The 72,089-nt window shown below is 50.6% G+C and overlaps 1 protein-coding gene across 1 annotated transcript; it reads left to right on the top strand.

Annotated features, from left to right (window-relative positions):
• Positions 1–46,197: 46,197 nt before the first annotated feature.
• LOC133354695 (LIM/homeobox protein Lhx6-like) lies at positions 46,198–71,688 on the top strand. The gene is made up of 8 exons (XM_061571747.1): positions 46,198–46,389; positions 63,695–63,856; positions 65,362–65,483; positions 67,321–67,544; positions 69,471–69,571; positions 69,879–69,974; positions 70,622–70,775; positions 71,675–71,688. The coding sequence occupies exons 1-8, from the start codon at positions 46,198–46,200 to the stop codon at positions 71,686–71,688; spliced, it is 1,065 nt and encodes a 354-aa protein (XP_061427731.1).
• Positions 71,689–72,089: the final 401 nt, after the last annotated feature.

The raw sequence follows: 72,089 nt of genomic DNA, 5'->3' as shown, positions 1-72,089 counted from the left end.
GCAGGTCCCCGTTCCCACACTCACGCGTGCTCATGATGTTGATGGCGGTGGTGGACCATTCCACGTTTCTATGGCGGGGCGTGCAGTCTCTCGCACGGGACAGAGCGACCGTTGTCACGCCGCAACGTGTGACTGAGCGTGATCTAACCGCAGAAGACGATTGTCTTGAGTCATCCACCTGAGCTTGCAATCCTTCTGAAAGACAAAGATCCAGTTCCCCCCCCGACCCGCCCTAAGGAACCACACGGGCTATTTGTGAAAGTGATGTTAGCGAGCGCCCAAGAAGGGCGGCACAGCACACAAGTGTTCGATGTGGCCAACACCCAGCCTGGCCGCATTTGTCCGCAGCCGTCTGGAAGGAGAACAAACGAACACACGCAAAGCAGTCCTGTAGGAATGAGTTTTTCAATCTAGATGCGAAAGTGCATAGTTCCGCAGCGGCTTCCTAATACCGGAGGGGAAGAGCGTTCCAGGGTGTTCGTGAGTAGAGGACTTCCTGTACTCAGCGTCGCCGATTGCACTAAAATTGTATCTCACAATCGCCGAGGCACAACGGGCAAGCGATAAGATAGTAGTCTCCGGCGACGAGCAATTGCCCAAGCTCTGTAGTAGAGATGTGTGAAGATGTTTTTCAGCCAATTAATTCAATATGATGGGAGGAAACCTATTGCGTTAAGGTTGTGCTAAACGTACGCTACGGACCTGCGAGTGGCTCGGTCTAAGTGCCGACAGTCGGTACGCTGCGTACACTCCAAGAAAAAACATCCAACGCGTTCATCAACACTCCCCCCCCAAACCCTCCCCGCGGCGTCAAAATAACAAATAGATGACAGGCGACGTTTCGGACAATGGTTCTTCTCCATGGCACATCTCCCCGTGCTTGCGGACCGCTGCACAACGCAGCGTCGCCAAAATAATTTGCGTCATTTAAAGATTCCATCATCATCAGCATCATCGTCGTCATCAGCGAACTCGGAATGGGGTGTCACTTTGTCGAAGCAAGTGACAATTGACGCGCTACTTAAACAACAACAACAAAACCGATTAATTCTTGTTGGAGGACGTCTCGAAGATTTGTGGGGTGTCCAGACCCCCGGGCCAGGCTGCCCGCGGCGACGAAACCCCCAAACGCGGCCGTGAGAATTGACCCACAGCCGCATTTCCCGTGCGGGGCCTCTCAAGCCGACAGGGCGAATTCACGAGCGTGTGTCGGGGCGTGCGGGTGGCGTGAGTAGGGCGGAGTGGCAAGGGGGATGGGGGGGGCGGCTGGTGGTGGGAAGCAGCGAGTTAGGTGACAGGGCTGAGCAAGAGGGGCGGCAGGGGACGTCTTGCAAGTGCCGGAGAGTTTTACAGCGAGTTTAATTGCCTCGACGAATCATTCGCGCCATGGCGAGCGAGGGGCCGGAGAGGATGGGCAGGCGCGTACAGCCGCCGGGGGTTTCGTTTGGCCGTGACGAATGGATGCGCCGGCGTTGATCGCAAGAAGTCCCCGCCAGGCTGGGCAGAGACGCCTACTGGGTTGGCCATGTGGCAAAACTACCGTGGAGTGTGCTCCTCCTGAGGAGGGTGAAGGAGGGAGGGAGGAGGAGGAGAGAGGGAGGGAGAAGGGTTGCGTGCAGAACGAGAGAGAGCGAGAGAGAGAGAGTGAGCGAGAGAGTGAGCGAGAGGTGGGGGTTTACATAAAACAAAGTAAAAAAAATACGAAATGATAAACTAAACAAAGTGCCGATAACACCGAGCATCTTCTTGTTTCTCTGATCGTAAAAATAGGAGGGCGGGAGGGGATTTACATAAAGGGCTGGAGGGGATTTACATGAAGCAAAGCATAAAAAAAACATAAGAGCGAAATGATGAACGAAGCAAAGTGCCGACTACACCGAGCAACGTCTTGTTTCCTCTAATCGTAAAAAAGGAGGAGAGAGGAGGAGGAGGGAGGGAGGAAGGAGGAGGACTGAGGAGGGAGGGAGGAGGGAGGGAGGAGGAGGACACAAAACAAACTCTATACCACCATTACAATTCTTTTTTATTTTACCAGGTAAGGCCCACTGAGCTGTTGATCTATTTTTTACAAGCGATCTGGACACATCTGATAGGTCAACAAAAGTGGCGTATAATCACGCGGAAATTGATAGCAGCCGAATACTCTAAACAGATTTTTATAAGTGTGAAAGGAAACACAGAAGGACCCAGAGAAAAATCCACGCGACCACGGCGAGAACACGCAAACTCCAAACATACAGTCCTCGGGGTCGACCCACGACCTCCTTTACACCAGGCGAGGTAGTTAACATTTCCCCGCCGTGGCAGAACTTTACAATTTTGCTATTTATTTCCTGAACGTATTGCCATATGCACGAGTAAGAACCCACTGAAGTAACCGAACAAAATGGACGCGGGCACGTGGGGCTCACAACGCGCACGCCGAAGCAATCAGAGGCAGCATCGCAAGGCGCCGCGAGTCGAGAGAACACGCGGTCGGGGCCCACCGGCGTTTGAACGTTGACGTCGGAATGCGATTGACTTGGAACGGCCTCGGTAAGGATAGAGGGGCTGCCCTCAAAAGAGTGAAGTCCAGCAGGACCCCCCCCACCACCCCTCGGAGCTCCTGTCTCGCTGCATCACAGCTCACGGTGGAACTCTGCTCCTCCTCCTCCTGCTACTCCTCCTCCTGCTGCTCCACAGTAGCAGTAGTAGCTGTGTGACTGACAGCCTCCTCCTCCTCCTGAAGCGTTCAAACTACAGCCACGTGCTTCATTGCAAGGCCCGCAGTGGTGGCCTTTAGTGCGGCCCCTGACAATACACAACAATTGAGAACACCACCACCCACCATCACCACCATCACCATCGCGCTGCTGTCAAACCCAACAATCGTTCCAAATGACGGCCCTCACACACACTGTTGACGTCTCACCGGCGAACGCGGCCACCCCTCTGGACATGTGCGAAGAGCACCGATCTACGCCGACTTGTACAGACGCTCAAAGAACCCACGACTCTTGCTCGTGAAAGGCCCGACTCTCACGCCTGGCCTTCGTGACGGGCAGAACTCAACATTGTGGGCATTTCCCACCTGAACATATCCGACCGCTGCACGATCACAGCAGCAGAGAGTAAGCGTCGAATTCACACCGACTGCTAAAGACATCGAATTAAAAGGGCCCACCCCGCTTTGTTATTAAAGACCCCAGCCAACTCTCTCGCTCTCTCTCGCGAACCTGCACTTCAAGCAGCGACACTGAGCTCAGCTCCGAGCCTTGGAGTCACGGCTACACTCCGCGTCCGTGAACTACGTCGCATGAACTTCGCCGCGTGAACTATGCGCCGCGTGAACTCTGCGGCAGCGTGCGCGTTATCAACGGCACCACCGCTGATGGAGCTGGCGCAGTTCGGCGTTGACGGAAGCTCCTCCCGCTGCCTCTCTGCGTCGAGATCTTTGGTGCCGATCGATGGGTCGGGCCTCGTGTCACGGACATTGGGGTTACACTCCAGTTAAACGAAACTTTGTTTTTCCTACCAGGTAAGAAGGCCCCGCTGAGCTATATAGCTGTTTTTTTCAGAAGCGACCTGGCTATCAGAAATGATAGCCTCAATGAAGTGGCTTATCACGTGGATATTTAAATCAGTTTAATGACCCCCGGAGGTTTCGATTTAAAGCTTCCGTGACTGCAGAGATTCATCTTCTTGGTTCTTTCGGTAAAGTCACGTAGAAGGGAAATTAAATAATAATAAATAAATAATAATGAAACGTAATAAAATAATTCTCACGACGTTTCGGCCACAACGCAAGCAGCCTGGTCTTCACCTGAGGACAGCTGCTTGCATTGTGGCCGAAACGTCGTGAGAATTATTTTATTATGTTTTATAAAAATTATTTTATTATTTTATTATTTCCCTTCTACGTGACTTTACCGAAAGAACCAAGAAGATGACCCCCGGAGGAATGATGGGCTGAGTAAAATCTCTCCAACCAGGATTTGAGCTGGGAACCTTTTGATTGCCAGTCGCTGGCGCTACAGCTGGGTAGCCACCTGGCCGGATAAACAAAACACATTGGCAGCCAAAACGTGAAACTGTTTTTGTTTTTAGAAACTATTCCTGTGGAGGCGTTGACGCAGCCAAAACAAAATGTGGCATCAGCTTTTCCCTAAATAAATACCATAGGGTTCTGCATGAGTAGAAAGCAGGCACCGGTTCCTAGTTCACATGCACTATACTATGTGAACACATCTGCTATGGGAACATATACTATACTATGTAAACACGTGTACTATGGGAATATGTGCTGTACAATGTGAACACGTGTAGTGTGCGAACGTGTGGTGCTGTGAGTGTATTACAGTGAAATGTGAAATAAGAGATCACGCAGCGCAGTTAATGCCCCACAAGCCGCCGTGCATGGCACCACAGCCATTATAGCAAAGTGCGTGCACGCGTGCACGTGTGTGACACGTGCTGAGTGACAACCTCTGTGCGTTGTCCTCCCTTTGCACGTGCGGAGCGCCGATGCGCTACGAACTTGGCGACACGGGTTCGATTCCCGCTCACGGCCAATTGCAGTGACGATTATTTAATCTGCTCCTGGGCCTCGCCTAGGTCAATTCGGTCTCAAATGAGTACCTGGTGCGGTGTGTAAACATCACCACTGGGGAGACAAAGGCGACCGGGCGGCAGTGCTGGCTATCCAACCCCTCGTGTGACATCCCGGCCTTCGTAGATGCTCACGAACAGCACTTGTCCCGACAGTATGTTAAGGCTATACGGGGGTTCTTAGTCTTGTGAAACTTGGGCCCTGCCTATAATGCGGCCCAATGTAAACTCTTCCTCCAGGGTTTTTCATTTCTTTAATTTGAGGGCCCCTTTATAACATATGCTACAGGCCCCGCACTAGCTTCATCCGGCGTTGGGGCCACACAGCGGCATGGGGTAATTGTAAACCGCGCGTATTGCGGCTTGAGACCCGGCAGAGTCAAGCCCCAGGTTCCGTGTTGCAGCGTTTGAGTGAGATGAGAATCAGAATCTGAATCTTTCATTTTATCCTGGAGAAGTCCGATGAGCTACATAGATCTCTTTTTTTTTTCAACAGATGTTCAGTCAAGGGGCGGCGTAGATAGTTAGAACAACAACTACGAAAAGTATAGGAAGGGTTTCGCACGTCCATAAAAAAAAACTAAACTTTTTTTTATTTTACCATGTGAGGCCCACTGAGCTATACAGTTCCTTTTGAGAAGCGCCATGGCCACAATTGATAGCTCAAGGAAGTGACCTATCGTGTGGGGGACACTGACCGAAGCAGGGCAAGGAACAATATATTAAACATTTCCCTTTCAAATGTTTAACAAAACCGTTGTTTACATTGCGGTGGGGAGGGGGTGGGTGACAGGCATAGCTGCTGTCACTCTAAATGCGAAAGCAACATTTTTACACGCGTTCTAGACGAGTCAAATATTTCAAGCGCTTTGTATCGGTGTGGCCCGAACACTGTCCAAACGCACGCTCGTGTCTTCATTGCGAAACTTCCCTGCTACGGTGACCTTCCATTGGACACTTTACAGGCTCGACAGATCCCCTTTTGAAGATCAATACATTTGATAGCAATTTTTTTAAAATTAATTTGGAGGCGTCCATAAATGACGTCACGCACCTAGGCGGGGGGGGGGGGGCAGACATTTGTGACGATGTGTGACGAGGGGGGGGGGGGGTTGAGAAATGTGACGTCACGTAAAAATGCGCAACTTTAAATAAATATAGACAACACGTTCTACTTAATTAAATAGACGTTTTAATACATGTTTTCTCCTACAACATCAGAGTGCAGCGGCACATTAAATACGCACTACAATGACAATAGTTTAAAGCGATTTGAAGCGTGTTTTATATTTTTTGAGAGGAGGGGGGTCTGACTTTTTGTGACGCCGTGTAACGAAGGGGGAGGGGTGGTCAAAAATCGTCCAAAATCGCGTGATGTCATTTATGGACGGCCCCTTTGAAGATGTCTGGTGTCGTACAACAACAACAAAACACTGCGATGTTTTTCTATTTAAAGCTTTCGTGACTGCAGGGATTCATCTTCTTGGTTATTTCGGTACAGTCACGTAGAAGGGAAATAATAAAATAATACAAATAAAACATAATAAAATATTTTAATCATGTTTTATTTTTATTATTTTATTATTTCCCTTCTACGTGACTTTACTGCGATATTTATTTTATTTGTAAGAGTACTATCGAATGGCTGGGCAATATGTATTTATTTATTTTGCACGAGGGTGGCACAAAGATCGAACTTCAAACGCCGCGCACGCCACTGAACGAACCCGCGACGTTGTCGCCCCAACCAGCAAACACCGCCGACGGCTTCGCGGTTCGCACGTTCTGTGCACTTTTTTTACAAGGCCAGCACTATCGATTATTAACGTATATTTTTAAAAGTAGGTCACAATTTATCGTCGATTCATCCGACTTCATGGACTAATCATCCCACCTCTATATTATTTTTACCCTAATATATACTTGTAGGTGATACGTGGTGTGCATTTGGATTTAAGAATCACATCTCCGTGGCTGGCTCAAGCTGCGTGGCCGTTCGAAAATCAATGCAAGCAGGGGCTGACCATAAAATATCTCCACCACCACCACCATCACCACCACTGTCTCCACACACGGCAGAAGGGGCACACTAGGGGAGCAGAATATCGCAGCACTGAACAGTCCCTCTGCCAAGGTGGCCATTGGGCAGCAGGTTCTTCTCTCCATTGGTGGAAATTCGACATTCCCACGGCACAGTGAAATCCGCTTAACTTTCCGCAGAGTTGGACACAAAATTGTAAATGTTGTGGTTTCACTCTTCAACACACCGGTGGGCTAAAGTAGTGAACTCTTTGTCTTTTGTCAACGTGACACTTGTCTTTTGTCAACGTGACACTGCTGATTGGCCGTGTCGGGTGGTGGAGGGCTACGACACATTTATAAATAACGCGATCTCACACAAAAACGTTTATTATGAATAATATTGGTCGCGAAAGCCCTACGTGTGAAACTGTTGTGCGCTCCGGTGAGACGTTTTGGATGATCAGCACGACAATGGCCCAAAGTGTCTGCGAAATCGTTGTGGTTGTTGTTGTGAGCCTGTAACTTCCCAACAGCTGGGCACATTTTTCTCCCCTTCAATTTCCCAGAGTCGCTCCTTCCTGTCCTGTAGCTCCCACCGAATCGTCTCGGCATCTGTCCTGCTCTGCCACCCTTGGCTTCGCTCAGTGTCTGCTCCATCGTTGACTGTGTCCAGGGTTGGCACGACAGTCAATGTTAAACAAATGCCAAACACAAACTGCATGGGTAATGACACAATGTGTTTGTTTGTCGGGAAATTCCGGCCTGAGGAAAATCTGCGACAATCACCGCTTGTGTGTGTGTGCTGCGTTGAACTTCTAACTCGCACCGTACGTAGTCAACCGTGCCAATCAGAGGTGCAGGGGAAGGACAACAAACTAAAGCACAAAAAGTAGTCATTAAGAAATTATCTTCTTGGTTCTTTTTCGGTAAAGTCACGTAGAAGGGAAATAATAAAATAATAAAACCAAGAAGATGAATCCCTGCAGTCACGAAAGCTTTAAATCGAAAATTAAGAAATTAGTTTTTCAATCTAGATTTCGAAGCGCATAGCTCCAGTGGCTTCCTAATATCCAAAGGAAGAGCGTTCCAGACGGCCACGGAAGTGCATCTGAACCCGCGCAATGCGGTAATCGTTTGTGTTCGATGGTGAGCCAATAGCCGCTGCTGCTGCTGCTGCGAGGATGATCACTGCAATTCGCGTGATGATGGTTTGTGCTCCTTGACGAGATCAACGAGATATCGTGGTTCATTTGTGGCAATCATTTTGTGCGCAATGAGTGCTTTGTCACAGTCAAAATATTTTCTTGGTTCTTTCGGTAAAGTCACGTAGAAGGGCAACAATAAAATAAAAAACATATTAAACAATATATATTTGTATTTTATTGTTTTCCTTCTACGTGACTTTAATAAATAAAAATATAAAGCAATATTTTGTATTTTATTGTTTACCTTTTACTTGACTTTACTGAAAGAACCAATAATATGAATCCCTGCAGTCACGAAAGCTTTAAATCAAAAGTCAAAACGATGTTCTGCTTCAGTGAGAAATGGGGCATCTTTGCCCATCTGTTTACATCCCTGGGCCAGTGGTTGGAATTCCACATTCCTATGGTGGGGACGAGGTCTATCCGCGGTGGCGAGATGTTAACTCCCTCGCCTGCTGTATAGTTGGAGTTTTCGATGTGTGTCTCTCTCTCTCTCTCCGTGTGGTCGAGTGGATTTTTTTCCGGGTCCTCCAACAGCGATGTGAACAACAACAGCCTTCAGATTTGCGAGGCGCTCTCGCTCTCTACCTCTGGGCTAACCTGGTGCTCAAGTTCAAGTTCTTTTATTAGGTATAGCCCTGTGAGCCATTCGGCTCTTGAATCGGGTGCAACCGCAACAAACAAAAAACAAAAACATGAACAAAACACATCTTAAAGTGAATATGTGACTTAGTGCAAACAGAAAATCCATGAAAACACAGCAAATATTGCAGGAAAAAACACCGTACACCAACGCTGTGTGCAAAAATCCCAGTGGGATGCAAGTCAAACAACAACAACCACGAGACAACTTAGAATAAGGCCATCAGTCTAACTCTGTACTACAACAAACAAACATGGCTAAACCAATACACTTTTCGAAATCACCAAAATAAAACCATGAAAGCAACGAAAAAGCAATCATAGGAACTATGACGGAATTTTCACAATAAATGGCATAAACAACATGTACTACCAAAACCCTGCAGCCATAGCTGGCTGCCTGAGTCACTCCACGGAACCAATTGTACAAATCTTGACTCGGACTCTGAGAATGTGCAAGGGGCTTACTGAGCGCCTTCATCAAGAGTGGGAGCATCGGGGGCTTGGGCTTCTCCAGTGGCCTCACGACGCGAGAGGGTCGACAGGCAGAAGACAGACAGATTTTCACGAACGCGTGTCTTTTTTAAAATCCTTTATATTAAGTTCACTTGCTTGCTTGCTTACGACCATGCAAATATTTCGGTAGTTTTTTAACCCACTACCCGTGATCCAATCGAGCTGACATTTTCCACACATACTCGTTGTGCGTGACAATTAATGTTCGTGAATTTTTTTTCTCCAAAATTTTACACTTTTAGGACAAAAATATTATATTTATTTACCAATTGCTTAATGGTGCAATGCAATAATCTGACCCATAGGCGGCAGCCATCTCAAGCCAGAGGACGAGAGGACTCTAGCCGCCACGCATATAAAGGATTTATAGTGTAAAACTTTGTTTTTACGGGTTAATTTTTTTTATGTTGGCTCGTTCGCTCAGCGCTCTGCTGCCACCTGCCGAAGTAACGGCGGCTCATAGAGAGAGAGGTCGTGCCCCAAGCCCAATCTTCCATTGAACCTCACTGGTAGAGGATCGTGCGTTCAGAGGGCCCTTGTTTTGGGTGCTCTACATTTCCACGTGGTGATGAGCCAATTCGGTCAGGGCTACCATTGGTGGGCCAGGTCGCTTCTGAAAATAGCTACATAGCTCAGTGGGCCTTCTTACCTAAATTGTCTTATGGTTGTTGTTGGCTTGCACCACATTGTGATTTTTGCACACAACGTTTTAATACCTTTTTTTTGTTGTTCAAATATTTGCTGGTTTATTCCAGGATGTTTCTGTTGCGCGTCGTCGCTTTGGGATGTTCTGTGTTCATATTTTGTTTGTTGCGGTTGCACCCGACTTAAGAGCCGCATGGCTTACAGGGCTAGACCTAATAAATGAAACTTGAAACTTAATAGAAATACAAATTGATATAAACCACCGATTACACTATGGAGGTCCCTCCCTGCACCTTCCCCCACACCCCGCTCCACACCTGAAATGTCTCCACATTGTAGCGACAAAACGCACTGATACACTGATTTTAAAAACAATCTTTATAGAGGCATTACTAAAACTATGACCTTTTCTAAACAGCAGCTGTCCATTCACGTCTACGCGACCAAACGAAGTTGACCAACTTTAACCCATCTTACAGCCTGTGACCACATTATCATTCCACTTGTTTACCCAGGAAATTCCGAAGACTCTTTACCAAGAGGGTCCTGCCAAGTTTTTGCACCATTGAGTGATGTTTGCTGTGTGTGTAATCCCAATAAAAAAACTATAATGTTATACAAAAACAGTTTTAATATATTTTGCCAAGTAAGGCACATTGAGCTATACCGCTATTTTTTCAGAAGCAACCAGGCCACAAATAATAGCCCCAACGAAGTGGCTTATCGCGTGGAAATGTATCGCAGCCAAATACTAAATGTGAAGGGGAAATCTGGTGGGCCCGGAGAAAAACTCACGCGACCATGGGAAGAGATACATGAACAATCTAAATATACAGGCGTTAGGGTCGGTATCAAACAAACCACCTCTTGTATACCAGGCGAGGTAGTTAACAACTCGCCATCGGGATGTTTTGAGCCTCTACCAGTTACAGTGCATAGGAGTGTTTATTTTTATCTATTGGAATTAACAAGACAACTTAGTGGAACTCCCTACACAAAAGGAGGAGGACGCATACATTCCACAAAGAGACACCCGAGTCTGGAATTGAACCCAAGTCCGGCGCGATCCTTAGCACTGCACCGTCACCATGCCCCCACTCCCTTAAGACTCTTACAAGGGAGGCTATTGCAGACTCCGCGACCTTATTTCTCTCTCTCTCGAGCACTGGCTGAATCTAATGAACGACACGTCGGCATTCCGTCGCGTGACAACGCCGGCGACTTGCCAGAAGAGCAGGCCGCTTGTTATATCGACGCATCCATACAGGAACAGCGAGGTGGCTGAGCAGCGTTGGGTCTGGACGCACGCGGACATACACCAAAGGCGTCATCGTCAGCCGCGGGAATAGGCTGACAACAGGGGGCAGTCGTCTGCCGCAATGTGATCCAACGTCTCGGCTACCTGCATTCAGCACTACCGGCACTGATCAGATTGGTGAAGTATGGTCAAATAACAACCTCTCCCCTCCAGTAACCACTTGGGGGTTATTGTTTCCTCGATCATGACGAGGTGACCCTGTACAATGCTGTTGTTGTTGTTGTTCTAAATAGGAAACGAATAACATGAAAAGTTCATGTTATTAAACTTCATTCTAGATTTGACGTTTTCGTGACTGCAAGGATCCATACTCTTTGGTTCTTTCGGTAAAGCCACATTGTCACGCCTGATGATGGCTACTTGTGTCGCAATCGAAACGTCGTGATTTTTTTTATTTTTTATTTTTTATTTCTCACCTACGTGACTTTACCGAAAGAACCAAAGAGTATGTTAGTAAACTTGTTTTGTTTACAATTCCCTGGGCCAAGTTGGCAGCTCCTCTCGCCTTGGCGATTTGTGCCCCCACGTGAGAGATGTGCGCATGAGCTTGGGACCACTCACAGCCGTGGCTCGGAGGCCAGGGATGAGAGATCATCGCCGGGGTCACTGGGTTCGAATCCAGGCAGTGATGAAGCCTGGGTCCTCGCGTGCAGCGAGTTGTTGGTCTCAGCCCGTTCACCAACGTCTGCGCACACAAACACACAATGCACCAACAAACCCAATCACGTTTAAATTTGGTTCTGTGCTTGATATTTGCTAAATCCCAGCTGTGAGGAGCCATAATATCGGCTTTGTTGTCAGTCGAGAAACTTCACTCGGAGCGAGTGAGAAGTGCTGCCCGCTCCATCGCGCGTGGACCAGAGGTCTCAGATGTACTTCTGTGATATCCGCTTCCGTGCGCCATCCTTTAACACCTGCACCGCTGTGAGACATCCGGAGGGATTCGTTGTCTTCCGACGTGATGGGGATTGCACAATTGGGGGCACGATTGGAAGGAAAATTACAACAAATTTAAAATAAACATTCGCTAATTCATATACTGGCAGTCCTCGACGAGCAAACGGAATTCGTTGCTGAGACCCGTTCGTAAGTGAAACGGTTTGTACGTCGGAACACAATGAAGTACTCTACTTAAATGCCCATACGATTAGTGTTGTTAAATGTGTTACGGTTCAACAAAAAAGGAGGAAGCATTGTTATACTCATAAATAAGAAATATCGTACATTTGCATGTAATACTGCACACAAAGACAAAGAAAAAATATCCCCCTATAGCCTTAACAGACTGTTGGGCAAGTGCGATTAGAGAGCACCTATAAAGGCCGGCACGGCACACAAGACGGTGGGTGGCCAACACCACGCCCGGCCGTCTTTGTCTCCCTAGTGGCGATGTTTACACACCGTGCCAGGTACTGATTTGAGGTTGAGTCGACCTAGGGGAGGCCCAGGAACGGTTAAGATAATCGTCGCTGATGTTGGCCGTGAGCGTGAATCGAAATCGGGTCGCCATGTTCATAGCGCAGCGTGCTTGCCGCTACACATTCACTTTCACACACACACGTGTACATGCGGGCGCACACACACACACACGCACACACACGCACGCACACACACGCACACACACACGCGCACACACGCACACGCGCACAAACACGAATTCCCAGCGCGAGGCACTGCACCTTGTGAAGGATCGCTCCGCTGAACAAAATAATTCCGCAGTTCAGTTTAGAATATTTGATGGAAGCTGATTCGTAAGTGCGGTTGTTTGTAAGTCGAGAGTTCGTTAGTCGAGGACTACATGTGCACATCCATTACCAATAACATCACTACCGCCACCATTAGTACTGCTACCACTACCAATAGTACCGCTACTATTTCCAATAGTACTAATACCACCACCAATAATTTCAATGCTACCACCGCCGCCACTGCCACCACCAGCAGTAGCACCACCGCTCCCACAATCACCAAGGGTACCGCCGCAGCCACCACCACCGCCGTGTAGCCTTCAACATAATGTTAGGGCAACATTATTTGCCACCGATATTGGCCAGGATCGCGCTAACTACTGTGCCACCACTCCCACCAGCAGCACCACCAGCACCACCAGCAGCACCACCACCACCAGCAGCACCAGCAGCACCACCACCAGCAGCACCACCACCAGCACCACCAGCAGCACCACCAGCAGCACCACCAGCACCACCACCACCACCAGCAGCACCACCAGCAGCACCACCGCCACCACCACCAGCACTGCCACCAGCAGCAGCAACCCGCCGTGCTTCACAACAATGATGAGGCAGGAGGTCAAATCATTCTCCATTAGCGATGCCGGCCTTGAAAAGGAGCCCTCTAAATTGCTGGGTGTGCGAGGGAGAGGGGGGAGATCGACTCTCTGTGCCGGTGGGGAGTGTGGGGAGGGATTGGGAGGGGATGGGGGCTCCTATTCAGCGGGAGGCGTTGTTTGCCAGCCCTCGTTAAAAAATCAGGGTCACGGCAGGGTTACAATTTTGAAATTTCGGCGTTAACTCCCCCGGCTCCGAGCCGAATTTTAACCTCTTCCTTGGCGGCCTCGTCCGACGGCAGCGGTGGGGGGGGGGGCACAGACGGGGGGGGGGGGCACAGACGGGGGGGGGGGTGGTACGGGGTGGTAAGGTGGCATCTTTCATCTTGGTGTCACAGACGGGGGGGGGGGGTAGTGGTACGGGGTGGTAAGGTGGCATCTTTCATCTTGATGCCACGCTGCCAGCCCGGTGACCCAGAGGCCCGCGTTAGCCAGACGCTGACAACACAGCCACCACCACCACCACCCACCCAACCCACCCCACTCACCCGCGGACAATGTGGTGTACACGTCGCAACATTCGTCCAGCGTTTGTGGGAATCGTCACGTTATCGTCGTTTAATAAGGGGGTTAAAAGAAGGCATTTCCTTCTTGGGCAAATTGTCAACGGTTCGAGCAAACGAAGCGATTTTCACGCCGTGAAACGGTTAAAAGCGGCCCGTCGGTGATTACACACAACAGGAGCCAATCAGTTTCACAGGACTCTCACTGCGCTTCTGTGCTATGCGAGTGAAGGGTGGAGGGGGAGGGGGGCCGGTGGAGGTTTTGGTCCCCGCAATTGAAAAATTTGGAGGCATTCAAGAAATCAGAGGAAGGTTCACCAAAGCCCCCGCGCGCTTGCGCCTCGCTCCATCCACGATCGATGGCTCGCGAGAGGTTTCCACCGGTGAATGCGACGGCTCCCGCCGCCCCGTAGTTAAAGTGCCGGTCCAAGCTGCTGCCACCGCCGACGCCGCGGTCGCAGCAAAAGTCCCGAAACTTGACCGAGTGATACTCTTAGTTTTTTCGGTAAAGTCACGTAGGTAAAAAATTAAATTAAAATTAATAAAAATAAAATAATAAAAAATAACGACGTTTCGAAGGCAACACAAGTCTCCGTCATCAGGTGGGACAGTCACAGCTAAATTTGCTGTATCAAGTGAGGCAGTGATTCCAAGATGCAAGTTCTTAAATACTTATTAATTTTAATTTCATTTTTTACCTACGTGACTTTACCGAAAAAACTAAGAGTATGAATCCTTGCAGTCACGAAAGCTTCAAATCTAGAATTGACTGAGTGGTGTTTAAGCGGTGCGTTTTTTTTTCTTCTCGTTTCCGCGTTCAATTTTTTCGTCGAAGTGATTGCCCAAAATTCCGTGGCCTTTTGGCTGCAGCCGTCGAACAAAGGCGCCGCTTTCAGATGCTTCTACTGTGGCCGTCTGGAACGCTCCTCCTTACGATTTTAGGAAGCCACTCCAGTGGCGATGCACTTATAAATCATCATCTAGATGGACAAACTCATTGCTTTGAAACTGCTTTTTGTGTGTGTCTAGTTTGTTGTCCTTCCCCCGCACCTCCGATTAGCGCAGTTGGCTACGTACGGTGCGTAAGAAGTTCAACGTACGTGCGTGCTCACAGTTTGCTCGGTTGAACAAGTCATCTTCGACATCTATAGGATTTCATCGCGGCCGCATCCGTAGATGCCACCACCACCAAGACCGCCACGGCACCTCGCCAACGCTCTCTACCCTGGCAGTATCATCCCACCATCCAACATGCGTGTCTATTGTTGAACAAAGCACCGTACAATGACATATGTGGGTGTTGTTGTTGTTTTGGTTTCTTATCCAGAAAAGCCCCAAGTGAGGTTTTAGGAATGTTTGGCAACGCAGTGTTGATTGACGGGTGACTGAGTTGGGTCAAGTATAGGAAGCTGCAAATGACACGTGTCGGATACGTGACCAGGGCGAATGGTAACCGACTGCGAGGTTTGGCGATGGAGGGGGCAATGGAAGGCGCTGGGGGGGGGGGGCAAGAGGAAGTCCACGAAGACTAAAACTCTACTTTTATTTCACGAGGTGAAGTCAACTGAGCTATTAGCTCATGGAAGTGGCTTACGCGATCGCACGTGGGGATTTATGGTGGCAGCCAAATAATAAAAACGCGCGCTTCTAAAAGTGAAGGGGAAAAAAAAAACCTGAGGATGCGGGGAGAGAACTTGCGAATTCCAAATGTACAGGAGTAGGGGCGAGATTTCACTCAGACTGTCAAACTATTTTTTACCAGCTCGTTTTCACGTTTTCAGAAGCGACCTGGCCACAAATGATAACTAAAACAAAGTGGCTTATCACGTGAAAATGTATTGCAGCCAAATACTCGAAACGCGTGACGTCGATTCTAAATGTGGAGGGAAAACCCGGAGAAAAATTTCCACGCGACCACAGAGAGAGAGATAGAGACACGCAAACTCCACATATACAGCAGGCGTCAGGGTCGGGATCGTATCCACGACCTCCTGCATGCCATGACCAAGGAGATACCATCTCGCTCCTGCGGCGAGATGCCATCCACCCTTGTTATAAAACAGTGGTTTTCATCGTCATCACACTGGACTAGCAATGTAACCGCTGAACTCAGCGGTTTCATTCGATTCCCCGGTGCAGTAGCACAGCGGCTGGCATGTGGCGCTACGACCCCGGTAACCCGGGTTCGAGTCCTGTCCACGGCTCGCGTGAGCCGTGTTACTTGCGATCCTGATTTGAGAACGTGCTTTAATAACGGGTAGCCAGATCAGCAGAACTGACCACGTGGCTCAGTGGCAGGGCGAGAGGCTCTTAATTGGAAGGTTGCGAAATTCAAATCCTGGTTTGGGGGGGGGGGTTGACTCAGCCTCATAATTCCATCAACCCCTTCAGGATCACGGAAAAGAGCACCACTTCGTGGGTGGTTGCCCTATGGGGCAGATTCGCCCCCGCCATAGAATTGTGGAATTTCCACCGCTGTTTCAGGACGGTGCCAAGGCAATGCGAACCGGCTCGACGTGAATTCGAGCAGGAGCTCACTTTGACTGTTGCGTGCCTGGCTCTGAGCCGCACGGCTCTGCTCTGTTGACGGCGTCTCTCCGCCAGCACAATTTGGGGGAAGGTTCCTGTAAATGTCCTCCACGTGGAGCGAGATTTGACAAAAGCCGCTCGACGTTCAGGCGGGTCTCCCACGTCTCCGCGCCGCGCTCGGAGAACGGAGAATTTAAATTCCATTCTTCGCCTCGGGCGGAAACTGAACGTAAACTCCTTACAATCAAATCATTTCATTTTGGACAAAAGGCGCGGAAATCAGCGCCGCTTTTAAGCGGCATTGTTCTTTGCCGAATTAATTACGCGGCTGGCCTTTCCCCCCCCCCCCTTGCCGCCGACACTCAAAGGCGTCCTCGTAACTCGCGGTGATTATCGCCGGCGTCTGATTGCCTCCGCGGCTGCCTTTTAAAGTGCGATCCTCCTACGCCTTGATTACGACCGGACGCGAATGTGATGAGAGAGAGCGCAAAAATGGGGGGGGGGGGGGGTGGTGGTGTTGAGCGGCTTCAACTCGCGCCGTGCGCTCGTCCCTCTCGCTCCGTGAGCCCCTCGGAAGGAGCTCAGTGTCGACGCGAGGTGACCTCTCACGCCGGAGACGGCGATCGATCCGTCACGAGCATCGCCCTGAGATACACCGGGGAGCGGGGCGGGGGGGGGGGGGGGCAATGCACCTCCCCCCCGTATTTGTCTAAAGACAAACACGATCACGCTGGCGACAAATGAACGAATGCCGTCGTCGGTGTTGTTGTTGTTGTTTACATTCTCCGCAGTGACACACGCGGTGCTGTTGCGAGCGCGTGTTACGGAGTCTCGCGTCGAACTGCGATGGTGCTTGCCTATGAACGTCCGGGCAGTCAAACAGCGGTGGTTCGAGCGAGCCTCACTCTTCTGATGGGACACTGAATGGCAGAACCGGTCCCGAGTATTGCTTGTGTGTTGCACGCTCCAGAATGTCCACCAGGAGGTGTACACCTCGTCGCTCTGTTCTGGGATTGTACTAATACAACACGCAGACTCTCCACTCAGCTACCCCAGCACAACACGCGTACTCTGGTGGAACACGCAGACTCTCCACTCAGCTACCCCAGCACAACACGCGTACTCTGGTGGAACACGCAGACTCTCCACTCAGCTACCCCAGCACAACACGTGTACTCTGGTGGAACACACAGACTCCACTCAGCTACCCCAGCACAACACGCGTACTCTGGTGGAACACGCAGACTCCACTCAGCTACCGCAGCACAACACGCGTACTCTGGTGGAACACGCAGTCTCTCCACTCAGCTACCCCAGCACAACACGTGTACTCTGGTGGAACACGCAGTCTCTCCACTCAGCTACCGCAGTACAACACGTGTACTCTGGTGGAACACGCAGACTCTCCACTCAGCTACCCCAGCACAACACGTGTACTCTGGTGGAACACGCAGACTCCACTCAGCTACCCCAGCACAACACGCGTACTCTGGTGGAACACGCAGACTCTCCACTCAGCTACCCCAGCACAACACGCGTACTCTGGTGGAACACGCAGACTCCACTCAGCAACCGCAGCACAACACGCGTACTCTGGTGGAACACGCAGTCTCTCCACTCAGCTACCCCAGCACAACACGTGTACTCTGGTGGAACACGCAGTCTCTCCACTCAGCTACCGCAGTACAACACGTGTACTCTGGTGGAACACGCAGTCTCTCCACTCAGCTACCCCAGCACAACACGTGTACTCTGGTGGAACACGCAGTCTCTCCACTCAGCTACCCCAGCACAACACGTGTACTCTGACGGAACACGCAGACTCCACTCAGCTACCGCAGCACAACACGCGTACTCTGGTGGAACACGCAGACTCTCCACTCAGCTACCGCAGTACAACACATGTACTCTGATGGAACACGCAGACTCCGCTCAGCTACCCCAGCACAACACGTGTACTCCGTTGGAACACCCAGATTTCACTCAGCTGTCACTGTGGATGCCATGCGACGGCTCACGGCATAATGCGTCTAAATTTGTATCGCCGTACGAGGCCAGAAGTCCTCGTGAGAAAACGAGCACGTGATGAATATCCTTGATTACGTCATTTGTGTATTTGTATACAGCAGCATAATCCATGCAAATTGCATGTAAATTGGATGTAAATCGCATGTAAATTGCATGCAATGCGTGCACCGCTTTGTAGGAATTTCCTATCGAGCCGATTTTGGCACGGAGGCTCGCGCCGTCCCTGGGAGGCGCGGAACGGCGGCCGGAGCCGATGCCGACAATTGAGAATCAAAATCAGAATACGTATGTATCGTTCGAGGAGGAATCCGATGATCTATGAAGCTCTTTAGTCGCAGGTGTCCGGGTCGGGGGCCGGTAAGAACGTTACAACAACAAACAGTACAGCAACTCCATTGATAATGAGCTGTTTATCAAGTAGGGGGTGGAGGCGAGGGGGTAATGCTCAATCCCCGTACGAATGTGAATGTGGCCCACTTGCTGTACCGCAATTACCATCTCGCTGGCGGCGTCAGGACGATGGCAACATTTGAGGGGAGGGAGAGGAGGGAGGGGAGGTAGGGGAGGGAGGGAGGGGAGGGAGGGGAGGGAGGGGAGGGAGGGGAGGTAGGGAGGGGAGGGAGGGGAGGGAGGGGAGGGAGGGAGGGAGGGGAGGTAGGGGAGGGAGGGAGGGGAGGTAGGGGAGGGAGGGAGGGGAGGGAGGGGAGGGAGGGGAGGTAGGGGAGGGAGGGGAGGGAGAAAGGGGAGGGAGGGGAGGTAGGGGAGGGAGGGGAGGTAGGGAGGGGAGGGAGGGGAGGGAGGGTGGGAGGGGAGGGGAAGGGGGGGGGGAGTGGAGGGAGGGGAGGGAGGGGAGGGAGGGTGGGAGGAAAGGGAGGGGATGGAGTGGAGGGAGGGGAGGTAGGGGAAGGAGGGAGAGGAGGGAGGGGAGGGAGGGACGGGAGGGAGGGAGAAAGGGGAGGGAGGGGAGGTAGGGGAGGGAGGGGAGGTAGGGAGGGGAGGGAGGGGAGGGAGGGTGGGAGGGGAGGGGAAGGGGGGGGAGTGGAGGGAGGGGAGGGAGGGGAGGGAGGGTGGGAGGAAAGGGAGGGGATGGAGTGGAGGGAGGGGAGGGAGGGGAAGGAGGGAGAGGAGGGAGGGGAGGGAGGGAGGGGAGGGAGGGAGAAAGGGGAGGGAGGGGAGGTAGGGGAGGGAGGGGAGGTAGGGAGGGGAGGGAGGGGAGGGAGGGTGGGAGGGGAGGGGAAGGGGGGGGAGTGGAGGGAGGGGAGGGAGGGGAGGGAGGGTGGGAGGAAAGGGAGGGATGGAGTGGAGGGAGGGGAGGGAGGGGAAGGAGGGAGAGGAGGGAGGGGAGGGAGGGAGGGAGGGGAGGGAGAAAGGGGAGGGAGGGGAGGTAGGGGAGGGAGGGGAGGTAGGGAGGGGAGGGAGGGGAGGGAGGGTGGGAGGGGAGGGGAAGGGGGGGGAGTGGAGGGAGGGGAGGGCAGGGAGGGAGGGTGGGAGGAAAGGGAGGGGATGGAGTGGAGGGAAGGGAGGGAGGGAAGGAGGGAGAGGAGGGAGGGGGAGGGAGGGAGGGAGGGGAGGGAGGGTGGGAGGGGAGGGAGATTCGTGAAATTCGCGTCAACCACCAGGGCACTGGATTCGCGACCACGTGCAGCAGCAGCAGCGAGGACAACCCCGCCAAGGCACGGCACGTGGTGCAGTGGGCTCCACGTGGGGACACCGAATAATCAAACGGAGAAATACAAACACATAGACACTCACCACTCGTACACTCACCACTAGTACACTCACCACTACTACACTCACCACTCGTACACTCACCACTAGTACACTCACCACTAGCACACTCACCACTACACTCACCACTACACTCACCGCTACTACACTCATCGCTAGTACACTCACCACTAGTACACTCACCACTACACTCACCACTACACTCACCACTACTACACTCACCGATAGTACACTCACCACTACACTCACCACTACTACACTCACCGCTAGTACGCTCACCACGAGACTCACCACTAGTACACTCACCACTAGTACACTCACAACTACACTCACCACTACACTCACCACTACATACCTGTCAACCCCTTCTCAGTGTCTACCATATTACAGACCAACTCAGACCTTATTGGTCACCCCGTGCCCTTATAGTAAATCTTAACGTTGATCCTGCAAAGTCCCATCACAAGGGAGAAACACAAACAAATAGATTAAACAAATGTTTTTGCCCGCATTGAAACGGCTGTATGCCGTATGGACCTCAAAACTCAATTCCCATGCACAAGAACACGGAATAACCCGTATTGGTTGAGAGCTATGAGTTTAAATTTCGATTTAAAGCTTTCGTGACTGCAGGGATTCATAGTCTTGGTTCTTTCGGTAAAATCACGTAGAAGGGAAATAATAAAAAATGAGTTTGCCTGGTGATCAGCACTGCCACTTCCCCAGAGATACGGTGGTGGTGGTGATGAGTTGTGAACTCAATCTTAATTTGGAGCTTTCGCGACTGCAGGAATTACTCTTTGGTTCTTTCGTTAAAGTCACGTATACAGATAAAATAATACATTAAATAATAGCATATGACGTTTCGATTGCAACACAAGCAATCATCATCAGGTATAAAATAAATAGCAACAAAAATCTAACCAGAAAACTATAGACAGACATATAAGCAGACAGATATCACAAAGATACACATGTCTGTCTATAGTTTTCTGGTTAGATTTTTGTTGCTATTTCTTTTATACCTGATGATGATTGCTTGTGTTGCAATCGAAACGTCGTATGCTATTATTTAATTTAATATGTTCTCTTTATACGCGACTTTACCGAAAGAACCAAAGAGTAGTTGTGAACTCCTTTCGTCATCCTCGCAACAGCAGCTTTTGGCTACGCCACTAGACCTCGGCAAGGTAAGGTAAAAGGTAAAAACAACGAGCCTACCTTTACCCTACCTTTTACCCTTACCCTATACAATCACTCTACCCTACCTTTTACCCTTTAGCAAGGCAAGGTAAAAGATCAAAAGCAACGAGCCTACCTTTACCCTACCTTTTACCCTCACCCCACACAAATGACCCGATTACAGGGTAATTACTGGGGTACTACTACACATGAACAAGGTTTGTAACAGGTCAATGCTTGGCAGAGCGCTTTATTCATGTAGAATACTCTCGATAATTCCAGTTCTAAATGCAGGCCACGGATTGCGCCACTGAGCTTTTGGCGAGCAGTAAACAAGGCAGTAGGTGTGATAATTGGTTCTTTACCCTTCTATCTGGCAACAAAACTGACACCTTTTACAAGGAGTCATGTTTGCATAGACCGCAATACCTGTAGTCATAATACAAACAAAAGAACATAACTCTGATAATGTGCACTGTCCTTAAAGTTGATTGGTCCACACCCGAGACAGCTTTCCTTTGAGCCTAGTCTCATATGGGTTGGACCAGATGACGCCAAAAGGCGCACAACTCAAGGACAATGCACCATCAGAGTATGAGAGCTCGGGGCAAGCATCTACACTATGGGAACCTCATTTGCCAGTAAAAATATGATAATTGGTTCTTTACCCTTCTATCTGGCAACAAAACTGACACCTTTTACAAGGAGTCATGTTTGCATAGACCGCAATACCTGTAGTCATAATACATTAAACAAGGAAGTAGGTAAACAAGGCAGCAGGTAAACAAGGCAGTAGGTCAACAAGGCAGCAGGTAAACAAGGCAGTAGGTCAACAAGGTAGTAGGTCAACAAGGCAGTAGGTAAACAAGGTGTTTGCCTGGTAATACTTCACGCTACCTTTACCCTACCCTTTACCTTACCCCTTGGCATGTCGACACCTAAACCTTTACCTTTACCCTTTTACCCGGTAAAAAGGGTACATTTCCTTACCTTGCCGAGACCTATGTAACGCCACCGAGCAAAGACGCTGGTCCCCGCATCGCACGGCGCTTTCAGATGCGCTTCTGCGGCCGTCTGGAACGTTCTTCCGTCCGATATTAGGAAGCCACTGGAGCTAGGCACTCTTAAATCATCATCTAGATTGAAAACGCATTTCTTCAGAACAGCTTTTTTAGTGTTTAGTTTGTTGTCCTTCCCCCGCAGCTCCGAATAGCGCGGTTGGCTACGTACGGTACGAAAGAAGTTCAAGGTGCACACGCACATCCATCGGCGGGACGTCCACTTTCCCATGGCCGTGATCGGTCTATTCAAAGGTCAATGACTTGACTGCCCGCTAAGTGCTCCTCATCACCTGGTGCTCATGCACCGATGCAGACGGTTGCTGCTGATGACGATGATGATGGGGGCTTAGTTGTCCTTGATTAGAATGGGAATTCTCAAGATGATCACCGGGCAGCAGAGCGCTCCGTTGCCGTTCTGCTAACCGCACTCTCCCCCCCACCCCCACCCACACGACCCTCACCGAGCGGCGCTGGCCAGCGGAGCCACCTCCCGGAGTGACACCGAGCGACGAGACCGCAGTCATTCCAGCACGCGGACTCGCAAAGAGGCGAGGAATGCGAATTATGAAGCAGGTGAATGGCATGTGGTCGGCTACGCACACGGGCCTGCACTGTAGCACGGGCAGAGGCAGCGAAGGTTGGCGGATCACACACTCCATGTCGTCAAAATCCCTTCCAGTGGATGATCCAGGAGCCATAACCCTGGCTCGCCAGGAGAAGGCGCCAGGTTTACAGCAACGGCGGACTCCACCCGTTCCGTCTGGACGGGATTGAGCGTTTCCCCCTCGCACGCGCGTCCGTTTTCTGCGGGCGCCCCGGGTCTCCTCTGCCCAAGTTTTCGGAAGCTACCGGAGCTATGCACTTTCAAATCTTCAGAACTGCTTGTTGTTGTGTTTAGTTTAGTTTGCTGTCCCCCCCGCCACACCTCTGATTAGCGCGGTTGGCTACGTACGGTTCGAGGAAGAAGTTCAACATACATACACGATAACAGCTTCATATATAGAGGACTGCAGAGCTCGGGGGAGGGGGGTTGGCGCCGGCTCCTCACTGCGTGGCTGCTACTGCTGCTGGCTGCCCGCTCGTCCCCGGTTCCTCCTCGTCCCCTCCCTCGCCCTCTCTCGCGATGAGAGAGAGCGAGAGAGGAGCGATGAATCTGCGGCGATGGGTTACAAGTGAGTGCTATTGTCACTCGTGTTTTGATGGAAATCGCTCTTTCTTTAGTGATTCTCGGTTGCACTAAACAGAGAGAAAGGGAAGGGGTACGGAGGAGAGCAGAGCGTGAAATCTTTTGTGAAATCTTTCATTAAAAAAGGGGAGGGGGGCACATAAAGAAAAGCCTTGAAATAAAAAAAACGAAATGATGAACGAAGCAAAGTGCCGACTACACCGAGCATCTTCTTGTTTCCTCTGATCGTAAAAAAAATAGCCAAGAAGCCCCCATGAGTCTATGCCAATGGCGACCCGGCCAATCTGGCATGCGCGTTACATGGGAAGGGAGGGTTGACAGGGATTGCAGGGAGATGTTATAAACATGACGAATAAACATTTGTATAATAACCAACACGAACTCTGTACAATGTAAATCAATCTAGCTACCAATCCACAATCACCACGCTATGCGTGATCTGCCATTTAAATCAAACGTCTTAAGTGTAATTTAATAACATGGGGTTCAACAGCGGCGCATGGAGTGGGAAGGCCTTAATCCAGCAGTGGTAAAACAAAGTTTAAAAAATTGCTAATTTTTATTTGTACATTTTTTCAGTGACTTGCTTACCCTCGCTATACTTTCCACTCAGATCGTATTTTTGTTTTGTTTATTGTTATAAAGTTCTGACCCGCCCCTACTGGACACCAGTGAAAAAGAGCTTTTCAGCTAATCGGATTCCTCCTGCGGTACAAATACTGATTCTGTGTTGTACAAACGGGAAGGGTGGTGGTGGTTGGGTGGATTGGGGGGGGTAAAACTAAATTCTACAACGAACGAATGAATGACCACACAGGAGCTGAACTCATCATCTCCACGGTGGAGGTTTCGCCACTGGTGCCCTCCAAGAGACCCGCTGCAACGCCCTCGTGTTCACGCGCGCGAGCTTGGGCACGACCCTCCAAGATACCCGCTGCAACGCCCTCGTGTTCACGCGCGCGAGCCTGGGCACGACCCTCCAAGAGACCCGCTGCAACGCCCTCGTGTTCACGCGCGCGAGCTTGGGCACGACCCTCCAAGATACCCGCTGCATCGCCCTCGTGTTCACGCGCGCGAGCCTGGGCACGACCCTCCAAGAGACCCGCTGCAACGCCCTCGTGTTCACGCGCGCGAGCTTGGGCACGACCCTCCAAGATACCCGCTGCATCGCCCTCGTGTTCACGCGCGCGAGCCTGGGCACGACGCGAGCTGAGTGGAACCCCAACACAGCCACTCTCGCAACGCCGCCGCTGCCTCTGCTGAAGAACACAAGTAGCTGGGAGGGGTGTTGCTTTCTTTCTGTCTCTCTCTCTCTAGCCCCCCCCCCCTCCTCTCGCTGTGACCCTGCCTGGACAGGGCGTCCCGCATTGCTTGAGGGGGGTGGGGGGGGCTTTTGTGTGTCCAGCCGTGAGCGGTGGCCGCTGAGAAGTGAGGACCACGCCCGCTGCTACGGCTGCTGCTGCTTCGACTACCACCACTCCCATTGTGTCTGGAACGTGACTCGCGCAGGAAGCGAGCAAAAGCCCCGTGCAGGTGTTGACAGTGAGCGCGAATTGCTGCACGGCCGTTCCCTTGCCCGCGGTTTCTTTCGCTTCACGGCACAATTTTGGAGCCTCGCCGTCGTCGTTGTTGTTGTAAATGTGTGCGCGCACACACGCACACACGCACACGCACGCTCGCTCGCACACAGACACGCGCGCGCACACACACAGGATCTCCCCTGTATAGTCTCGACAGAATTGTTGGGGCAAGTGCCGTTTCGCGAGCAGCACCTATGAAGGCCGGCACGGCACGGCCAACGAGGGCGTTGCGTGGGTGGCCAGCACCACGTCCGGCAGCGATTGTTTCGCCAGTGGCGATGTTGACACACCGCACCAGGTACTCATTTGAGGCTGAGTCGACCTAGGAGAGGCCCAGGACCGGGAATGGAACCCCGGTGGCCGGGTTCGTAGTGGAGCGCGCTAACCGCTCCACCACCGCTCCCCACTGCACCCACACACGTGGGGCGGTGACGTGAAGGCTCAGCGGTCGCGCGTTCGCCGCTTGTTCCAGCGACGATTCGCAGTTCGAATTGGGTTCGGCCGCCCTGGTTATTACTGCGGGTGTATTAACCATAAAAGGCGTAAAAAAAAAAACATCACTTGGACGTCATTCGAAACGAGTAGGCCATTGTGTGCGGAGGACTCACACAAATCACACCACAAATGACGCACAGAAGCAATAACGGCCCTCTATATAGCAGACTAATTCCCTGTTGCAGGCCAGGTGCTCAAATCAAGTTGTGTTGCACGGGGTCAGCTGCCACCAGGGGAGTTCCGCTTTGTAAGCGTCGAGATTAAATGTTGAAACTGCAAGTCGCTCATCGGCGTACAGGAGGGCCGCTCTATCGACAGCGAATTATTCTCATTGCTGCTCCTGTACACGTGCTGAACACGTGCTATCCACGTGCTGAACACGTGCTATACACGGGCTGCGCACGTGCTCTACACGTGCTGCACACGTGCTCTCACAAATGATAGCTCAACGAAGTGGCTCATCGTCGTGTGGATATTCATTGCAGCCAAATTGTTCTAAACGCACGTTTTCAAACATGTGGAGGGGAAAACCCGGGAGGACCGGCAGAACAAAATCCACGCGACCACGGGGAGAGAGAGACACCACAGACTCCAAATATCCAGCAGGCGTCAAGGTCAGGGTCAAGCTCACGGCCTCCTGCATACCAGGCGAGGTCGTTTAGATCTCTAAATGTGGGTCAACACTGCAGGTCATCCATCAGCAGGTCACGCATGGTGGGGTTAAGCGTGGCGATGCCGACCCTCCGCCGACTAAAGTCCAATTGGCAAAACGATGATCGGTTCTTGAACGTTGGAAAACCGGCGACCGATTCTCAAAACGGTTACCGGTTTTGGCAGTTACAGCCGTGTCCCCCCCCCCCCCCCCCTCGATCACGAAACCCCCCTCCCTCCCGCCCCCATTCCACTGCGTCGTAACGTGGACAACACACCGGCTCAACATCATCACACGTGGAGTGGTCGGCGGAGGAAGCTAAACAAAAAAAAAAATGCAAAACGACCGAGAGAGGCGACCTGGCCCGGCGGACGGCATCTTTCCCCTCCCCATAACTTACGTCTCGTTTTGTTTTTCTTGCTCCGAGATTCCACATTTTGAGAAAAGAAAAATGAACAAACGCGTCTGCTCTAAAGCACCGGCTACAATATCCCGCAGGCCAAAGGTAAACAAAGCTCCCCTCCGTGAGAGTGCATCGCTCTCCATCAGTGCCATTGTGTCCCAAGTCGCCCCATTGTTTGTTCGGAACGTGGGGGTCTGCGCGCGTGTGTACACACTGGCAGCAGCAGCAGGAGGAGGCCGCAGCAGCGATTTCTGCGTTCGCGCTCCAAAGGGCATTTGAATTGACAACATCTGGAATGCGCGTGTGTGTGTGTGCGTGTGTGCGGCTTTTCCCCACCCAACACCCCGCTGTGTGTATGTATTGCATGAGTGGATGTCAAACATGATTGATATTGCACCAGGCTTGGTGCTGTTGTTATTATTATCATCATTGCTACGTTTGTTTACCCAGGAAGTTTTCACAGGAGGGGAAGCGATGGCGATGTTGCTGCTGCTGCTGCTGTGTTGGACCCCAAATGCGCGGTCGTGTATCGGTTGGCGATACGCTGCGCTACGAACGGGCGAAACCCGAGGTTCGATTCCCGATCACGGACACCAGTGACGATTATCTGAATCGGTCCTGGGTCTTCCTACCCTAGGTCGACTCAGCCTCAAATGAGTACCAGGTGCAGTGTGTAAAATCATCGCAACTGGGGAGACAAAGGCGGTCGGGCGCGGTGCTGGCCACCCACCCCCTCGTGTACCGTGCTGGCCTTCATAGGTGCTCGCTAACAGCATTTGCCCCTCCAGTTTGTTAAGGCTATACGGAGGATCTTTATCTTTGATCCCAATTGAGTAAATGTGGATGTCTTTTTGCAGCATTGGGATGTTTGTCACTAACAGCCAGTTTACGTTGTGGGGTTGTGGTTGTTGGCTAAGGGAGGCGACCGGAGGACCCAGAGGAAACCCAATGCAGACGTGGGGAGACGAAACTTGGTCGAAAATCGAATCTGAATCGCTTTGGGCTTCAATGCATGCGAGGAGTTCAGGAACAAAATTGCCATCCGATCATTATTGCCTCAATCACTCCGGTGAGAATACTCGCGGTCGCTTTTGCTCTCAACCGGTTCCACAAAATAAAAATGTTACTTGATTTGGGTTTTTTTTGTTTGTCTTTGTGCAAATCAGTCGGCAGACATCGGGTGACCACCTGCCTGGCACGGTACCCACGACCCATCAAAGTTTATCTGCAACGTGATGAGTGGGTAGGTGAGTGAGTGGATGAGTGGGTGAGTGAGTGATGAGTGGATGAATGGGTGGGTGAGTGAGTGGATGATTTGGTGGGTAAACTGCCCTTCAGCCCATCAAAGTTTGTCTGCAACGTTCGTGACTGCCGCCTTCCAATGCCCACCACTCATTCACTCACGCCTCAAGGTGTCCTCTGGTCTAACCCCGTTTTGAGACGAGGCTCAAAAGAAAGCTGTCTCTGGTGTGGCCCAATTAGTTTCAAGGACAATGCAGATATTATCAGATTGTGTTTTTTTTGCATTCTGGCCACAAGCATTGTGGTTAATGCAGACGTGATTCCTTGTACAAGGTTTTAGTTTAGTGTTTTAACATCGTCACACCTGTTTTGTTACCAGAAAAAAAGGGGAAAACCTATTCTCATATTTTGGTACTGGCAAAGGAGGGCCCATGATGTATTATAATTGGAATGATGATGACGATGATGACGTCATAAAGGTTTACCAGCCACGGGGGGGAGGGGGGGGGGGCAAGGGGCGTGCCCTTCATTCGCCCAGTCAACGTCATCCGATCGGAGTCATTCTCAGCGGCTGAAAATTTTGTGCCCAAAATTTGCGCGCAGAAGCAAGTTGAGTGTGATGGGTGTCTTGTCGTGCAGTCGTTGGTGACCGAGCTGAGACCACCGGACCCACGCCACTTGGGGATGTCGGATTCGTCAACGGGCCGAAGCCGCTCGCCCGACCGCTCAGCCATGTGGCCACGCTCAAGGCATGCTGAGCTTCCAACATCATCTGATGAGACCGGATGAAGCTAGTGTGGGGCCTGTAGAATATGTAAAAAATTAACCCGTAAAAACAAAGTTTTTCACTATAAATCCTTTATATGCGTGGCGGCTAGAGTCCTCTCGTCCTCTGGCTTGAGATGGCTGCCACCTACGGGTCAGAAGATTGCCTGCCACCATTAAGCAATTGGTAATTAAATATAATTTATTTTTTCCTAAAAAGTGTAAAATTTTGGAAAAAACATTTTCACGAAAATAAATTGTTACGCACAACGAGTCTGTGTGCAAAATGTCAGCTCGACTGGATCACGGGAAGGGGGTTAAAAAACGACCGAAATATTTGCACGGTCGTAAGCGCGCAAGCAAGTGAACTTAATATAAAGGATTTAATAAAGGGGCCCTAAATAAAATAAAAACATTAATATTAAAACACTCCAAGCCTGGGGTGTGTCATTCAGACTCTGTCTTCTCGACAGAACTGTTCTTCACCTGAGGACGGCTGGTTGCGTTGTGGCCGAAACGTCGTGAGAATTATTTTAGTATTTCCATTATATGTGACTTTACCGAAAGAACCAAGAAGATGACCTCTCCATGTGCTGAGAAAGAGGGTCGTTGCCCGGAACGTCGCCTATTGTCTACCTTTTTTTTGCTGTTTGCGGCCAAATAGTGTCATTAACGAATGTGTTGGGTTTGTAGATTTGCACAGCATGATGTTGTAGCAATTGTAGGAATAATGAGAGTGTATCAGACACGGGGAGGGTGTTGTAGGTGGTGCTGGCGATTATATGGGGAGCGGTGGTACAGTGGCCACCCGAGTTCGATTCACGCTCACGGTCATCACCCAGTGACGATCCTGGACCTCCCCCAGGTCGACTCAGCCTCAAATGAGTACCTGGTGCGGTGTGTAAACATCGGCGCACGAGAGACAAAGGCGGTCGGGCGTGGCGCTGGCCACCCACCCCCTCGTGTGCCGTGCCGGCCTTCGTAGGTGCTACTCGCTAACAGCACTTGCCCCTACAGTCTGTTAAGGCTACACGGGGGATCTTTGTCTTTGGTGCCGGCAATGCTTGCACCAACCCACCCTCGCCAAAGTGACGAATCTCGCCATCACGCGACCCCTTCGCGCCCCGGTTTTGAGATACCGGGCAGGAGTCATTAATTCACTCATTCATTCACTCATTCATTTACTCACTCTATCACTCACTCATTCACTCATTCATTCACTCACTCATTCATTCACGCACTCGTTTATTCACTCATTCATTCATTCACTCACTCACTTATTCACTCACTCATTTATTCACGCACTCATTCATTCACTCATTCATTCATTCACTCACTCACTTATTCACTCACTCATTTATTCACGCACTCATTCATTCACTCATTCATTAATTCACTCACTCATTCATTCACTCACTCATTCATTCACTCATTCGTTCATTCACTCACTCACGCTCCTCTCCTGTCACGCGTGGCGCTCGCAGGGGCCGGTGATGCAACGCGATCGGCGCAGAGCCCGATGGGTGGAGGAGTGTGGTGGGTGGGAGAGGCCTCCTCACTTCGCTCACGCACGACTCTGACTGCACAATGGGGTTGCGGTTCAGAAAGGAACACGCGTGGTGCGTGTGCGTGTGTGCGGGTCGTGTGTGTGTGTGTGCGTGTGTGAGGGTCGTGGGTGTGTGCGTGTGTGCGTGTGCGTGTCGCGCGCGCGGGTCACCTGCGGATGTTGATTCCGGCTCGCGCCGCGCCCAAACTCTTCCCCGTACAATACGCGCTTGCGCACACACCGTAAATACTAATAATAACAACAGCGAATACTAAATGTTGTAGGTTTTATATACTGTATAGCCTAGTCCAGAGCTGGGCAACATGCGGGTCTTTAAGGACTGCTTCGTGACGTAATGTACGTGTGTGTGATCGCTCACAGCACTTGCCCCAACAGTCTGTTAAAGCTATACGGGGGATCTTTGTCTATGTTTTGTGTGTGTGGGGGGGGGGAGCGGTGGTGTAGCGTTAGCGCTACGCTGCGCTACAAACCCGGCATCCCGAGTTCGATTCCCGCTCACGGCCAACACCAGTGATGATTATTTGAACCAATCCTGCGCCTCCCCTAGGTCGACTAAGCCTCAAATGAGTACCTGTTGCGGTGTGTAAACATCGCCACTGGGGAGACAAAGGCGGCCGGGCGTGGTGCTGGCCACCCACCCCCTCGTGTGCTGTACAGGCCTTTGTAGGTGCTCGCTAACAGCACTTGCCCCAACAGTCTGTTAAAGCTATACGGGGAATCTTTGTCTTTTGTGTATTCACATTGCATTGGCAGCTCTTGACATATTGAGTTTTGTGCCGACTTCGAATAGAGAATGCCTCTTCTTGGCTAGTTTCGTTTGCCGACCGCCCGGCCAAGTCGTTTGTTCAAGTCACGTCTCAGAGTCGCGGAGGAAGAATCGAAGACAGCCGGAGCCAGCCGACGATGACTCGGCGCTGACCAACAATTGCCCAAGATCTGCAGTCCTCTCTCTGTACATTTCAAGCGATGTTTGTTGTTATTCAGCCAATTAATGAGTGTTTAGACCGTGAGTGGAGTGGTGGTGCAGTGGTTAGCGCACACAATTAATGAGTCTTTAGACCGTGAGTGGAGCGGTGGTGCAGTGGTTAGCACACACAATTAATGAGTGTTTAGACCGTGAGTGGAGCGGTGGTGCAGTGGTTAGCACACACAATTAATGAGTGTTTAGACCGTGAGTGGAGCGGTGGTGCAGTGGTTAGCACACACAATTAATGAGTGTTTAGACCGTGAGTGGAGCGGTGGTGCAGTGGTTAGCGCACACAATTAATGAGTGCTTAAACCGTAAGTAGAGCGGTGGTGCAGTGGTGAACACACACAATTAATGAGTGTTTAGACCGTGAGTGGAGCGGTGGTGCAGTGGTTAGCGCACACAATTAATGAGTGCTTAAACCGTGAGTGGAGCGGTGGTGCAGTGGTTAGCACACACTTGCGCTACGAACCCAGCTCACGACACAGGTTAGATTCCAGGCCACGGACAGCATCAGTGGGGAGTGATATCTAAATCGTTCCCTAACGGACTCGCACTGGACCAGCATTGGTGAAGTATGGTCAAGCAACCCTGTTGTCACAGGCGTGTGAGTTGTGAAGTTATTATTCTACACCAGGGGTGTGGAACCTTTTTTCTGCCAAGGGCCATTTGGATATTTACAACATCATTCGCTGGCCATACAAAATTATCAATTAAAAAATTAGTCTGTTATATTTGGTCAAACATTTCATTAACTCACCCCTAATGTGATGGCTGGAACTGCTTCTCGTTGGCGAGGCGTGTGATGTTAGCTGGTATTGATGATGATGATGTTGCTACTCGCAACTTCTTTTCCAGGTTTGCTCCTAGATTTATTGAATTTCGAGTCCCGCCTGCGGTTGCCTTTGCAGGGCCACACCAAATGATTTCGCGGGCCCTATACCGCCCGCGGGCCGGACGTTCCCCACCCCTGTTCTACACCAATAATATTATCACGATATTAATGTCAAAATAGCTCACGTGCACTGCCAGCGTCTGAATTGTACTTGGTTAATAAATGATACGAGACACGGGGTAACTATAGGTACGTATCTACATGACATTAATCCAGCACGGGCAGCGTGTCGGGGCAACGGCGCGTGGCTGGATGTCGTAACGCTCGCTCTGTGCACGCGAGGAGCGGTGGCGCAGCGGTTAGCGCACCGCGCTACGAACCCGGCGACCCGAGTTCCATTCCCGCTCACGGCCAACACCAGCAGCCTCCCACTAGATCGATTCAGCTTTGAACGAGTACCTGGTGCGGTGTGCAAACATCGCCACGCGGGAGACAAAGGCGGTCGGGCGTGATATTGGCCACCAACCCCATCGTGTACCGTGCCGGCCTTCATAGGTGCTACTCACTAGCAGCACTTGCCCCAACAGTCTGTTACAGGCTACACGGGGGGAGCTTTGTCTCTGCACGTGGTGGGTGAATCGGGTAGATTCGGCGTGAGGTTGCCCACGTGCTGGGCCATGAGAAAAGTCAACGAGAATCAAAAGCGAAGCTCCGTCTTGAACTGAGCAGTCGAGAGGGAAGCTCATCTCCTCCTGTTCAGAGCCTTGAGCGGCTGGTTGAAATTCCACATTCCTATGGCGGGACGAGTCTTTCCATAGGACAACCACCATTGCGTCATCCACAAAGGTGACAACCATATTATGTGTGCCAGCTACGTGGTGGCTGTACACGTGGGCCGTAACCCAGCACTGTGGAGGCAGCGAGGGTTGTCGGATCACACAAGGAGAATACATAACCCCTGGCTGGCCAGGGGATAAAAAAACTAAAGTGTACTCCACCTCTTCCGTCTGTATGGGATCGAACGTTTCTCCCACCCATCTCCAGGTGCTCCAGTTTCTCTCCCACGTGTACAAACACTCACAAATTGGCAGGGTGACACCTTCATAGGCAGAGGACCGCCAGCGCTCGGGCAATTGCTGCTTGCGTGGCTGCCTTTCCAGCTCGCCTGTGGTTCCTCGCGCCTCGAGGTCGTTCTTTTGCTCTGTCTCTTCTGGTTCTGTACACCGCCATCTTCGCCTGTGCCCATGCGAAGATGGCGGTGTACAGAACGAGAAAAAAGATGCTGGAAGGTGACACTGACGGCTGCTCTGTGCTTCCAGTGTTCAGAGGCCTGCTCAAGGCGCGGCTCCGGCTGGAGCACGCCATGTATCCACACACATGTCGGTGATCTGCAGCGCGTCTTATTCGAACGCTGGGGAGCCGGAAAAGCCCTCTGTACCAGCGTGGACGGCACCCTCGTGTTCACTTTCTGAAGAGCTCGCTCGTCACCGTGGCGTGCGCGATGACCACCACCACCACGTGACTTTTATTTCATGTTGTGCACGGTGCTTTTAGGGCATCAGTTCGTGGATTTGTAGCGTTTGTATCTTTGCTGGTGAATGTGTATTTCATATCGAAATCGCCTCCAGTGTTGTTGCTGCTGGCGGCAATAACAGTTGTTTAAAAGTCAAAAGTCTTTCTCTCTCTCTATCTCTCTCCCCCTGTTACCTGCGTGTCTCCTAAGTCTCCCTCGACTGCGGGTGTCCACATCTGAGAGGCGTCGCTGCCCCCCCCCCCCCTCTCCACGCGGCAGCCGTCCCAGCCGCCCGCCGAATCGCCCTGTCCTTTGCTCAGCGACACTCAGTGCGATATCTTTATCGGTCCGGAAGGGTGACAGCGTCTGGAATGCGTCGGCGGGAGGTAGAGCAGCGTGACGGACGCTTGTGCCAACTCCGCGACTTCTCCACATGGAACCCGCCCGCCCGCCCGGTGCCGCGCGTGTGTGTGCGGCTGTCTGTGCTCTGTCGTGGCCCCATTGAACGGCGATCACTTAACATCTCAAAACGGCTGAGTTATTGCCCCAGAGGCGTGAAGAGGTCAGATCAGGTCACCACTATCCCCTCCCCCACTCCCGTGTGTGTGTGTGTGTGAGTGAGAATCGCCCCCGCCACTTCTCCCGTGTAACACCCAGCGTTGTGACATTTCAGGCCCGGAATGAATAATAATAATAATGCCGCTGCTGCTTTTTGAACTAAGATTTTTTTTAGGTTCAGTTTTTTTTTCTCTCTCCCATAAAGTCTAGGAACGGGTCGCCTATGGATTGTGTTTCAATTCATCATCATCATGATGAATAAAAACTAGTTTATGTTGGGTTAGGGCGGGTATAATTGTCAACAAACTTTGCTGTCTCTTTCAATATTCTTCCTCCGGTTTGCCTGCTCAACCAAATCAATACAGGAGTCATATTTGGTCAACCACTTGACAACTTGACGTGATCGGCTCTGTCGGCTGGTGGAGGGTTGTTGTCATTATGTCTACAGACAATGACCTCACCAGCAATTAACTCATAATTAATCTAAATATTGGTTCGCCAACGGCAACGTGTTTCTATCGTGTTTCTTCGTCTAAAGTGTTTCCGATTCGTCTGATATTCTATCGCAAATTGCCCCACGCATCGTGACGTCCCATTGTCGTAATAACAAATGTAAGAACAGTCATGCCCACGCACGTGATTGAGTAACGCTTGCCCAACCACGCGTCTGTCCCGTCACACCTTCAGCGATGGTAACGGACTTACAGCCGAAGGCCGTGGTCTAAACGGTTACACGGAATCAGAGTCTTTATTTGGACCGGAGGAATCATATTTTACTACGCATCTCATTCACCCGCGCAGTGGCGGTCACGCGCGTGGGCCTGTAATCCAGCACAGCGGAGGCAGCGAGGGTTGATGGATCACACACAGATGTTGTGAAACTCCCTTCCCGGAGGCTTGGAGGAGGTTATGTTCTTTTGTTTGTATTATGACTGCGGGTATTGCGGTCTATGCAAACATGACTCCTTGCAAAAAGGTGTCAGTTTTGTTGCCAGATAGAAGGGTAAAGAACCAATTATCATATTTTTACTGGCAAATGAGGTCCCCATAGTGTAAAAAAGCACTCATCGTTGATTGGCCAATGACACGCAGCATATATAGAGGACCGCAGAGCTTGGGGCAATTATTAATCGTGGTGGCTCCTCGTCACCGCGTGGCCGCAGCTGCTGCTGCCTCCCCGCTCGTCTGAGGTTCCTAGTTCTCTCTCTGTGTCTGTGTCGATGAAAGCGGAGTGGGCAGAGCTGCATGGCGGCGGCTCGTTACAAGTCGACATTATTATTATTATTCAATTCGTATTCATTCATCCATCACGAGAAGTTGCGAAACTTCAAAAGCCCTTCCTTAGCTGTTGCAGAGCAGCAGCGGCGGCGGCGTCGCCACTAAAGGTCCGCGCGCGTCGACGTGACCTATGCTGACGACAAAGTCGTGGAGGGGTGGGAGTGGGGGTGGTGGTGGTGGTGGAAGAGAGGCTGGCATTTAACAGAGAGCGTGCAGGAAGCGCCACGCCACAGCGGAGTGAGAGATTGCGGGCGGAGCGAGTCCACACCATCCCACTGCAACATCGACGGACCTCGCGGTAGCGGCAGGACTAAGATAACAACAATAACGACCACGACGACGACGCAGTCTGCCTACCGCCACTGGCACCCCTGCACGCTTTCACCACCGCAACACAAGGCGACCCTAGCCCTCCTAGTTGCGTCGCCGATTCGACCGCCGAGGTCGCAGTGACAGCCGTCTTAGGTTCGTGGGGTCAAGGTGCGCGGGGTCACGCGGGGTCGGTGGCCGCCACGTGCTGCTGCTGCTGCTGCTACGATGCGTCTGCGCTCGCGAGTCTACCTCGTGTGTCGCTGGCCAATGGACGTGAAGGGGAGCAGCCAGGTGAGAGGACGCGGCATCGCACACGCGGACACACACACACGCTGACCCCCAACACACACACACTGACCCAACACACACACTGACCCCTGACATACACACACATACACTGACCCAACACACACACACACACTGACCCCAACACACATACACACACTGACCTTTATTATTATTTTTACCTGCGTGACTTTACCGAAAAAAGACATACACACACATACACTGACCCAACATACACACACTGACCCAACACACACACTGACCCCTGACATACACACACATACACTGACCCAACACACACACACACTGACCCAACACACACACACACACTGACCCAACACACACAAACGCTGACCCCCAACACACACACACACTGACCCCCCCCCCCCCACCCACACTGACTCCCAACGTACACACTGACCCCCAACACACACACACACACACTGACCCCAACACACACACTGACCCCTGATACACACACACATACACTGACTCCCCCCCACACATACTGACTCCCAACATACATACACTGACCCCAAAGCCAAAGATCCCCCGTATAGCCTTACCATATTTTGGGGCAAGTGCTGTTAGCGAGCACCTGTGGACGCACTGCACACGAGGGGGTAGGTGGCCAGCACCACGCCCGGCCGCCTTTGCCTCCCCATTGGCGATGTTTACTACACACCGCACCAGGTACGCATTTGAGGCTGAGTTGACCTAGAGGAGGCCCAGGACCGGTTCAGATATTCGTCACTGGTGTTTGCCGTGAGCGGGAATCGAACTCGGATCGCCGGATTGGTAGCGCAGTGCGCACGCAGACAGATACGCACACAGAGTACACACACAGATAATACGTACATACACATTGACTCACAACGCCAAAGACACACACACAGAGACACACTTGACCCCGAACACCATACCCACACAAAACCACAACACCCGTCATTCGCCACGAGCTAACGCTGACGTCACCGCAGCGCTTGTGCCAGGCTAGGTGCACTTTGAGGCCGTCACGCGAAGCGCGAAAGGCTCGCTGGCAGAAGGTTAGGGGGCAGACCGAGATGTTATGAGTAAACTGTCAGCAGATGATTGACAGATGCACCACCTATGCCCCCCGCTCCCTACACACACACATAGAGTGACATACAAACACGCAGACACACTGATCCCTAACACCACACACACTGGCCCGGAACACCACACACACACACGTATGTATACATGTTCACAACAAAGGCTAAGATCCCCCGTATAGCCTATGACAGACTGTAGGGGCAAGTGCTGTTAGCGAGCACCTTTGAAGGCCGGCACGGCACACGAGGGACTAGGTGGCCAGCACCACGCACGGCCGCCTTTGTCTCCCCAGTGGCGATGTTTACACACCGCTCCAGGTACTCATTTGAGGCTGAGTCGACCTAGGGGAGGCCCAGGACCGGTTCAGATAATGGTCACTGGCGTTGGCCGTGAGCGGGAATCGAACTCTGGTAACCAGATTGGTAGCGCAGCGTAGCGCAGCGCTAACCGTTGCACCACCGCTCCCCCACATGAACACCAATACTCCGTCAAATTGCCACAAAGTTGCGGTGACGTCACCACGGCGTCTGTGCCAGGCCAGGTGCACTTTGAGGCCACGCTGACTGACATGACTGTCAGATGCACCAGCTGTACTCCCTGTTGTGAGCGTCTCTCCTCTCCCGCCGTGGTTGTTGGAGGGCGACTGTCTCCAACGGATCTTGACACCGCTGGTAGCAGTCATAAGCAAGTCCACTCAGTTCCACATCCTCCCGTAACGGATCAGTCCATCACTTCTCCAGCCCGTGTCGTGCTTATTTATATGTACCTGATGGAAATTCCTCCGGTATAGCCATGGAAAGATTCTCGAACTACGTGGTTGAAGATGATGTTAAATAATGTGGGAGCCAAAGGACATCTATTTCGCACCCCAATGTGACCAAGGAATGGCTCTGACTCCTGGCCACGTAGCTTTAGCCGGGCCTACCCACCATCATGAAGACCCTTAATGATTGTGGGCAGTCAGGGACTCCGAAAGCACGAAGAACCGCCCAGAGTCTTTGCCTGTGGTTAGTTTCATAGGCCTTGACCAGGTCAATAAAGCAGAGATATAGGTCTTGTTGGAATTCCCTACACCTCTGCTGTAACAGACGGACAGAGAATATGGCATCCGTGCAGGACCGCCCTGGTCTGAAACCACATTGGGGCTTTGCAAGCCTCTCCTCAGCATGCCTAGCAAGGTGATGTTGAATAATCCTATTTACACACACAAAGACACATGCATAGACCCACGTGCACTGTTCTCGATTACCACACAGGCACAGAAACAAATCTACGAGTATTCCCGTTCCATCCAATACAATATGCTTGGGGCAAGTGCTGTTAGTGAGCACTTGCGTCAGCCCCATGCCCAGCCGCTGTTGTCTCTCGAGTTGTTCAAAGTCACACATCTCGACAGGTCATTGTATCGATCATTTAGGTAATTACAGAGTGACCAATGATCCATTTTAAAGTCAAGTTACCGGTAATCGAACTCGGTCCAAATTTTAGTGACGACCGGAGCCGACTGGCACGGGCGAACCTTCATCGGTTGCCACGTGGTACGTCCCAACCACGTGGCGTGTTTAATTCCTGCGACACGTCGATCGTCATCGGCCACGACCAATCCGCTGTTTGATAAAGGCCTCCTGTGCTGTCACGTTCCATCTGCACAGGAGGGCATCCCGTCGCTCTCGACTACTCTCTCTCTCCTTTATGGCTATCACTGCGTAATTCCTCTCGACCATGAGTTGTCGTCGTCGACGTGATCATCATCATCATCATCATCCCTGCTAGCAACGCATCCTGCACAAACCGACTCACTTTTTCTTCTTTGTTCTTTCTGTAAAGTCACGTAGAAGGGAAATAATAAAATAATACTAAAAAAACATATTAAATACAATTCTCACGACGTTTCGGCCACAACGCAAGCAGCCGTCCTCAGGTGAAAAACAGGTCTGTCGGAAAGACAGCGTCTGAATTTAGTGACGACTGGACGCTGTTCTTCACCTGAGGACGGCTGCTTGCGTTGTGGCCGAAACGTCGTGAGAATTGTATTTAATATGTTTTATTTTTATAATGTTTTATTTTTATTATTTTATTATTTCCCTTCTACGTGACTTTACCGAAAGAACCAAGAAGATGAATCCCTGCAGTCACGAAAGCTTTACATCGAAATTCGACTCACTTTTCTTAGCGGTTTTGTAAGCTGTCCATTCACCTACGCACGTTCTCTCAATCCACGTGGTCATCTTTCTGTCGTAAATCCGAGCAAGGATCTGTCCAGGCTTCTTTGTGAACTCTTCGCTGTTTGTCCAAATGTGTTCGGCAAGAAACATGAGTGATGTTAGCGAGCACCTATTAAGACAGAGACGGCGCCAACGCATCAGATTTGTGTTTAGAAAAGTGGGTCTGATTATTAATATATTCGTCTTCACGTCAACAATACTTGCAACAAATATTAAAGCATTGTTATGAGACGTTACACACTCTCTTACTCATGTTACGCACTCTGTGGGTACCCTCTTACACTCCATTACACACTCCCTTACACACTCTCTCACTCCACTTACACACTCTCTTACTCCTCTTACACACTCCCTTACACACTCTCTCACTCCTCTTACACACTCCCTCACACACTCTCTCACTCCTCTTACACACTCCCAACACCGGTCCCACCCTAGACACGTGTCCCACATCCGATTAGCACATACACGTGTACACACACACACACACAAGCCCCTCATATTACCAACCTCCAAGCTGCCTACCCTATTCCTCCTCCACCTCCACTCTGCACACGTGGCCCACCCATCACAACCCCCTGGTCCTCCTCCTCCACCTTCTCCACCTCCTCCTCCACCTCCTCCTCCTCCACCTCCTCCACCTCCACCTCCTCCACCTGCTCCACCTCCTCCACCTCCACCTCATCCTCCTCCTCCACCTCCTCCTGCTCCTCCAACCCTGCACACGTGGCCCCCGACCTACCGCAACCTCTTCTTGATTCTTGTCCACATCAACATCTCCTTTCCTGCCACGTTCTCAATCCCAACCGCCCAGTTGTTCCACCCCCCCCCCGCCCCGCCCCCCCATTCTGTTATGGAATTCCAAAGATGTTTTCCGCATGCACCTGTACACTCAAAGACGAGCCCTGTGCGGCATCAGCATCATCAGCAGCAACAGCAGCAGCGGCAGCTCCTTGGCCCCGCGTGGCTTTGTTGAGTCCCCGGCTCTCGCGCCCGGCCCCCGCTTGGCTCACCACGCTCGGGACAATGCCGCGTGACGGATGGCGGGGCGAGAGACTCACGGGGTCAAGGGGGGTTGGCGGGGGTGGAGGGAGGCTTTGCCGTGAACTCAACGCCGCCGTCGTCGTGATGGAATGCGCAAATGCAGGAGGGCGAACGAGTCTCGGTGGAGGCGAGAAACAACTGCGGGTGTGGCTTGGGGCTTGGGGCTTGCTGCTGCTGCTGTTGTCGTGGTCGCCTCCGCCGCCGCTGCTATCGCACAAATCCATTCATGAGGTTCCTGAGTCATCGCTCAAACATTTCCTTCCCACTTACCCCCCCCACCCCCCCCCACCCCCCACACCCCCCCTCGGCGAAGCACGTGGCGCGGGTCGAGCGCATTCCCAGCGCACGTGCCCAGGAAGAGGCAGCCGTTGACCCCCTCCCAGGCGCTATCAAGTTTGACGCGAGCGCTCTGGAAGTGCAACCAACATCGGGCGTCGATTTATTTTCTTCTTCTCCTCCTACTTCTTCTTCGGCTTTTTCGTCTTCTTTTTCTTAGGCTCCCACAGTGCTGTCGACGGATGTCTTGGAGTTCGTAAAGCAGTGAGGTGGATCTATGATCCAGCATTCAATTATGCGAATCATTGTGTTTGTTCAACCTGTGTTCGGTGATGATATATGTACGAGCCTTTTGCCTGTCCAAGGACGGGTGTATTGCAGTTAATCTGAAACTTGCAAGCGAAAATCAGACGGCGACGTGATATATTCATTGCATTAATGTGCACTTTGTAAGGCCGCGGTGACACAGACCTATGTAATTGAAAGGTTATAATTCCTTGTTCATTATGACGTCCTTTTTACTTTGATGTCTCAGCAGCGTGACGGAGATCGCGTGACGTGAGGGTTCTGCCTTTGTAGTGAGGGTTGTGAGTTGACGCCGAGGAGGGGGGAGGAGGCGCCTCGCCCCCCCCCCCATGTGGAGTGACGTCAGCCGCTAATGATTATTAAGGGAGGGGGGGGGGTCCATTTGGAGGACGTCACCTGTTCATGAGTATTAATGAGGGTCGCTGTTCGATGTGCAGTGACGTCACCTGCTCATGATTATTAATGAGGGGGGGGGGTTCTACATGCGGAGTGACATCACCCGCTCATGATTATTAATGAGGGGCCTGTCCATGATGTGGAGGACGTCACCTGTTCATGATTATTAATGAGGGGGGCTGGTCGACGTGGAGTGACGTCACGCGCGTTACACACTGACATTCTTGGGTAAACATAGTATAGTTTAAGCATAGTTTTTCTCTAAACAGTCACCCCTCCGCTCTCTGTCAATCCGCTCATGCACGACCATACTTCACCACGCCGGTCAATGCGGGTTGATGGCTGGCGTCACCTTAGGCTTTGTATGGATAGCCTCGAGCACACGCACACAAACCGCTGCAAACGAGACTTCCTCGCGCTGGTCTTCCACTTTCACTGTGCGTTGTTTCCCATTCACCAGTGCCACTCACTTGCGTAAAGTAGCCCCATACCCTGACGCCATGGGCAGAAGCGACTTGCAGAGCACAACGCTGCATCGTGTCACTCCACTGCTGGATGAGCGGGTCTCCTCCACCGCGTGTAGGACAAGGGCGTTTTGGGTGTGACCGCGTTGGTGCAGTGTGAGTTGACGAGACGGTATGGTCAGGTGCGGACATCATTTGCCACTGATGTTAGCCGTGGTCTGGAATCGAGCTCAGGCCAGCGGGTTCGTAGAGAAATCTACGAACTCAACTCAACTATTTTTTTTTACACAATAGAGGTTTTTGGGTGAGATAATATTCAGGGCCTATCTTGGCTCCTCCCACTCTCAACCAGTATATATACAAATACTGTGTTCTTGGAATTTCTCTCACTTGATACAGCTATCGTGCTGTGACGGTTCCACCTGAAGACGGAAGCTTGTGTTGCCTCCGAAACGTCGTGATTTTTATTTTATTTTTATTTTACTTTTATTAATTAAAAAAAAAATTACCTACGTGACTTTACCGAAAAAACCTAAGAATATGATTCCTTGCAGTCACGAAAGCTTCAAATCTAGAACAAACGAAAGCCCAACGAAGCTTCGGCTTGCCTCGTAGACGTTCGTAGCAGTGAGCCAAATACTCCAGGCGCGTGATATTGTTTGTAAATGCGGAGGGGGAGGGGGACCCGGATACAAATCCACGCCGGTGTTACCACCCCTGGTACGAACCAAGTGGCATCGTGCAAAGGCCACGAGACTTCGAATGCAGGAATCGAGATTCAGGAAATGAGTTGCGCGTTGGATTGTTTTCAAATGCAGTAAATACCTAGATATGCATATTATCGATGAACGAACTTTGGATGTATAACCGTTACATTAAAGAGCAAAAAAAAGTATGAACATGAATAAATAAAAAATAATGCTGGTTGTCGTCTAAGGTGATATATCACTGAACATTTAATTATATTAAGATATGGATTCGTGAGTGTTGCGCATCATGATGTTTATTCTATTTATGTCAGTTTGTATTTGGTATTATATTTTTACTCTGAACAGTATTAAAAAACAATGTCGTTTTCAATATAAATGGTAAGTCACGAAGTAGTTATAGAATGAAATGGTAAGTTACAAAGGCTAGGGAAACATACTCATATTTTACTAATGTTATAAGTTATTTAATATACGAAGTTTCAACGTACGAACGAAGCTCAAGGAACGCATGCACTTGGTATATCGAGGTATTACTGGATATTTTGATATTAGAGCAAGAATACACGAAACTAAGCTATTTTTATTCTACCAGGTAAGGCCCACTGAGCTAAACTATAGCTCTGTTTCAGAAGCGACCTGGCCACAAATGACAACTCAACGAAGTGGCTCATCATGCGGAAAAATATCGCAGCTAAATACTCTAAACGCGTAATGTCGATTCTAAATGTGGAGGGGAAAAACCGGAGCACCCGGAGAAAAATCAACGCGACCATTGGGAGAGACACACGCAAACTCCAAATATACAGCAGCAGGCGTCGAGATCGGCGTCGAACCCACGACCTCCGGTATACCGGGCGAGGTGGTCAACATCTCCTAGCCACCGAAAACCCTGCGTCACAGGATCCCAATCCTGTGCAGTCGTGGGTGCTGACGTCACTCGTGACGTCACTCGTCAGCACCCCCGTGTGCACGGACAGCGCGCGCCACCGAATTTCCCGTGGAAGTGGCGCCGCGGGGCCTGAAACGGGAACCAAACCCGCGTGGCCACGTGGGTCGACTCACGGAGGAATATGTCCCCGTGTGAGCGCGAGCGTGTGTGTGTGTGTGTGGCAGTGGTCTCAACGTGCACATAGCCTGGCACAAGCGCCGTGGTGACGTCACCGCCACTTGGTGGCGAATGGCGGTTGTTGTTGTTGTGACAGTGAAGGTCGGCACAGCCTCAGATGAGTACCTGGTGGCGGTGTGTAAGCATCGCTACAGAGGAGACAAAGGCGGTCGGGCGTGGTGCTGGCCGCCCACCCCCTCGTGTACCATGCCGGCTTTCATAGGTGCTCACTAACAGCACTTGCCCCAACAGTCAGTTAAAGGCTACACGGAGGATCTTTGTCTTTGTCCTTTAAGTGAAACATACGTGCAGTCATTATTATGATGTTGATGTTCATAATGTACTCACCCAAGACAGAATCAGATGGTTGCGAATCCAGTGAGCTTCCCTTACGGATTCCTCCACGCACGTCGAGGATTCGGTCCATCAAAATGTTTCGTCTCATCAACCACCACGCTGCATGTCACAACAACACGCTCACTCGCTCACGCACTCACCCACCCACTCACCCAGTCACTCACTCACTCAACCACGCACTCACCCACCACACTGCGGGTCACACCACTGCTCTTTCCGCTTCTACCCTCGCATGGCTCCACTCCGTAATCCCCTCATCACCATCGCCGTCTCTCTCCCTCTCCCCATAACTCCCGTGACAATAACGTCGCTCGCATCGAGAAACGCGTTGGCTCCCGTCGACGACAACTCTGACAGTGCTGTTTGTTGCCGACCGCTTGGCGTTTTGCCCCTCGGATCTGTGTTCAGCCACCGCGATGACGAGAAAAGCAGGGAGGGGGATTAACGCTCAGTGATTATTGTTATTTGATTCTCAACGTCCGCGCTCTCTGCCCTGCGCTGTTTGCATTTTTTTTAGTGATTTTAGTAACGGAGGGGATACGCTGAGACAGTACGGCTGCCTTCCAACTTGCGCACGATGTCTAATGGCTGCACTTGGGCTAGTGGTGGAAATTACACATTCGCATACCGAGGACTTGTATATTCCGTTAGAAGCACACCCGCTGTTGAAATCAGCGAACGGCAACCTAGGAATGAAGCTCGGTTAGCTCGACCCTACTTGCTGTGCTCCTGCACCTCCGAATAGCACACACACACACATACACACACACACACATACACATACATACACACACACATACACACATACACACACACATACACACACATACACACACACATACACACACACATACACACACATACATGCACACATACACCAACACACATACACACACACATACACACACACATACACACACATACACACATACACACATACACACATACATACACACACATACATACACACATACACACATACACACACACATACACACACATACACACATACACACATACATACACACACATACACACACACATACACACATACATACACACACATACACACACACATACACACACATACACACACATACATACACACACATACACACATACACATACACACATACACACACATACACACACATACACACAACACACATACACACCCGCCTATCTGCGCGTTGTGTTCGGGGTCACGGCTTACAACCACGGGGCGCGCTCGGCTCGTCGAACGACCACCTTGGTTATCGCAGAGTAACGCCGCGGGTATCTCTCTCTGTCTCTCTGTCTCTCTGTCTTTCTCTCTGTCTCTCTCTGTCTCTCTGTCTACCCCGAAGCCGTAACCCCAGCGCGCGCAGCGATTTAACCAACCCGCGCTGTGCAGTCTTAATAATAACTGTTATTAACGAGTCGTTCCTCGCCTTGATTGCCGCTTCTAATTGACTGTTACCAGCGCCGCGCGGGATCTTTTTTTTTGTTTTGTTGGCGTGGAGGAGAGAGGGGGTAGCGGTGGTGGCGATTGCAATTCATTGCGGACGGGGGAGCGGGGTAGATTGTGAGATCAGAGGAGGAGGGGGGGGGGGGGTAAGATATGAGGGTTGGTCCTCTGTTCATCCTCCGCGGGTGTCTCTGCGAGTCTGTGTCTCTGTCCTCTCTCTCTCTCTCTCTCGCTGCTCGATTGGTGCCGCACAAGAGCAGGCGATTAACTGGAGGACTTTGCCAAAAGCGGCCGCGACAAACGGGCAGAATGAGCAGTGACTGACAAATTACGCCTCAATTTTCTGTCAAGTGCCCGGTGCACCCACGATCGCTCGCTCTGCTCGTGTATATATATAAATACAAATTGCTCACATTCTCTGCACAAGCTGCCTGGCCCTGCGAGCGGCAAATCTCGAGTGCGGGCAGGTGTATGCGCCTGTCACACAGACACGCACGCACACACACACACGTATACTGTATATATAGATACGTGCCCGCCACCGACACGTACTATCGCGGAGCGCAGACCTCATCACCGACAGTGCTGTGAACAGGGACCGTTGCCCGAAACGTCGCCTATATATTTCACGTTCAGGCCAACGTTGAGAGTGGGGGGTTTTATTTTACGTAGTTAAGTTTGGCTCGTGAACTCGCGACGCGCACATTATCTGAACGTGCCCAGTCGTGCCAGCCAGCCAGCCAGCCAGTCAAACTTTATTTTTTTCTCGTCGAGTTGTAAGACCGCCGTAGACAGCGGCTGTGCGATCCATTGGCGGTGGAGGCGCGCGCGAGAGTTGAATGCGAGTCGTGGGCGTCCTCCGCTCGTCGTCGTCGTCGTCTTCGGCGTCGTCGTCGACGTCGTCTTCATCGCCCGCGTCTCCGCGTGGCGAGGAGGCGCGTCATCCTCGCGGGGACTTCTCGGCACCCGGTGTCATGAGCCACGGCTCCGCGCACGACCCCCGAGACTCAATGACGCTGAGGAAGCTGAGGGTGAGGTCCGCGCGGAGCCACAGGGGCGTCATGGTGAGTTGAGTTCGACTCGCGGTCAACGTCGGTGACGATTGTCCGAACCGGTTCTGAGCCTCTCCCACCTAGGTCGACTCAGCCTCGAATGAGCACCCGGTGCGGTGTGCAGATTACATCGGCACTGCGGAGACAAAGGCGGTCGGGTGTGGTGTTGGTCACGCACACGCTGGCTTGTCACAGGTGCACGCTAGCAGCACCTGCCCCAACAGTCTGTGTAGGCTACACGGGGGATCTTTGTCATGTTGTATTCGTGTGTCTGTTAGTGTCTGCGTGTATCGTGTTTTGTTTGCATGTGCGTATTTATTTACGTACGCGTACGCATGTCCTATATACGATCGAATACATGATCCAGTGGCGAATATATAATCCAGTCGTCGGGTCTCCCCCTAGGTCGACTTAGCCTTTAACGAGTACTTGGTGCGGTGTGTAAATATCAGCAGTGGGGAGACAAAGGCGGCCGCGCGTGGAGTTAGCTACCAAACCCGCCCGCGCCGCGCTCGTGTGCCATGTTCGGCCAGATCAACTTTCTGCAACAGTTCGTTAGAGGCTATGTAGAGGGGGGAGCGTTTGTCTTTGTGTTTTGAGTCATACGCTCGTTCGCTCAGCATCGCCTCGCTGAGTCTCACGACTCACTGAGTCTCAGGAGGCTCCGCTTATGTCTGTGCTGCAATACCCATGGTCTTCTTGGTTCTTTCGGTAAAGTCACGTAGAAGGGAAATAATAAAATAATAAAAATAAAACATAATACAATAATTCTCACGACGTTTCGACGCTGTATCCCCGACATACCTGTTCTTCACCTGAGGACGGCTGCTTGCGTTGTGGCCGAAACGTCGTGAAAATTATTTTATTATGTTTTATTTTTATTATTTTATTATTTCCCTTTTACGTGACTTTACCGAAAGAACCAAGAAGATGAATCCCTGCAATCACGAAAGCTTTAAATCGAAATACCCATGGTGTTTACGTAAGAGGATGCGACGCTGTCTGATGGAATATCGAAACGTCGTCAAATCAAAGCTTGCGGCAGCCTGCACGCCACGAGATCATCATCCTAGACGTACCCACAACGTTACATGAACTTATTACAATAAACTACACTGTACTGAGCACTAGCGTACAGCAGTAAACTTTAACACAAATTATACAGGGTATAAAAAAACATCAAAACCCTGCACGTGAATGATATGTTGTACTGTTTAACGCGAAGGCTTTCGCGAACAATATCACACATGATACAGTTTTTTTGGGTTAGATCGCGTAAATATATAAGTGTGTCGTTAAACCCGCCACCACCCGACACTGTCAATCAGTAAGGTTTGTCACGTAAACAGAACGTGGCCAATTCGTTACTAGTCACACATCTGGCTGTCGCCTGATGAAGCTGGTTGTAATTACTGGCGAAACGTCGTACTCAGATTGTAAATGTTGTGGCTTGGCTCTCCAACACACCGGTGTGCTGTACTAGTATACTACACTACACTATACACTACACTATACACAACTACACTACACTATACACTACACTATACACTACACTATACACTATACACTACACTATACACTACACTACTACACTAGTGCTGTACGAGTGACGAATTGTCCACGTTTTGTTTACGTGACAAACCTTACCAGTTGGCTGTGTCGGGTGGTGGTGGGTTTAACGACCCACACATATATTTACACGCTCTAACCACCCCATTAAAAAACCCGTATCATAAATATATTGTGAACTCTACAGACCGGCACATTTCTTTACGCGCGACGCAAAGCGGTTCGTGTTACAGGGCAGTGGGTAGGGGAGGCGAAGGCTGAGTGGCGACGGATAACGAGGAACGGGCAGACGGTGCTGCCAGCGACGTGAGCAACGCAAATCAGCCAGCGGTGTGAATAATGAAGAGACGACTTAGTTGTGAAACGACGTGAAGAGGAGATGCAAGTCGGCGTATGGTTAATGGAGTGCGCTATGAATCTGGCGAAGGAGGTTCGATTCCCCAACACGCCGAACATGTGTGCACGTTGGACTTCTTTCGCACCGTACGTAGCCAACGGCGCTAATCGAAGGTGCAACATCAGTGGCTCGTGATACCGAAACCAATGCTGGTCGATTCGCCCTGAAATCTAAAGGCATACCTGTGGCGGTGTGTAAACGTTGGGGAGACAAAGGCGGACGTGATGGGACATGCCTTTACTACTTACCCCACAAGATATGTGAAGGCTATGCGGATGAGCTTTGTCTTTGTGTTGTTGTATTTGCGTATGTGAATGTGTTCACGTGACTGTGTGATGTACATGCACGGTATGCATGAAAGCGGTGTCTAAATCTGCCACGCGCTGTCCCTAGATCGACTCAGCCTTAAATGAGTAAACTTAATTTGGAGCTTTCGTGACTGCAGGAATTACTCTTTGGTTCTTTTGGTAAAGTCACGTATAAAGATAAAATAATAAATTAAATAATAGCATACGACGTTTCGATTGCAACACAAGCAATCATCATCAGGTATAAATGAAATAGAAACACAAATCTAGTATACTTAGAAATGTAATGTAATACAACAGAGAGTCGGATAACATAACAGTCAACGCCCTACCTGGTTGATTACGTTCTTCCTGAGAATGCTAAATTTGTCTCTGGTTCTGTGTTTTATCTCTCTCTCAAATTTAGCATTCTCAGGAAGAACGTAATCAACCAGGTAGGGTGTTGACTGTTATGTTATCCGACTCTCTGTTGTATTACATTACATTGCTAAGTATACTAGATTTGTGTTTCTATTTCATTTATACCTGATGATGATTGCTTGTGTTGTAATCGAAACGTCGTATGCTAGTATTTAATTTATTATTTTATCTTTATACGTGACTTTACTTAAATGAGTACTTGGTGAAGACAGATTCGGGGGATGCGCGCAGACTCGTGGCGACATGGCTTGCCTTAATAGGTGCTCGCGAATTGTATTCACGCACACGCATGCGTGTGTGTGTCTACACGTGTCATTACGTGTGTTGCTATTCGTGTTCGTTTCACGTTATCCCCGAATACTCCTTGCTAACGAGATGTCCCCAAATCAGTTTGGGGGTTATCCGTGAGAAATTATACTCATTAAAGAGATAAATACGCGTTTATATATACAGATACAATTATATTATCACAGCACTGACGCCTAACTCTCTAACCGCTGGTGTTCGCGTTGGTCGCGAATGGTTGCGTAACTCTAGGGTGTGTCGCGCCCATGTAAACAGCAGTAACCCTGGTGTCGCGAACACGTTGGGTCGGCTGCCGCTACGACTGGCGCGGCTCTTCTGGACGCGACCGCCGCTGTAGATTTCGCATTCACACAGTATGTGCGTATGTGTGTGTGTTCTGTAGGTTGAACTTCTTTCGCACCGTACGTAGCCAACTGTGCTAATCGGAGGCGCGGGGAGGCGTGGTTTGCATGGACCCTGGTGCAAGGGACTACATGGGGGGGGGGGGCTGTCCAACCCCCACCGCAATCGTGCGGCTGCCCCCCCCACATCCCATAGCTCCCTGCGCAGTTGCACCGCCTGTGCACTGGGACAGCTACGCCGCTGGGCACGCAGTGCGTTTCTCTTTGTTGTTTCGGGACATCGCAACCTGGACAGGCGCCCCTTGCGATGGGGGGACATCGCGTTAGCGACGGCGTCGATCGAGGGTGTCCAGTGCCACGTGACGTGAGCGCGACGCGGACACGTGACACGCGTACACGAAGGGATTTAAAACAACAACAACAAACTATAACTTGAGCTGCAAACGTGCACAGATGTCCTATTTCACAGATGTCCACTCGATCAGGGGGGCCAGGCAGAGCCGAGGCAGTCACACGCAATTTATGAGTACGCACACCTCACTATTCGTTAACAACAATGTAGCATTAAAAGGGGAAAACAATGATAGGCGACGTTTCGGGCAATGAACATGTTTCAGAACACGTACGTGGAGAGACCAGAGGGAGCGTATAATGAACGTTTAAGACTACACTTGTTACGAATTTAATAAGCAATTAATAATAAATTGATTACTTAATTACATGCACAGTGCTGTAGAATGATCAATGTTGTGTAAGTGTGTCATAATCACAGGAGATGCCTTCACGCATCTGTGCCGAGGTTTCCGGAGGAGTTGGAAATTGTTAGAATGTGCGCAGACACACGATTGACTCCCAATCAATGCGTACCATCGCATCTCTCTGAATTCAGCTTAATCAAATAAAATAAATGAAAACAACTCAATTAAATCACGACGCTGTCCCCACCTGAAGAAGGACGCTTGTGTTGCGCCCGAAACGTCGTGATTTTATTTAGTTGAATTTCGATGTAAAGCTTTCGTGACTGCAGGGATTCATCTTCTTGGTTCTTTCGGTAAAGTCACGTAGAATGGAAATAATAAAATAATGAAAATAAAACATAATAAAATAATTCTCACGACGTTTCGGCCACAACGCAAGTAGCCGTCCTCAGGTGGAGAACAGGTCTGTCGAGGAGACAGAGTCATTCAGAATTATTTTATTATGTTTTCTATTTATTATTTTATTATTTCCATTCTACGTGACTTTACCGAAAAAACCAAGAAGATTAATTGAGTTGTTTTCATTTATTGTATTTTTCACCTACGTGACTTTACCGAAAAAACCTTGCAGTCACGAAAGCTTCAAATCTAGAATTCAGCTCAATCCTCCAGGAAACCGCGTCACTTACATTCCCCCCCCCCCCACTGTGAGCTCCTCCCCTTTCCCCCAACCCCGCCCCCTGTGAAAACAGACGCCGCTCTGTGCAGCACAGTCGATGCACCTGCGTAGCCACTGCCTCTCATCTCTCCTGACCCTTGTCTCCAGTTTCTCCGTTACTTTCCAATCCTTTCCCCCTCAAATTCCCCACGTGTTCTCTTCTCTCTTCACTTTGCCATTCGTTCATCTTCTCCCCCATTTATTGCATCATTGACTGGACATCTGTGAAATAGAGCTCCATAGATCATCGGATTTTTCCAGTCTTAATAAATATTTTTTATTGTGACTATTCTTACTCCCCTTTCCGTGGTGCGCCTTGCATCACGCTGGGATTTTTGCACGCAGCGGTTTTTTTTTGGTTTGGAAGATTTGCTGGTTTATCCAGGATGTTTCTGTTGCGCGTCGTCGCTTTAAGATGTTCTCCGTTCATATTTTGTTTGTTGCGGTTGCACCGGACTTAAGAGCCGCATAGCTCACAGGGCTATACCATATAAATGTCTTTCCGACAGACCTGTTTTTCACCTGACGACGGCTGCTTGCGTTGTGGCCGAAACGTCGTGAGAATTGTATTTTATTATGTTCTATTTTTATTATTTTATTATTTCTATTCTACGTGACTTTACCGAGAGAACCAAGAAGATAAATAACGTTTATTACGAAGCGCAAGAAGAGCTGCCGCTCCGGCGTCATGGTTCGCACTGTGTAGACTTGCAAATCCATTCAATTCCCGGCGCGGTAGTAGAATCAATGGCGCAAATATATTCAGTTCCACTCGACCCCCCCCCCCCTCCACCAGCGCGCGGTGAGGATGAGTAGGCCAATATACCCCCATCGAGTTCGCTTTAGCGAATACGTTGCTGCCGCTGCGGCTGCTGCGTCACCACAATCAACAACAAAAACAACTCACATTCATCCACAACACTGAGTGTGACCTTTAAAAAAATTAAATATAATAGGTGACGTTTCGCGCAACGTCCCCTTCTTCACAGCACCTCTCTGGCCTATGTGCTGTGAAGGAGGGTCATTGCCCGAAACGTCGTCTATTATATACGTTTTCTTTTGAAGGGCGTGGCGTTTTCGACTCGATATCCTATGAGCAAGTGCGCGAATTCTAACAGCAAACATCGAACACTGCTCAAGCTTCAGGAAGCGTATCTGTCTCGCCAGACATTGTCGTACGGATACACCGGTTCTCGCCATGGGAATGTGGAATTTACGCCACTAGCCCAGGGCGCGCACGTACAATTATTCACACACACATATATACAATATATACAATATATGCAAATATCTCCGCTATAGCCTTAACATATTATTGGGTCGATGTGTATTGTTAGTGAGAAAATATGGCACGCAATGCTGTGGTTATCACCACGCCCGACCGCCTTTGTTTCCCCCGGTGGTGATGATTACGCATCGCACGATGTTGGCCGTGAGCGGGAATCGAAATCGGGTCGCCGGGTTCGTAGCGCAGCGCGCTAACCACAACACCACCGCTCCAAACCAAAGACAAAGACCCCCCGTGTAGCCTTGACAGACTGTTGGGGCAAGTGCTGTTAACGAGCACCTATGAAGGCCAGAACGGCACACGATGGGGTGGGTTGTCATCACCACGCCCGGCCGCCTTTGTCTCCCTAGTGGCAATGCTTTTACACATCGCACCAGGTACTCATTTGAGGCTGAGTCGACCTAGGGGAGGCCCAGGTACCGATTCAGATAATCGTCACTGGGCCGCCGGGTTCGTAGCGCAGCGCGCTATCACTACAGTATTACTCACCACACATGAATACATACAGCCGTGCACTCACACACATATATACACACACCGATAACACACATAGTTACACTCACACACATTCACATTCTCATATATACATTAATAACACGCACACACGTGTATTAAAATACAAACGGTACACGCTCACACACGCACACATATTTAAACACAACGCATATACATTCTCAGAGCCTGATTGATTGCATGTTCACAACAAGCACGTGTGGTTAATGTAGACTGGACTTGCAAACGGAATCTATTTGGTGATTGAACACCTCAACACCTCCTGTCTAATTTCCAGAAAAGATAAAACCTATTTTTCTTTTTCATACATATAAACCCATTCATATACATACACGTTTCAGTTTCATTTCAGTTTCAGTTTCATTAATTTGGTATAGCCCTGTGAGCCATTCGCCTCTTGAATCGGGTGCAACCGCAATAAACAAAAACATGAACAAGAAACATCTTTAAGTGACTACTCGTAAACAGAAAAATCCAGGAAAAAAACAGCAAAGTCTTCCAGAAAAAGCACCGAATATCAACGCTGTGTGCAAAAATCCCAGTGGGATGCAAGTCAAACAATAACAACCATAAGACAATTTAGATGAAAGTTATCAGTCTAACTCTGTACTACAACAAACAAATATGGCTAAACCAAAACGTTTTCGAAATCACCAAAATAAAGCTATAAAAGCAATGTACCAGTGATCATAGGAACTGTGATTGAAATATACATTCACGTATATGTATACAAAGACAAAGATCCCCCGTATAGCCTTAACAGATGTAGGGGCAAGTGCTGTTAGCGAGCACCTACGAAGGCCGGAACGGCACACGAGGGGGTGGGTAGCCAGCACCACGCCCGGCCGCCTTTGTCTCTCTAGTGCTGATGTTTTATACGCACCGCACCAGGTACTCATTTGAGGCTGAGTCGACCTAAGGGAGGCCCAGGACCGGTTCAAATAATTAATCGTCACTGGTTGTTGGCCGTGAGCAGGAATCGAACTCGGGTCGCCGGGTTCGTCGCGAAGAGCGCTTTCCATCGCACGTACCCACACACACGCAAATGCTTAAACATGTAATATAAAAGACAAAGATCCCCCCTATAGCCTTAACAGATTGTTGGGGCGAGTGCCGTTCGCGTGCACATATGAAGGTGCAATATACACATATGCACACACACGTATATATATGTATGTACAACACGCCATTCTCACACACTCGCAGTACAAAGACAAAGTCTTCTATATAACCTGTAACAGACTGTTGGGGCAAGTGCTGTTAGCGAGCCCTTAAACAACGTTCTCAGGGTGCTGCGCATGGCAAGGCGTACAATAGTTGACAAGAACAATGTAAAGACGAAGTCAGAAAGACGTCTTCTTGGTTCTTTCGGTAAAGTCACGTAGAAGGGAAATAATAAAATAATAAAAAATAAACATAATAAAATAATTCTCACGAAGTTTCTGCCAAACGCAAGCAGCCGTCCTCAGGTGAAGAACAGGTCTGTCGGAAAGACAGCGTCTGAAGAAAGACGGTTGGAAAATAACTAGAGAGAACGCCGTTTTAAACGGAGACGACTTCAGTCGAGATTTGAAGATGCGTAAGTGTCCACGCAAGTCCCCTGATCTCGAAGGACGACGAGTTCCAGAGTTTAGATGCCGCAATTGTCAAGGCGACGCCCCCCCCCCCCCCCACGCGTGCAGCCTGGGACCGTGGGACTGAATTCAGGAAAAGACGCAGGGGAAAGGGTTCCAATATTCGATGATTAGTGCCATCACGGCTGCGTCTCTCCCCGACGAGGGAAGATGTCACCGACGGCTCAGTGCCGGATGAAGCTAGTGCGGGGCCTGTGGCATATCTTATAAAGGGTCCTAAATAAAAAAAAAAACACATAAATATTAAAACACAAATACTCTTTGGCTTTTTCAGTAAAGTCACGTAGGTACATACACTAATTTTGCTATGACGGTTCCACCTGAAGAAGGAAGCTTGTGTTGCCTCCGAAAAGTCGTGATTTAATTTATTTACATTTTTTACTTACGTAACTTGACCGAAAAAAACAAAGAGTATGAATCCTTGCAGTCACGAAAACTTTAAATCCAGAATTAAAACACAAATTTGTAACTTGCATAGTAAAGTTATTGCATTTTTTAAAATTGCTATACATCCAGATAATACGACAAATCGCTAACCTTAAACACCCAGTCGTCCGTAAAAGTTGAAGGCGGTATAGTCCTACAGTGATAGAGCAAGTGCGGCATCACTGAACCGGAATTGATGGCTTGAAATCATTTAGCGCGAGGCCCTTGAAAGTGCGGGGCCCGTAGCATTATGTAGCTACTTGTGCTGCTATGATCATACAGCTGGAGCCAGGGGTCGGCAACTCCGCGTCTGCGTGTCGGCTGTCTAGGGACTGCTGCTGCTGCTGCTTCGTGACGTGGCTTATTATTGAAGGACCGACGCCGTCTCGTCCTCACCACCGCGGTTCATTGGCGGCTCAGGGAATATTGAGAGGGGGATTTTTTGGGTTTTACGGAATTCGAAAGAAAAATGCCTGCATCTTGTGATACTGGTTGCCGACCACTGAGCTAGCGGATTGCGTCAGGAGTAGCGCGGAGTGGTGATGCCTCCTCCTTCGCGTGGAGATGTCTGTGTGCGTCTATGGCTCTCTATGCGAGTGTACAATTCTGTATCTCAACCTATAGTTCTCCGTGTGAGTAGTCCACGGGTCTCGATTTTTCTGGATTTTTTTTATTCCCAGTTTTTTTTTCTCGCTGTTGCTGTTTATCTGTCTTCTGTATGTTCAAGAGACACCAACTAAATTTTTATTATAAAAGCAATGCACTTCTTTTTTTACTGAACCACTCACCACAGTAGGCACCACGCCTCCGTCAGGCCGCAGAAATTTCCCACGTCGCTTCGTGCGCGTTTGTTGATTTACGGGGAGCGGCCCGGGCCGGCTGTGGTTGTGAGCGCTCTGCACGACGAACCCGCCGTTTTTTTTCGCCGAGTTCGATTCCCGCTCGCCGGTCAACATCGTGGCAAATAATCGAGGCGCTCCCGAACCTCACCTCGGTCGACTCAGCTTTAAGCGAGTTATCTGGGGAGACAAATGCGGCCGGGAGTAGTGCTGACCCTCACCAATTGTGTACCGTGCCTACGACAGTATGTTAATAGACTGCACAGGGAAGTTTTGTCTTTGACTGCAGACTGCGCTACGCCGTAATGCTCTGTCGTGACCAGGGGTGTTACGGAAATGTCTGTCTATCTGTTTGCTATCAGAGTCCTTCTATTATCCCGAATTGTGCTGTCGGCGTCACGGTCACCGTACAGACGTTTTCCTTTCGGATCCCTCGTGTTAGAGAATGGTCCGCGGAAGCGGATATCACAGCGCTACCTCTCAGATGATTTGTTCTTCAACAGACCTCGTGCTCCAAGCACATTCGGGTCGCGTGACAGTAACGGTTCGTCGCAGAAGCGAAATGTAAAATGTGCTGATGTTTTGCGTGCGTTCTTTGGCGGCTGGGCTGAACAACTTCGCCACCACGTGTCTGGGATTCGAACCTAGGCCCTCGGTGCTCTGACCTATGAGCGACCCGTCCGCTCCTCGTAACGAAGTGGTCTAGAGGTTGGTCAGTCGTCGTGAGCGTGAGATCCCCCCCCCACCCCTCATGGCAGAGGAACATTGGTGGCCAGTACAGCAAGTAGGTTGGCCGGGGTTTTTTTTTATTTTCTTCAGATGTTTGAGCGTCATTCGCCCGTCTCCGTGGTTGTTTATGTTTACTCCGGATTATTGTAACATGTAAACAAAACAAACAACACACACATCGCTCGGAAAGCGGCCACACAGACTACATTTAAACAAATCACGATGACGGAGGCTTGTGTTGCCTTCGAAACGTCGTGATTTGTTTTAATTCGGTTGTTTTCATTTAATTTAAAGAGTATTAAACATTGTTGTTGTTGGGTGTTATCTCTTGCCTGTGTTACAACACGGGAGCGTCGTGAGTATAACACGTGCCTGGCCTCATCCGCATGTATTCAACTGATTATAACACAACACGCACTCGCTGCGTTATATTTGAAAATAGTACATACGGTGTCCCGTGTTTGGATGGACGTCGTCATGTTCGTGCGCCCCATCGGCTGTCCAAATTATTCGCGTAACTGGTACTACATTTGGATACAAATATTGCATTGCAAACTAGGTAATTATTGCAGTTTAAGCGATCATATATCCCCAGCGCTATCTGCCACACACATAATAAACACATTATACTGACGCCTGCGGTGTATTTGGAGTTTGCGTGTTTCTCTCAGAGGTGGGACAAAGTCATTGTTATGCAAGTCCAAGTCGAGTCTGAAGTCATCAAATTCATGACTCGAGTCTGACTCGAGTCCAAGTCACATGACTCGAGTCCACACCTCAGAGGTGGGACAAAGTCATTGTTATGCAAGTCCAAGTCGAGTCTGAAGTCATCAAATTCATGACTCGAGTCTGACTCGAGTCCAAGTCACATGACTCGAGTCCACACCTCAGAGGTGGGACAAAGTCATTGTTATGCAAGTCCAAGTCGAGTCTGAAGTCATCAAATTCATGACTCGAGTCTGACTCGAGTCCAAGTCACATGACTCGAGTCCACACCTCAGAGGTGGGACAAAGTCATTGTTATGCAAGTCCAAGTCGAGTCTGAAGTCATCAAATTCATGACTCGAGTCTGACTCGAGTCCAAGTCACATGACTCGAGTCCACACCTCAGAGGTGGGACAAAGTCATTGTTATGCAAGTCCAAGTCGAGTCTGAAGTCATCAAATTCATGACTCTGAGTCTGACTCGAGTCCAAGTCACATGACTCGAGTCCACACCTCAGAGGTGGGACAAAGTCATTGTTATGCAAGTCCAAGTCGAGTCTGAAGTCATCAAATTCATGACTCGAGTCTGACTCGAGTCCAAGTCACATGACTCGAGTCCACACCTCAGAGGTGGGACAAAGTCATTGTTATGCAAGTCCAAGTCGAGTCTGAAGTCATCAAATTCATGACTCGAGTCTGACTCGAGTCCAAGTCACATGACTCGAGTCCACACCTCAGAGGTGGGACAAAGTCATTGTTATGCAAGTCCAAGTCGAGTCTGAAGTCATCAAATTCATGACTCGAGTCTGACTCGAGTCCAAGTCACATGACTCGAGTCCACACCTCAGAGGTGGGACAAAGTCATTGTTATGCAAGTCCAAGTCGAGTCTGAAGTCATCAAATTCATGACTCGAGTCTGACTCGAGTCCAAGTCACATGACTCGAGTCCACATCTCAGAGGTGGGACAAAGTCATTGTTATGCAAGTCCAAGTCGAGTCTGAAGTCATCAAATTCATGACTCGAGTCTGACTCGAGTCCAAGTCACATGACTCGAGTCCACACCTCAGAGGTGGGACAAAGTCATTGTTATGCAAGTCCAAGTCGAGTCTGAAGTCATCAAATTCATGACTCGAGTCTGACTCGAGTCCAAGTCACATGACTCGAGTCCACACCTCAGAGGTGGGACAAAGTCATTGTTATGCAAGTCCAAGTCGAGTCTGAAGTCATCAAATTCATGACTCGAGTCTGACTCGAGTCCAAGTCACATGACTCGAGTCCACACCTCTGGTTTCTCTCCCCGTGCTCGCGTGGATTTTTCTCCGGGTCCCCCGGTTTCCCCCCCTCCACAATTAAAATCAACATCACGCGTTAAGAGTATCTGGCTTCTGCTGTGAATGCCCACGTGGCGATAAGCCACTTCGTTTAGCATTACACACAGACGATCCTGTACATTTTAATTCTGCTATACATAGGATGAATCTATGCAGCGCAGGCCTTTATGGGTGCTCGCTACGAGAGCACTTGCCCCAACAGTCTGTGTAGGCTACACGAGGTATGTTTTTCATGATGTGTTCACGTGTGTATGTATCTGTGTATGCATGCATTGTGTGGTATCTGTATGAGTGTGTGTATACATGAATATATGTATGCGTGTGTGTATAGTGGGGAGCGGTGGTGTAGCGGTTAGCGCTACGCTGTGCGACGAACCTGGCGACCCGAGTTCGATTCCCGCTCACGGCCAACACCCAGTGACAATTATCTGAACCGGTCCCGGGCCTCCCCTAGGTCGACTCAGCCTCTAATGAGTACCCGGTGCGGTGTGTAAACATCGCCACTGGGGAGACAAAGGCGGCCGGGCGTGATGCTGGCCACCCACCACCTCGTGTGCTGAACCGGCCTTCGTAGGTGCTCGCTAACAGCACTTGCCCCAACATTGTGTTAAGGCTATACGGGGATCTTTATCTTTATACATGTATGCGTCTGTGTATGTATGTGTGCGCGTGTGTGTGTGTGCGTGCGTGCATATATGCGTGTACATGTACAGACGATCCCGGCCGAGTGACTGATGTACATTTTCAAGCTGTCATACATAGAATGGCTCGGGACCCGTTGGCACGCAAACATCGGCGAATCTTTGCTTATTAAAACAAAAGTAGAAATGAGACAACGAGAAAACGATGTCGTACTGCCCCCTGAATTGATATCAAAACGGAGGAGATTGAATCGATTTCACTCAGACGGGGCAGTCTCGTTCCGACGTCTCGCATTGCTCCAAGACGCCCAGCGCATTCGTGACGACCACTGCGTGCGTGCGTCTCGTGTGCAACAGCACTTGCCCCAACAGTCTGTTAAGGCTACACGGGGGGTCTTTGTCTTGTGTGATTGTGAGTGACGAACGCGGCGAGCCGAGTTCGATTCCCGCTCACGGTCACCGACACGAGTAACCGTTCCTGGGCCTCCCCTAGGTCGACTCAGCCTCAAATGAGTATCTGTTGCGGTGTGTGAAAAAAAATACCACTGGGGTTACAAAGGCGGCCGGGAGTGGTGTTGACCACCCACCCCTCGTATATCGGGCCGGCCTTCATAGGTGCGCGTTAACAGCACTTGCGCCAACATTCAGGAAAGGCTACGCGGGGGATCTTTGTCTTTTGTGGTTGTGTGTGATGAGCGGTACGGGGCGTGGTGCTACCCACCCACCCCTTCGCGTGCCGTGCCCGGCATGCATAGACGCTGCTCGCTAACAGCACTTGCCCCAACAGTCTGTTAAGGTTACACGGGGGATCTTTGTCTTGTTGATGTGCGAGAGTCGTCTCGTAGGGTAATGCTCCACCTTTATTTTATTCTCCTCGGCCAAGATTTATTGAATAAAAAAAAGTGAAACCTACCCATAGAACGAGCAGATGTTATTGGCAACACGTGCGTTACTTGTACACGATACGGTAATCGATGGCTCCACGCCAGCGAGAAGCGATAGGCTCCATTCCTTTGCCGATGGGGCATTACAGTCTGGGCGACCCTCGGAAAAAAGCAACGTTACAGGCAATGGTCCCTCGTATTATATAAATCGCGTGCGCCGTGACGGAGGGTCATCGCCCGAGACGTCGCCTCTTATATATACTGGATATGTATTTGTTTATTTTAAGACCACGCGGTGTTGCTGTTCACGAACGCGTTGAATTATAATGATTCGTTAACCGTGCTTGTGCAACGCAGTAGCAGCAGCACAATCACCAAGGTAACACTTTGCATTGCTACGAGTCTCGAGATAAACACAAATAACACACACACAGGACTTAGACTCTCACTCGATATTTACCAGAACGCTGATATGCCTGGCTTTGTGTAGCGATTATTGACGTAAGGCACTACCACTAGATTACAAGGTACAGTCTATCAATAACATAAACTAGTTGTAAATGTTGTGGATTTACTCTCCAACACACCTGTGGGCTGAAGTAGTAAACGAATTGTCGCGTTGTTTACGTGACAAGCCTTACTTGCTGTGTCGGGTGGTGGAGGGTTACGACACAACATTTATACTCACGCGATCTAACCCAAAAACCTTCATTATGAATGTATATATGTACGTTGAACTTCTTTCGCACCGTACGCATCCAACTGTGCTTAACGGAGGTGCGAAATCCTATACGATTGTACCGAATACCCCATATGAGCCTATTAACAGGTTTGTGCACATATATATGTGTGTGTCTACATTCCCGCTCACGGCCAACACCAGTGATGAATATCTGAACCGGTCCTGTGCCTCCCCTAGGTTGACTCAGCCTGAAATGAGTACCTGGCGCGGTGTGTAAACATCGCCACTGGGGAGACAAAGGCGGTCAGGCGTTGTGTTAGCCACCCACCCCCTCGTGTACCGTTCCGGCCTCCGTAGGTGCTCGCTAACAGCACTTGCCCCTACAGTCTGTTAAGGCTACACGGGGGATCTTTGTCTTTGTGTGTCTACATAACAGCTGCGTGGACTCAGCAGTGTTAGCGGGCCGGCTGAAGCAGCAAGGCGAATGTGTGCCACTCCACCCCATCAGTGAACCGAGTACTTCGCCTCTCATGGGTTTAGAGGGTGTTCATTGTCTTTTGGTTCCCCCCCCTCCCACCTCCTTCTCCCCCCCCCACCTTCATCTCTGTGCGCTCGATAATAAATAAATGAATTTCCATCTGGCTGTCGTCTGATGAAGCTGGTTGTAGTTGCTGGCGAAGCGTCGTAGTCAGATTGTAAATGTTGTGGCTTGGCTCTCCAGCACACCGGTGCGCTATACTGGTGACGAATTGGCCACGTTATGTTTACGTGACAACCCTCACTAGTTGGCTGTGTCGGGTGGTGGCGGGTTTTTTACGCGATCTAACCCAAAACACCTCTATCATAAATCCACCGAGTGTTGAGAGGCGATTTGCACGGCTACAAAGGAATATTGAAATGTATTTTTACATTCACAAACAATACAACAATCGGACAAAGCAAACCACTAGGAGCAGAGGCGTCGTTATAAACCAATATTTTTTGACCAGGGAAGGCCCACTGAGCTATACAGCAATTGTTTTCAGAAGCGACCTGGCCACAAATGATAGCTCAACGAAGTGACTTTTCACGTGGACAATTGTAACCAGACAAATACTCTAAACGCGTGAAGTTGATTCTAATTGTGGAGGGAAAAAAACGGAGTACCCGGAGAAAATAACTCCAAATATACAACAGGCGTCAGGGTCGGGATCGAACCCACGACCTCCTGTATACCAGGCGAGGTCGTTAACATCTCCTAGCCACCGTTTATAGGCAGGATGTTAACATTTCACGGACAGACATGGCATCGAACAAAGACGGCCACTGCATCGCGCGCTTTCAGATGCGCTTCTGCGGCCGTCTGGAACGCTCTTCCTTCATATATTAGGAATCCGCTGGAAGCGATGCACTTTTTAACGTAGATGGGAAAACTAATTTCTTGAGAACTGCTTTTGTGTTTCGTTTGTTGTAATTCCACCGCAGCTGCCATGATCGTGGTTGGCTGCGCGCGGTGCGACAGTTCAGCTTACGTACATGACAGCATGTTCTTTGGGTCTTTTGGTAAAGTCACGTAGATAAGTTCAAAGAAAATAACAAAAAAAACTGCGACGTTTCGATCGCAACAGGCGCTCGTCATCGCTTGTGTTGCGATCGAAACGCCGTAGTTTTTTGTTCTTTTCTTTGAAACCTTCTACGTGACTTTACCGAAAGACCCAACGAATATGAATTCCTGCAGTCACGAAAGCTTCAAGTCAACATTTGCACATGACAGCCATAAATGCGTGACGGAGAGCAGCAGGGTCCACAACACGAACAACAATTCGTGAGAATAATTAGGGAAAGGAAGGGTTGGATTTCTTGCACAGGTAGTGATTAAACAAGAGGCTGGATATGCGCGTTGTTTTGATTCCTGGGAAAGTTCTACATAGCACAAGAAGCAATTGAAGGCAGCGAATTAAGTCACGTTAACGATTTCAGCAGACGGATACCATGGACAGAGCTAAATAAAAGGAAATAGATGGCGCGTAGAGACATATGTTGTTAAATAATGTGTCATTGTAGTAACTGTATTAATACAATAATTTATAATAATTGCAACTGGTCGCGATCTTGAAATCGCAACAATTAATGAAATAGTATAGAGACTTAAACTGCAGTTAAACGTGTTTAGGAATGGAATTTTATTCTGCATTACTTAGAAAGGTGCACACCGTACAATCCTCTAATCGCTGAACTTTTATTTATTAAATCTTGACTTAAAGCTTTCGTGACTGGAGGAATTCATATTATTGGGTCTTTCGGTAAAGTCACGTAGATAGGTTCAAAGAAAATAACACAGTTTATGAATATTAGGCTCTATATAAGAACTATACACGCGTTATAAATAAGTGTCGTGTTCTTATACACTGTTGTTGAAAACAAATGTCACGGTGGTTGGTGATGGGGTCCCCAAACTCGTGTCGCGCTGCCGGTAACCACACTTCACCAAACTTCACCACACTCGAGTGGCGCTGCTGGTAAACACACTTCACCACAATCTGACTCGCGCTGCCGGTAACCACACTTCACCACACTTCACCACCCTTCACCACACTTCACCACACTTCACCACACTCGTGTCACGCTGCCGGTAACCACACTTCACCACACTTCACCACACTTCACCACACTCGTGTCACGCTGCCGGTAACCACACTTCACCACACTCGACTCACGCTGCCGGTAACCACACTTCACCACACTTCACCACATTCGACTCGCGCTGCCGGTAACCACACTTCACCACGCTCGAACCGCAACGCGTAACCGAGCGAGCAAAACAAAACCTCCGCTGATCAACGTCGCTGGCGCCCTCCGCTCCTCTCTCGCTGAAGGAGCTCGCCGTCGCCGAGCCCGGCGATCAGAGTCGGCACGAAGTGGGGGGCCCCGCTGAGCCCCCGTCCCCGTCGCCCCCGTCACCGACTCCTCACCGGACCCCCGAGAGGCACTCGTGCGCGCGCTGCGGGGCCCCCATCCGGGACAAGATCATCCTCAAGGTGAGAGCGAGAGAGAGAGAGCGAGAGAGAGAGAGAGGGCGAGGGGTCACGGGGCAGCGATAGCGGCGATAGAGGACACCATACTCTTAGTTTTTTCGGTAAAGTCACGTAGGTAAAAAAATTAAATTAAAATAAAAAAAAATAAAGACAATTTTTCTTTATTTTACTTTTATTATTATTTTTTTATTAATTTTATTTTTTATTAATTTTTATTTAATTTTTTTACCTACGTGACTTTACCGAAAAAGCTAAGAGTATGAATCCTTGCAGTCACGAAAGCTTCAAATCTAGAACAGAGGGCACCGCTATCGCTGTCAAAACTCCCCTGTCCAGCCACCCCCGGTCATTGTCGGCCGCGATTCGTTGGAGTCGCGAGAACGGCCCGACCCATCCGTCGTATTCGTGCGAAAAGCATCTCCCTGCCCGAGGGTCACCGTCGCGAGGTGAGCGGACGTGACCGGCGGCTGACGAGCAGCGATGGAGAGCGGCTGACACCTGTGCACTGGGGTTTGATCCGAAGGGTATCCGAGGGCATTATCCAAGCGACCCGGTGACAGCTCAAGAGGCGAGGATATATACAAAGACAAAGATCCCCCGTATAGCCTTAATAGACTGTAAGGGCAAGTGCTGTTAGCGAGCACCTATAAAGGCCAGAACGGTACACGAAGGGGTGGGTGGCCAGTACCACGCCCGACCGCCTTTGTCTCCCTAGTGGCGATGTTTACACACCGCACCAGGTACTCATTTGAGGCTGAGTCGACCTAGGGGAGGATTTTTGCAACCCCCGCTTACTCCACGGGACATACGACAACAACGAAAGCATTGTCAGGTTGCAGCGTGTGCAACGTTTCTCCGGCAACGTGCAACGCGGTGGGCAACGTCGGCCAGACCCGGCCACGCCACTCCAATCGCCAAATGCGGCGTAGTCTGTCGAGGCTATCCGGGCTTGCGGTTGGTGGTGGTGGTGTTGGTGGTGGTGTTGGTGGGTGTGGTGTTGGTGTTGATGGTGGTGGTGTTGTTGGTGTTGATGGTGGTGGTGGTGTTGGTGGTGGTGGTGTTGTTGGTGTTGATGGTGGTGGTGTTGGTGGTGGTGTTGGTGGTGGTGGTGGTGGTGTTGGTGGTGGTGGTGTTGGTGGTGGTGTTGGTGGTGGTGGTGTTGGTGGTGGTGTTGGTGGTGTTGATGGTGTTGATGGTGGTGTTGGTGGTGTTGATGGTGGTGTTGGTGTTGGTGGTGGTGTTGGTGGTGGTGGTGTTGGTGGTGTTGGTGGTGGTGTTGGTGGTGGTGGTGTTGGTGGTGGTGGTGGTGTTGGTGGTGGTGGTGGTGGTGTTGGTGGTGGTGGTGTTGGTGGTGGTGTTGGTGGTGGTGGTGTTGGTGGTGGTGGTGTTGGTGGTGGTAGTGGTGTTGGTGGTGTTGGTGGTGTTGGTGGTGGTGGTGGTGTTGGTGGTGGTGGTGGTGGTGTTGGTGGTGGTGTTGGTGGTGGAGAAACTTTGTCCGTGCCTTGCAGGTGGGTTCTGAGTGCTGGCACGGACGCTGCTTGGAGTGCTCCGTGTGCCAGGCGCCCCTCGGAGGCTTGGACAGCTGCTACATCCGTGACAAGGCCGCGTACTGCAAGCCCGACTACTACAGGTGCGTGCCACCAGGCCAGGTGCGCCGCGTGCTTGCCCGTGTCAAGCCCCATGCGGTTACAGCCCGAATTCTTGCAAGGAGGGAAATTGAGTTGTCCAGGTCCAGACGGCGTAGGGCCGTTTCACTACGGGGCGAAGTTGTGTTCTCCGTGTGTTTGTGCTTCTCCATTGCGATGGGACTTTGTGGGATGAACGTTGAGAATTATAAGGGGCACGGGGTGACCAATAAGGTCTGAATTGGTCTGTAATCAAAAGGTAGGGCATCGATAAGGGGTTGGCGGGTATGTAGTAGTGTAGTGTATAGCAGTGTATAGTGTAGTGTATATTGAAGTGTATAGTCGTGTAGTGTAAAGTCGTGTAGTGTATAGTAGTGTATGATGTTTTGTATAGTGCAGTGTATAGTTTAGTGCACAGTGTAGTGTATATGATGAACGTTGAGATTTATAACAACACTCGGTGACCAATAGGGTTTGAATTGGTCTGTAATAATAAGGCAGGGCACCGATTAGGGGTTGACGGGTGCGCGTGACGCTAGGCTCGCTGCTGGCGGAGAGGTTGTGGGACAGAGAGACGCAGGGTAGCGATGGGTTGCGCTCCCTGAAATGACAGGAGGGTGCGCAGACCCTGCGCTCCCCACTGCGCCACCTCGCTGCGTTTTAGTCGCCCTTACAGACTGTCGGGGCAAGTGCTGGTGGCGAGCACCTATGAAGTCCGGCCCGTTTCCCCGCTTAATTTGGGCAATTAAAAAAAATCAAACATTAAAAATTAATTTAGTTCCACCAGCCAGCAAGGCGTTGGATGTGACGAAGCAAAGAACTCAACACGATTGTCAATTACACTACGGTTTTAGAAGGAAACATGACAGACAACGTTTCAGGAAATGGCCCTTCTTCAAAGCACATAGAGCAACCATAGAGACAGAGTGGATAATGATAATTGACGACTGCACTTTACACTGTGGGGTTGGATGCAATTATATATGATTTACGTCTCCTGGTGAACAGATTTAAATTGGCATATGAATAATTACCTAATAGAAGCTACTGAGTGACAGCTAAACTCCTTGAAGAAAAGTATTACTACTTAATAAACTAATTGTACTTTAATAAAACTATTACACTTTTTTAGTTTACCAGGTGTGGCCCACTGAGCTATGTAGCTCTTATTCAGAAGCACACTGAGCCAAAAATGATAGCCCAACGAAGTGGCTTATCACGTGGAAATGTAGAGCAGCCTAATGCTGTACATACAAGTGTATTCGTTTTTTGCCCGTCTTGAAACGGCTGTCACGCCGTATGAACCTGACAACTCCAATCTCCCTGGACAAGAACACGGCGCAAACCGTATGGGTTGACAGTGATGCCACTTGCTTGTTCTACGAAAAACAGATTCTGATTCTAGATTTGAAGCTTTCGTGACTGCAAAGATTCATATTCTTAGGTTTTTTCGGTTAAGTCACGTAAGTAAAACATCAAAAAAAAGATTCTGATTCCCATCACCCCCTCGTGCCCGTGGCGTGCCTCCCACACCCCCCCACCCTACCGCCCCACCACCCCCCCACCCTACCACACCACCACCCCACCCCCCACCACCCCACCATCCCACCACCGCACCATTACACCACCCCACCACCCCACCACCCTCCCACCCCACCACCCCCCACCCTACCGCCCCACCACCCCACCACCCACCACCCTACACCACCACCCAACCCCCCCACCCCCCACCCCACACCACCCCCCACCTCACCACCGCTCCCTTCCCTCTCCTACGGGCTACACCACCACCCTACCCCCCCACCCCCACCCCCTCCCCCCGGGGCCACACCACCCATGCAGGAGGTTCGGCGCGGCGTGCGCTCGCTGCGAGCGGCGCCTGGAGGCGAGCGACTGGGTGCGACGCGCGCGCGGCCGCCTCTACCACCTGGCGTGCTTCGCGTGCGGCGCGTGCGGCAGGCAGCTCGCCACGGGCGAGGAGTTCGGCGTGCTTCGCGAGCGGCTGCTGTGCCGCTCGCACTACCAGGCGGCGCTGGAGCGCCTGGCTGGTGGCGCCGTGCACGTAGGTGAGTGGGTTGGAGCGGTGGACGGGGATCGTCTTGGAGTGGCGTGGGGGGGGGAGAGTTCCGTAGCTCGAAGGATTTCCTGGCGGTATGGATAGATGTTTCTTCTTGGTTCTTTCGGTAGTCACGTAGAAGGGAAGTAATAAAATAATAAAATAAAACATAATACAATAATTCTCACTTCTCTTCGTGAGAATTATTTTAGTGAGAATTATTTTGTTATGTTTTATTTTCATTATTTTATTACTTCCCTTCTACGTGACTTTACCGAAAGAACCAAGAAGATGAATCCCTGCAGTCACGAAAGCTTTACATCGAAAAGTTGGATAGATGTTGTTGATTGGGTCCTGGGATCAAACGGCCCCTTCCTCGTTCGAGACGTTCCTCCTCGTCCACACCCGTCGTTACCGTCAGCTCGTTCGCACACCCACTCGCTCGCCACTGGTGTAACCATGAACTCATTCACTTAGCTACTCGCTCACCCATCCACCCACTCACTCGCTCACCACTTGTGTAGCCATCAACCGCATCAGAACATCAACAGGGCGATGTGCATGTCTCCTTCCTGAATGCAAAATGAAAGACACGTGCCACAGTAGTTCGACTTTTCGCCATGCAACCCAAACTGTGGATCATACCGTAAATCCATAGACACACTTAGAGATACATGGAGACGCAGAGATCCATAGAGACCTATAGCGAAACACATAGACACGTAGAGACTCATATATAAATACCCATAGAGATACGAGGAGAGACGGTGCAATTGTGGCCATGGAACTCACAATGTGAGCAATATAGCGAATCACTCCGTCGACGGAGGAGGAATATCAGAACTGCACAAACCCGCTCACCGAAACCCTCTCCTTGTCAGTGCCGGATGATCCTAGTGGCACAAGCAGCTACATAATGCTACGGGCCCCGCACTTTCAAGGGCCCCGCGCTAAATGCTTTCAAGCTATCAATTCCGGTTCAGTGATTCTGCACTTGCTCTATTACTATAGTACTATACTGCCTTCAACTTTTATGAACGATTGGGTGTTTAAAGTTAGCGATGTGTCGTATTATCTGGCTGTATAGAAAATGAAAAAACCCATTACTTTACTATGTAAGTAAAAAAATTGTGTTTTAATATTCATGAGTTTATTTTATTTTATTTAGGACCTCTTTATAACGTATGCTAAAGGCCCCGCACTAGCTTAATCAGGCACTGCTCCTCATGGCCAGAAACAAGTCTTCAACATTGGCATGTAGCTCCTGAATCACGGTGATGCCGCTGCTGCCATCACAAGCACAGGAGCTGAATGGAGTTCAACACTCCAAACACCTGTTTGTGAAAGACCCAACGCAGAAGACCTCTGGGGTTTGATCTTCCACGAAGCTCATGGTCCCACCCTAAATCACATCCGCTGCACAAACCATGGCAGACGCGGATACCTGAGGTACAAATGGAAAATTTGAAACAACTCTCCAGCCGTGTGTGACTGTGGTCATCCAGAACGTACAACGATGCAATGCCCCCGATCCACAAATATGAAGGAGACATCATCCCAGCGATGACGCACTCCTGCTACCCCTGACGCGGTTGTCTGGCTTGACCCACCTGAATGCGAAATTGCAGTCGTTGCTCTGTATCTGCATCATCAGCCGTACAACGACGAGAAGATGACCCCACGCAGTGCCTCCAACACCCCGCGTGTGGTTAACACGGCACCGTCATTCAGTGGCGAAGATCCAAGGGGGTCGGGGATGGGGAACGATAGGGGTCACCACCCCCCCCCCCCAACTCCTTGAGACCCCCACAGTCAGGGCTGCTCGAATTAGACGTTGTAGGCAAGGAGCCTCTCTCACGACACGATCACCAACAACGTCGTCTTGCCGCTGCGTTGTGCTGATGTGTGACTCCCCCCACCCCCTCCCCTCACCTAGGGGGCTCTCTCTCGGAGGGGGGCCCCCCGAGCGACGGAGAGGCGCCCCCCAGCAAGCCGGCCAAGCGAGCCCGCACCAGCTTCACGGCCGAGCAGCTGCAGGTACAGCCCCCCCTTCGCGTCGTCACATTGAAGGGGCGCCCAGGGGTCTGTTATATTTATATATTTGGGGGAAGGGGGTCCTTTTTGTAAATTAAATTTTCTTCCCTCCGCTGTTTTATGCCACGAGCCGTGCCCGATGCCAAACTCCCCGTGGCTATTCGCCTCGGCGAGGTTCAGTTCGGGCGCGAACCCGGTGCGTTGACCCCACGTTGACCCCGCGTGCCGCACGTTGACCCCACGTTGACCCCGCGTGCCGCACGTTGACCCCATGTTGACCCCGCGCGTGCTACCCCCCCGCCCCCTCAAGGTGATGCAGGCCCAGTTCGCGCAGGACAACAACCCCGACGCACAGACGCTGCAGAAGCTCGCGGACATGACGGGTCTCAGCCGGAGGGTGATCCAGGCGAGCCTCTTCTCACTCCGCGCGCGCTCGCACTCATCCTCGCACTCACCCTCACACTCACCCTCGCACTCACCCTCACACTCACCCTCGCACTCACCACACTCGCACTCACCCTCACACTCACCCTCAAACTCACCACCCTCGCACTCACCACACTCGCGCGTCGCCGCTCCTGCCCTGTCCGTCCGTCCCGTTCGAACGACACGCCCGGCTTCGGTGGCCCCCAACCCATCGTGCAGATAATCGCCCCCCCCATCCCCCCTTCCACATTGCTGGAAATGTAAAGCAGCTGCCAAATATTCTAAACGCGTTGACGTTCATTCTACATATGGAGAGTAAACACCGGAGGACCCGGAGAAAAGTCCACGCGACCACGGGGAGAGAGAGACACCGCGAACTCCAAATACACAGACGTCGTCAGGGTCGGGATCGAATCCACGACCTCCTGCGTAGCAGTCGAGGGAGTCAACATCAACAGCCCCGAGACCACCACGCGTGACCCGTCCCTTTGCTCTCAGCCCCGTCACCAGAAACTGCACGACAAGAACCCATCGCCATTCGTTCATCCATCACCATCACGACTTCACCTCGCCCCCCTCCCCACCGACGCCCGCTGACGTCACCGTGCCCCCTCCCCCCATCCCCAGGTGTGGTTCCAGAACTGCCGCGCGCGCCACAAGAAGCACATCTCACCGGGCCTCGGGATGCCCCCGGGGCACCTCGCGCTCTCCGCCCCCGAGGACTCGGCCTACACGCCCTACCTGAGCGCCGAGGGCACCATCCTGGCCACCTACCTGCAAGGTGATGCCCACTATCGATCATCGCCGTCGTCACCCTCGTCGTCGCCAATCCACTGCTGGATGAAGGCCGCCTTCTCCCAACCTTTTTTGCGGCCGCCTCTCGCGGACTCGCGAGGCGGCGATTCATCCGGCACCACCCGCACACGGGACTCGTTTTATCGCTCCATCTCCTCGGTGGGCGTTCGCTTGAGCGAGCTCCGTCTGTACGTACGCACGGACGTTGGACTTCCCTCCGCACCGTACGTAGCCAACCACTTGGCTGCCAATCCGTTCTTGGTTTTGGCCATAGTCCATCAGCCCCGTGTCTCACCCGATGCGACGTTGTGCATCAGGTTGGGTGGCACCGCTAACCCGGATGTATTCCTTCTCTAACCCGTGCCTCCTCTAACCCGCGCGTTTCCCTTTTTCCCCGTCTCTCAACGTAACTCCACGCGTGCGTCTCTCCCACGCTAGTCCATTGCTGTTGCCGCTGCACGATTTTCAGCTTTTGCTCCGATGTCTTGGTCGGTAGAGACATCGTCCAAATTGGTAAGAAAAGTAAGTGGGCTTGGTGCAGCGACGCGTTGCTAGAACGGATGGTGGCCGCCACGTACAGAAATGGAATAATATTCCAGAGGTATAAGTTTAACTGCAGTGTAAGTCTCCATATTATTCCATTAATTGTCGCGATTTCAAGGTCGCGACCAGTAGCAATTATCAATTATTTTATGAATACATTTACAGCAATGACACTTTATTTTACAACTTATCTCTCTACGCGTGATTTTCTTCCTTGCAGTTAGGCCTGTCCGTGATATTTACTCAACTGCTTTTGTATTCGATACTCCCAGTTGCATCAATTTGTTAAAACTATTTACATGACTCAAATCACTGCCTTTCCTGGATTCTCGTGCTATGCAGAACTTTCCCAGTAGACAAAACAACACTCATATCCAGCCTCTTTTATTCTCACTACCCGTGCAAGAAATCCAACCCTTCCTTTCTCTAATTATTCTCAGTAATGTTCTTGTTGTGTGTACCCTGCTGCTATCCATCACTCATTAATGGCTGTCGTGCGTGTACTTGTGTTGAACTTCTTTTGCACCATACATAGCCAACCGCACTAATCGGCAGGTGCGGGGGAATGCCACTGAGATGTTGTCCATCGTGGAGACGGAACGATAAAATTCGTCTTGGCTGAGCTATAGATGCATCATCACATTTGAAGACTCCATAGGCGCGGTGAAGGCCTAGGCAGGGCTTTCCATCGACGAAGAACGCCCACCCCCCTCCCACGTGAGCTGTTACGTCACAAAAAAACGATCGCCCCCCCCCC

Source organism: Lethenteron reissneri, chromosome 48 (assembly GCF_015708825.2).
Source record: "Lethenteron reissneri isolate LAM-NWPU_2019-01 chromosome 48, ASM1570882v1, whole genome shotgun sequence".
NCBI lineage: Eukaryota > Metazoa > Chordata > Hyperoartia > Petromyzontiformes > Petromyzontidae > Lethenteron > Lethenteron reissneri.
The sequence above is the reverse complement of the archived record's forward strand: the minus strand, read 5'-3'. Positions and strand labels throughout refer to the sequence as shown.

Excerpts from the sequence above, each read along its gene's own strand:
- LOC133354695 (XM_061571747.1), top strand. The coding sequence starts at position 46,198 with ATGCGAGTCGTGGGCGTCCTCCGCTCGTCGTCGTCGTCGTCTTCGGCG. Across the intron at positions 46,390-63,694 it reads TGACGCTGAGGAAGCTGAGG|GAGCTCGCCGTCGCCGAGCC; the intron begins GTGAGGTCCGCG and ends CTCTCGCTGAAG. Across the intron at positions 67,545-69,470 it reads TGGTGGCGCCGTGCACGTAG|GGGGCTCTCTCTCGGAGGGG; the intron begins GTGAGTGGGTTG and ends CCCCTCACCTAG.